General features: G+C 39.1%; 2 protein-coding genes and 1 pseudogene across 2 annotated transcripts; 2 read left to right on the top strand and 1 right to left on the bottom strand.

Annotated features, from left to right (window-relative positions):
• Positions 1-2245: 2245 nt before the first annotated feature.
• Positions 2246-3181, bottom strand: LOC119545531 (olfactory receptor 1J1-like). The gene has a single exon (XM_037851124.1). The coding sequence runs from the start codon at positions 3179-3181 to the stop codon at positions 2246-2248; it is 936 nt and encodes a 311-aa protein (XP_037707052.1).
• A 13447-nt stretch (positions 3182-16628) lies between these two features.
• On the top strand, positions 16629-52443 carry LOC119545526 (olfactory receptor 1L4-like). The gene is made up of 3 exons (XM_037851120.1): positions 16629-17125; positions 22454-22463; positions 51520-52443. Exons 1-3 carry the CDS (start codon positions 16629-16631, stop codon positions 52441-52443), a joined length of 1431 nt encoding a protein of 476 aa, XP_037707048.1.
• An 11546-nt stretch (positions 52444-63989) lies between these two features.
• On the top strand, positions 63990-64919 carry LOC119545532 (annotated as a pseudogene).
• Positions 64920-72089: the final 7170 nt, after the last annotated feature.

Genomic DNA, 72089 nt, shown 5'->3' with positions numbered 1-72089 from the left:
AAAATAAATGTTTATTGTTGAACAATGCTGAGATTTTCTTGGCCATTTTTATCCAGCATTTTTGTGGCAATAGCTAATTGATAAAGAAGGGTATGAAAAAGCCCGTATGTCACAAGAGCAAGCCCAAACATCAATGGAGTGGGAAAGTATACTCCCACCATGGAAATGGGGGAAGGAGTAATTATTTTTTTTAATGATAATCCAATCTATCACAACTAATAATTGGAATGTTAAACAAGGGCCCCTCCAGAGATATAATTTTTCTTCTATTTTTTCAAAACTTATTCAATTGAGGATTGTTTTTCTCTTCTGTGAAATAAAAACTCCACGGACCCCATGAATTTTCTGCTAACACCTAGGTATTAGAAAGAGTAAAGGTTATTTTCTATTGCAAACACTGCCTCAATTCTGTAATTAAATTTCCCTTCCCCTCATTGGATCCAACTCAGGCAAGAATCTGAGGACCAGAGAGGAGTCATAATGGCATATTATCTTTTTTACACTCATCTTTCCAAAATCCAGTTGCAGTTATATTGAGCCCATCCTTCTGGGGATGTACCATCAGGAGAAAAATGAGAAAGAGGTGATAAGAATGTGCTCCTTTGATAGCTACCAATATTAAGAAGGCTTTGACTTCTCCGGAGTTGCAAGATGGTTAAAATGGACTCATTCTCTTATTGTTATTTCTAGGCTAAGGGATTTGCAGAGACTTCCAGACTGGTGCCCCACACAACCCCTGTTACATTGCTAAAGCATTTTCTTCCTGTGTAATCTTCCCCTCATAGCCCCTGGTTTCCCAGTGATACACTCTATGCAGATTCTTATTCTTCCTCTTGGAGTCTCCTTGACTTTCTAATTATTCTTCTTGTGAATAATTGAAAATGGCTTCATACCACATAGTATTTCTCTCCCTCTCCCTCTCTCTCTCCTCACTCTTTCCATTGTTCTTGCTCTCATTAAAGTAGGCTATATATATATATATATATATACACACACACACATATATGTCAAACACTAAATTGTCCTTTTGAAAATTCTTTCTCTGCAGTGAGGAGGAAAGCTCTTCATTCCTGTTTGGGAGAATTTGGTGCCCAACCCCATTTTCTCCAAAAGAAACATGTTTACAAGATTGCTCTTTATCTCCAGCTTTTACCTCTTTCTAGATCCACATCTAGGTTGAGAGGCACAAGAGTTATGAAACTGATTATTGGGCATTTCCTATAAACATCTGCATTTTGTTTGTCTTACAACTCATTTTGGTATCTGTTGTATAACAAATCTTTGTGCCTCAGTTAAAACTTCCAGTTTAACATCCTGATACATGTTTCCCCCTCTTTCCGTAATCATCAGGATGTGATAAAACTTCTGTGTGTTGAAATAATTCTCATTTGTTAAGGCTCAGTTAAAGCAACACCTTCTCTAGAAAGTCTTTCATATCTTCTGCCACCTGGGTGAGTTAATTTTTCCCCTTTAGAAATTACGTAATACTATGTATAAACTACTATAGTTCTTGCCACACTGAATTGTTCCGGAGTTAGAGAGTCAAGGTTCAAATTTCACTAGGTCTGTGATCTTAGGATGCTCTGCTTCTTTTTGGGTCTCCCTAACCTACCTCATAGGGTTGTTGTTAGGATTAAAATAGATTATTTTAAGGCATATTAAGTTATTAGATTGGTCAGTGCCTGAGACAACATAGATTAGATTTTATTGTGCACTGAGTATCTGTTATCTGTTTGAGGAGAAAGAAGGTGTGGGCTATATTGCAGGAGGAAAAGAAAGCAGTGTGATCATCACGTAAGGAGAGTAAATTTAGCATGTTAGCCCTGGAAGTTCTTGGACAGGTCAGAGTCCATGCATGCCTGCGTGCCAAGTGAAAGAGGAGCCATATCATCACAAAAATGGAAAATTCCCTAGAAATAGAGGTTAAGAGAGGCTAAACACAATTTACATAAAATTTTGAAATTTGGGGAAGGACCAGCCCTGATGGTCTAATGATAACAGCCAAAATAACATAGCATCTTCAAATTTTTCTCCAATCCCATTATACAAGACAAGAACCAATAGAGTAGTACAGAGCATATCCACTTTACTGTTTCCTCTAACGCATATAGTAATAATGCCAGTAAAGATTTCTGAGTGATACATATGGAAAGAATAAAAACGAGCTATAGTTTTAATGATTTATATTTACATATAATTGAGGAAATAAGATTAAATGGAGGTTTTAAAAGAAAGGCAAATATCACTAGGAAGAATATGTTTTCTTACTCAAGAGTTTTCTCAAAGCTCCTTTCATGTCTTTATTTCTCAGGCTATAAATGAAAGGGTTCAACATGGGAGTGACCACTGTGTATACCACTGAAGCAAGTATGTTATTCTCACTGGTATTGCTGGATGAGGGAAGAAAATATAGACCAATAATTGCCCCAAAATAGAGAGTTACCACAGAGAGGTGGGATCCACAAGTGGACAAGGCTTTGCAGATGCCCTTGGTAGAAGGAACCTGGAGAATGGTGGCTCCAATATGGCCATAAGAAACCAGAATGCATAAGAATGGAAGCATGATGGCTGCCAAACCTGCAGTAAAGATTACCAATTGATTGAGGGAGGTGTCTGAGCAGGACAACTTGAGCAGGGCAGCAAGGTCACAGAAGTGGGGAATGGTGTGGTCTGCACAGAAGGACAGTTGGGCCAGGAGGAGGGCATGCAAAAGAGCACAAGCAGAAGCAATGACCCAGGACCCTGCCAACAGCATGACACAAAGACTGTGACTCATGATGGTTGTATAGTGGAGAGGGTGACAAATGGCCACGTACCTGTCATAGGCCATTGAAGTTATAAGGAAACTGTCCAAGTTAGCAAATAATATGAAAGAGTATGTCTGAGAAATGCACCCTTTATAGGAGATGGATAAATGCTGTGTCTGCATGTTCACCAGCATTTTGGGGACAGTGACAGATGAGAAAGAGACGTCAGTGAGGGCCAAGTGGCTGAGGAGGAAGTACATGGGGGTGTAGAGGTGAGAGTCCAGCCCGATGAGCAGGATGATGAGCAGGTTCTGCAGCACCGTAGTGAGGTACATGCCCAGGAAAAGGGAAAAGAACATGCCCTGCTGCTCAGGCTGGATGGGCAGTCCCAGGAGGAGGAATTCAGATGCACTGCTCTGGTTCTCTCTCCTCATACCAGTATTTCAGCTGGAGGAGGCTGATGGGGGAAGTTGAAGAGAAAAGGCAAAATGTTGTTGAATAAGAAGTGATGCACTGTACATTTTAAAAGGAATCACTTCATGGAATAATCAATATTAGGAGTCCACTGTACCTCTATTTTTCTCTAACAATCTCCAAGTTTCTCTTATTCCTATGCTTTCCCGACAGTAGTTAATATCATTTTCACTATTGAAGTTCAGTGGAAATATTTTGACCAGTCTATACATCTAGCATTCAAATAATTGATCCCAAGGGCCTATTGTAAAGATCCTATCTTCTGCTCATAAGCCAGCTAGTCAAATTTAAGGAGGTTATTGACATAAAGATACTATAGTGAAGCATAGAGTCCATGCTTTGGCAATTCTCTTCCCTTTAAAGAAGGGGAAAAAGATTGCTAATGTCCCATTCACACCTGGTCACACAGTCTCCAACAAAAAATAAAAGAGAAAAAAGCAAGATGATATTATGCAGAAGTCCCACTGCCAATTTTTCTACTGGATTCAGAAGGCAACCATGTACCACCAGCCCTGATTCCTCTAGCCCCCAACTGAATAAAGGGAAGAGGGCAATTATGAACCAACTCAACCCAGCAGGTAGAAAAACACCTGGCAAATGGTAACTTTCAATGACTATAGCAAAGTAGTCAATTGGTTCTATGTCATATATAGAAACAGAAGCAGAATATTTTTGAATGCTTCATCATTAGGTCTCTCAGAAGAAGAAGAAAGACAGTTCACTACTTAGTCTTAGAGGCTGGAGCTTTCTGTACAGATCCCAGCACCATGGATCTGACCCTTGACTCCAGAACCTTCATAGATTGTGGGATATAAATGAAAGAATCCTCTCTCTTAGTTTCTTGAGGGTCTTCAGATTATCTATGTCAGAATTTGGCCTGGGGATGGAGGGGAGGAAACGTGGGGATGCAGAACTACATCTATGTGGTGTGATTTCCAGAACAACATTAGGTCCTCACAACATTAGGTCCTCAAATATCTACCCAAAACACCACCCTCAATAGGATGATGACATCTGAAATCCTTTTAGCAAGGGAAAAAGGCCTTTACATTCTAACGGGACCATACAAAAAGCATTATGATTCTCACTGAGCCAATTGGAAACTAGGGCTTAGAGAGTATAGGGAATGTGCCTAAAATCATACAACATGAAAATGACAGAGAGATAATTCTGTCTCATAATTGCATGATTTCAAAGCCATGCTCCTAACCACCATGCTATATTGCCTCCGAGTATCATTTGATGGAAAATATACAACTGGTCAAGTATTTCTCATCTCATCAAAGAGAAGATGGATCTGTAATCTCCCAAACACCTTTGGATGAATGCAGTCCTTAAACAAGTAAGTTACTCAGATGATTGGGATTGAATAAAAATTCCCAGTGCGAGTCACTGAATTTACAAAGACAGCTGCAGATAAAGTCAATTCCTCAGAGTTCCAGGACAAAAGCAGGTCAGACCCTGGCCAATGCTTTTGATGGACTACTGACTTTCATAGCTTAGATGCAGGGCAGATATTCAGCAAAGCTGTAAAAGAGATAGTATGTCCCTAGAAAGGAAAATACACACCACAAGGACTTATAATTATTATGTCCAACCAAGGTATCTGCAAGATCTGTCACAGACTATTTATCACATGCACACAGACTATTATCACATGCAAATACACACACATACACACACACACTACTAAGTGAACTCTACAAGCACTGCCATTACCTAGGTCAGTGAATGATGAATTCAAATACTTTTAGTTCCATGGAATGAGAGAGTTTCATTTTCTCTGCAAGAGAGCTGGAGCTGGGAAAAGGAGAAAAGTCAGGAGCTTTACCGTGAAGTGGGAAAGAGGCTCATTCTCTCTTTTTCACCAGCTCCAAGACAATGACAAGAGCATCCCTCTTTACCAGCCAGGCTGGGAACCCAAGGGACCAAGGCCACAAGTTACTGGGGAAAGACAATTGGGGAGTAATTACTGCATTTCCTTCACATTCCCAATGGAGAATGTGTTTGTCAGATACTAAAGATAGTCAATTCCTTTGAGAATATAAATGAAGACTTTTGTTATTTGCAGATTCATGTATTTACAAAGGATTTGCACATCCAGGAGCTCATTTAATCATAGCAATAATTTTGAGGTAGATAGTATTGTCTTCATTTTAATGTGTTTGAGAGTGTGGCTTGAAAGAAAATGGCCAAATGAAGATTCAAACCCCAACACACTAACTTCAAACCTAGAGCTTCTTTCCACTGCATCTGCTGCCTACCTTAAAACTGAGATCTTAAAACATTCATTTTGGAGCTGGGAGGAGAGTTGCTGCTTTTCCCTGGAGAATAAAATCACTTCTCAAGGAATACTTGGACTTCAACTCCAAAGAAAGTTTTCTTTTGCCTACAGAAACTTCAAATTTACTGAATGCATGCAGAGATTTTTTAAATCAATTATGGCATACAATAATAAGTGGTATTTGATCAGGGCTCAAGAAGTATTTTTTAACTGTAAAAATAAAAGTATAATAAATTTTCAGAAACCTACTATAAATATACTAAATAAATATACTAAATAAATATAGAAATAAACTAAGTAAGTACTATGTGGGAAGAACTTTGTGAGTTACTATGGATAAATATTTGAAAAACAGAGTTCTTTTATTTTAAAGAGCTCTCAATCTTGTGGAAAAGAAAGAAAAAGTATGTGACAAATATGTTTCAAGTACTGTGGGAACAGAGAAGGACATCAAACCCAAACTAAAGGGGTCAAGCCAAGTATACTTGTAGGAAGTCACAAGTAAGCAGAGACTTGAGACAACAAAGACAAGCAGAAAGTTGCCAGGTGACATGGATAGTATAGAGGCAGAGCATTTGGTATGGAGCATTTGGTAAAGAAAGGATGACAGATTTCAGAAATGGTCTGGAAAATTATAATGACTGAAATGCACACTTCAAAGGGTTGGGAAACGTTCAGAATGAGGTGAGAGAGATTAGCAGGAGTGGATCATGCAGAACCTTCAAAGTCATGTTGACGAATCTACACTTGATCCGAAAGGAAAGAGAAAGCCATGGATCAGATTGACAGAGTCATAAAAATGATCACTACAACTGAAGAACTGATAATGAGCATGTGTTTACAGAAGTGGGGGGGGGGTGGCAGGGCAGAAATTGCATGTAAAACTAGAAAGAGGGAGACTAGTTAGGATGTGGCCACTGTCATTTAGGTGAGAGATTACGGCAGCTTTGTCTAAGAGGGACAATGGAGTTGGAGAAAAGTACCCTGAATGAAATCTATTTAGGAATCAGAAGGTAAAGGATGTGGTGATTTTTTTGTGAGCTGATTTTGATAAGATCGTAGAAAGTAAGGAAAAGGAAGGAGTTAAAAATCTCTCTAGATTTATGGAGACCTGAGTGTGTGGCTGTTGCATTCACAACAGAAGGAAAACAGTTTTTAACACCTTACTTGAGCATAAGGTTTCCATGGGTCATCCATGAGAAGAAATTCAGTTGGCAGGTGGATATATCTTGGATGAGATACAAATTCATAAACCATAAGAACAGAAGAAGATGACATTGCCTAAAAAGAAATGATATGGGCTGTCACCACTTTTTTAGGCTTCAGCCCGCCTGCAAACAGCCGGACAATAAAACTCCTTTTGATCGAATTTTTGTCTCTTCTCTTCTCAATTGAAAAACCTAACACATAATGGTGCCAAAACCCAGGATCGAGGAAAGAGAGGAAACCTGCATAAGGAGGGTTGGAACCCATTTGCCTGACTTCAACATCCAACACCAGCAAATCATCTCTGGGTAAGGAGAAAGTGCCTTCTCTCTCTCTCCAGCACTCTCTTTCTCTGTTGTCCTGGACAACATTCACTGGAATCCTAGCACTAGGTGGGAGGTGCTACTATGGGGTCCTGGACCCTAGGGGTGAGTAGGACAGTGGACACCACCATCTGCTGCCCCATCGCTGCACTGGAGCTTAGGAACTCTCAAGGGGGATGCCCTCTTGTTTGTTCCTAAGCTTGAGAGCTGGGATTTCTCCTTATCCTATGAACCTCAAAGAACTCAGCCTCAGCATAGATCTAAAACCTAAGAAGCTCATTTTCTATTGTAATTCAACCTGGCCACAATATCAACCTGGCAAGAAAATGGAACTCTTGACCCTCAAATTCTTTTAACCTTGACAATTACTGTCAGCATCTTGGCAAGTGGAGTGAAGTCCCACATGTCCAGGCCTTTTTCAACCTGCACAGGCACCCCTTCTCTTTCTCTCTGCCCGTCTCTCTGCCAAATGTGTTCCACTCATCAAATTCTTCTCCTCCTCCTCCCAATTCTTTCTGCAATCCTTCCAAAACTTTCTCAATTCTCCTCGAGCTCCTCACCTGGCTCCATCCTCCAGCCTTCACTGCACCTGCCCACCCAGACCTGCAGGGCTCCAGGCCACTGCTGCTGCCTCACCCCACCCTGCCAGGGCGGCTGCAATTCCCCTCCTCCTTCTCCTTACACAGCCCCTCCCGGCCAAGCTGAAACTGCTGTTAAACCATGGCCAGTAAACACCTTCCCCCATCTCTAAATTCTACCTCAGAGTCTCAACCCTCCTTTACTTCCCCGTGAAGGACCCACTCCTCTTGACCTCAGCCGATCCTCTCCTTGTGAGAAACGTCTGGACTGAAGGGTCCATCTGCATCCATGTTCCCATCTCTCTCTGCCTCACCTTTCCCAAATTAAATGGCACCTAAACTCATACTCTAAAAACTCTGCCTTTTTTCTCTCCTGTCTCAGAAACACCCTCCTGTGCTATGCTAATCTCTTTCCTGACACATGTGAGGCTACCCTACTCCTAAATATGCACTTCATTTCTCAAGCCACTTCTGATACATGCCGCAAGCTCCAAAAATTAAAATCTGGCCCCAAACTCCAAAAACCTAGCCTTCAAGGTGTTTAATAATAAAAACCTGGAGTGCTCTTGGCAGGAGCAGGAGAAAACGAAAGCCAAGGCTAACTCTGAAAAGCAGACATGTCAATTACTAACCTTGAAGAAGAAAATAAAAACACCTCAAGCCCTGTCCACTTTGTAAACAGCGAAGCCACTGAATCTGACTGTTCTCAGGCCCCTCCCAGCCAGAGAACATCAAACTCCCAAAGCCAATCCAATCCATGGCTCAAGCTCCCCAATCTCCTGGGGCTCACCATGGTACCCTGGTACCCTGAAAATGCCCGGGTACCAAAAAGGCTCCAGTCACCACCATCACACTGATGGAACCACGGGTAATGCTCTCGGTCACAGGTAAAAACATTTCATTCCTTTAAACATGGAAGCCAGTTACTCCACTCAGCCTCTATTATGGGAATCCCTAAGCCCCTGCAAACCCCTCACTGCTTTATGCTCTCCATAGTATATCTTTTTTTCACTCCTTAATAATCCCCCAATGTCCCACTCCTATTCTGAGAATTCTTGCTAAAAATCATATGCTTCTGTTTCAATAATGCATTAACTAAAGTGTTTTAAGTATTTAGCATTATTCTAACAAGTTTAATTTTAATGGTAATAGTATGTTATAAAATGCTTGCTTAAGAAGAGTTTCCAAGATTGTTTTAATAATTTATATGTAAATGGTATGAGAGGTGTTTTTATTGAAAGGAAAAGGAAAGTAGTTTATTACAAAATCTAAAAATGGATACAGAATGTTGTAGAAAGTTTGCAAAAAGGGAAATTTATTTCTGTGGTTAAAGTTAGAGAAAGGTAAAAACTAGTGATATCACTGCTTAATAAAACCTCACAACTTAAGAAGTAGTTCTGCAAAACAAAACGGCATTTAAATATTCTAACCACTGCCCAAGGCAGGACTTGTGCTCTAATTAATATTCAATGTTGTGTGTATGTGCCTAATAATTCATAAAATGAAACCCATGCTCTTAATCACATGCAGAATCACCTACAAGGTATTAATTATTTATCTGACAATCCTTTGTTTAAATAGTAACACTCATTAACTTGGCTATAGTGCCACTTATTTATAGAATTGCTGTGCATATGTACTAGTTACTTGTACTCTGTTGTTTATTATATGTTGCTGTAAATTATAAATGCAAAGTCTGTCCTATGGTCAATGCAAACTGTTGTGTGGGGGTAAATTGTGGCAGCCCCTGGCCTGAGCAAAAACAGGGCTGTGGACCTTAACACACAGCAGTCTGAGTGACCTAGACAGCTAATGCTTAACCTGTCATCTTTGTAAGCCAGTAAAGAGATAATAGTAAATTAACCTTAAAATGTAACTTTTAAAATGGGAAATGGGAAATAAGCTGGAACTGAAAAACTCTTGGTCTCACAAAAGAGCAAGATGTAAGTGTACCCCAGACCTCCCACCATCAAATGTTACTCTAGTTCACCTGCTTCCTGGCTCCCACATTATCACTCTTGAAGTTATCTACAAAGCCCCATCCTATAATTCTCCTCTCCTTCCTGGATCACCCCTGTGTCACAGAACCCTGTTCCCATATCAACGCTTTCCCACCCATAGGGATGTCTTTGTCTTATACCTTTGTAACTTGCCTGGCCACTTCTTTAAGTGTGCAGTCATCTTCCTTGCGAATGCTGCACCTGTCCAGCAAGAAAGCACCATCATAATCTATCTCTATGTGACTTCTCACCTTCCATATCAAGCATCGCCGCATTGCTCCAACACTATATGCCAATTAAATCTTTTTTTTTTCATAAAAAGAAAAAGGGAAATAGTTTAAAATTCTGTATGTCCAACTTTTATAATCCTCTCTCAGTACAGGACTATGAGGAAAGCTTGTAAAGTATACTATTTTAGAAGTAAAATGGAAGTTTGTAAAGTATGTTGTCTTAAAGGTAAAATTGAGGCTTGTAAAATACGTTATCTTAAAGGTAAAATAAGAAATAAATCCTTTTATCTCAGGTAGTCAAACCTCCACAACTTAAAGCATCAGAAAGGCTCAGGAATAAAAATCCCTTCTAGCCTCCAGAACTGTGAGACAATAAATTTCTGTTGTTTTAAGCCACCTGCTTTGTGGTATTTTATTATAGCAACCCTATGGGTGTGAGCTGAGGGAGAAGTGTCAGTGCAACAGAATTAAATAATTGGGAGTCAGGGTCACATGTTCCTGAAATTTACTTTCGCCCAGACCAATTAGGCTCAACCTCCAATTTGCTTTGTGCCAACCCAACCTTATGACACTTTGTTTATGGGTAGCTCCAGTCACTTGGTTGGTCCTATGATTAGACACTCAGTCTCTAGTAAGGCCCAGTAGCTTGCCCAGTAGCTTGCCAGGAGCTGCTTTTCAAATGGTGAATAGTTCTCTAGCTGACCACATAGCTTTGCTCCACAAATACTGCACTGTAGCTTTTCTACTGAAGTTTGCCAGAGGTTCCATGTGATGACATTATCTACCATGGATATCTCCAGGTCTTCCAAGTCATATGCTCCAATTAGCAGGGTCCCCTGTACCACAGCCTGAATTAGCTTCAGAGTCCTTTCTTGCTGTAGATCCTATTTAAAACAGGATGGTGTGATGGCAACACAACATTGTGAATGCAATTAATAGCAATGAAATATATATGTGAATATGATTAAAAGTGGAAATGTTAGATTGTGTATACTAACAGAATAAATGTATTTTTAAAAAATCCATAGAACTGTACTACACAGTGAATCCTAACTTAAACATGGACTTTAATTGATAGTACAATTATAAAAATGTGCTATCATAAATTGTAACAAATGATCCAAACTGATGCAGGGTGTTGGTGGTGGGGTGGTATATGGGAATCCTGTATTTTATGCATGCTTGTTCTGTAAACCCTTCTCTAATAACAATAAGAAGAGATGGAACCAAAGATTCAAATGAGAATGTTAAAAAAAACAACACTGGCACCCTATCAGGTCTTTTGGGATGTTGGTCAGAGCAGTAATCCAAATGTAGTATGTGCTGTCTCCAAAATCTGAAGAGGTGTACTAAGTGTAGTGCTATCATCTTAGCAATAGGAGGTGCAAGGTGAGATAACTTATCCTTTGCTTTCAAGTAAGAATCCTGTATTTCATCTTTTCCAATGTGACCCCCTGCATCCTGTCCTGTTACTGGTCTTTCCTCTGTCTGCAGTATGTCAGACCTTAGACCACAGTGTCTCCATTCTGACTCATTGCATTCAATCTGTCCAAACCTCTGAGCCATGCAGTGTACTCCTGTCTGTACCCACTTGTCTGCATAGCTTTCTATATCCAGTATCTGAGTTTCCTGTATCCTGTATCTATGTTTTTTCATCAGTCTGACTTACCTGTGTGTACCCCCCCCCCACTTGTGGCTTCGTTCCACAGTGGACCAAGTTCCTGTTGTGTCTTTCCCAGGGGACCCAGTGCCTATAGTTAATCTATCTTATAGACCAGTTTGAGTTTGCTAAGGTTGTACTGGCCAATATTCTAACCTTCTTCTCTTTTTACCCCAGAATTCTGTTGGACTTCAACAATTATGAGTTGCTATATTCTCCTGAGTATCTTGGCTCCTAGGTATATGAAGCTGACAGTAACAAAGGGTCATCACATCTAGAAAAAAGCTGCTCAGATGTAGTCTTTCGTGAATCTACCACTCTTCAATGCAGGAATCAAAATAAACTCTTAAGGATATCAGCTCAATCTATGAAGACTTTTGTTGTCTTATATATCTCACCTAAGAATCACAGATAGAATAAATCGATCATTTTCTTCAAAAGGCAGATTTCAAAAAACCAAAAGCATTTTAATTTTAAGTCAAGTTTTCTGGATTTCTTGTGTCAACTATTTTTTCTACTTGTGAATTTGTTTTCTTTGTTTTTTGTTTGGCTTTCCTTCCTTCCTTTCTCCCTTCCTTTCTTGAAAACTGTTTTTATCTGCTGCAAACACACCTAAGTTTGTCAATAAAACAATAAAACCTCCAGTAAAAGGTGATTATTCCTGACTTTTTGTTTTGATCATTTTGTATCTGATCATTCATTTTGTAATGATCAGAGATGAAACAAAAAATCACTTCCTCTGAGCTACCTGGTGTAGTTCAGTACACAATAAGATATCTTTGAGTGGGAAATACTTTTACCTAAATTCACTGAGGGCATTCATTTGGCTTTATATTTTGACCATAAATTTTTTACCCCCCTGGGATTTATTCCATGCTAAAGTGTGATGAAGGTTGGGTCAAGCAGAGCCTGAAACAGGAGGGATACTGAAGGTACCTGGAGATCCCTGCTCTGAGGGCTTCTGATCTAAAGTTCCCATCAAGCATCCCTCTCATAGGACACCTTGCCTAGAGGAATCACAGGGGAAATTGGGCAATTAATCTAAGTTTGATGATTGTCTTTCACAGAAACTGCAAGTACTGCCTCACATCCCCTGGGCTTCCCTCCCGGCTGATATTCTCTTCAATTTATAGATCTGCAGCTGGCAAACAGGAGTGAGAGTCTAAGCTTGTAGCATTTCTTCTTGGCTCCAGGAAAATGTCTAGGACCCTGGAAAGTAGTCTTTATGCCCTTTTAAGAGAACCTCAGGACACATTTACCCACCAAACACTGGATCATAAATGCAAGCAAGGTCTGTGATGGGGTGGGTATTTTTTTCTAAGCAATAGATGGCTTTTTATATGGGTATTGAAGACAGAGAATCAGAAAGCATATTTTGGCATGAGGAGGAGAGAGAGAAAAATACATCTATGTAGAAAGAGAAAATAAGAGATAGAAAGAGAGAGGAGAGAGAGAGAGAGAAGAGGAAGGAGGAGGAGGAGGAAGAGGAGGAGGGGGGGGAGGAGAAAGGAATATAGAGATACATGGAGTGACAGAACAATGGAGGCACCAAGGTAGAGACAGGAGGGTTGAGAAGGAAGGAAGGAGAAAATGAGAGAGAGAAAGATAAAGTTAAGGGATAGAGAAGAAAAGAGAAAGAGGAGGAAAGAGAGAAAAGTGAAACAAGAGACAAAGTCAAATACAGGGACGCAGAGCCTTTCAGAGGGAATTTCCTTCTGTCTTGGATCCTGGCATGGAAAACTAGATCTGAACAGTACAGAATTCAAGCACTCCAAAGCTTTTAGGTGTTTAAGCCAAGAGTTTCAGGAAGGCCTCTCATGTTCCCTAAATGTCTCCCCCACTGGCTATAAAAATGTTCCAAATGCCAACATTAGGAATTTTTTCCTTGATTTTAAGCATCATTCTTCTCTGTTTAGTTAGGACAGCACTTTAATGCAGTGCCTTACCCCTGGTAAGTTTCATGGGTCCAGTTACTTAATGAGCACACGTGCTTTCTAAGGACAAAGTCTCCAAAGGGGCACCTTTTTATCCCTTCATGTCTGAGTGTGTAGGAATTGATCAGACTCATTCTATATTTTTGAGGTAATATTAATGTACCTGAAGTTGAGAAGGGTGGAGTGAAGAGAGACCAATGAAGGGTGGAAGACGTAAGAAACCAGAAGCAGTGTAAACAAAGTCACTTCACGTTTTGCTGAACCTAGATCCTAAACACCCAGTAGAACTTTATGCATAGATGCTGGTACAGTTACCCTTGTGCCTTTGGCTTGGAGTTATGGTAGGCTGCTGGTGGGCTGGCACTTGGCTGCCTGGTACATCATCCAGCTTATCCCAAAATATGGCTTGGGCATGAACAAGAGACAAAGTCAAATACAGGGATGCAGAGTCTTTCAGAGGGAATTTCCTTCTGCCTTGGATCAGCTTCTGGGTATCAGAATATAAGCTACTTCTCTGAGGACTAAAGTCTCTCCTGTTCACTTTCACTCCCTGGTAAATGGACTTGCCTGAATGATAACTATAGCAATAGAATAGAGTTTACCTCTCTATGTTTATATGTTCCTATTTTGCAGCTCTTGGTTTTCCATCCTGATTTTTGCCAGTAATTTCTCATTTCAATTTCACATCTTTGTCTAAGATATTAAAACCCAGAATCCAGCAAAGGGATTGATACGAAAAAATTTCTCCTGGGTATAAAAGAATATAAATTATGTAAATTCCTCTGATCTATCTCTAGTAGATTTTTATTTTATTTTTAATTGTAGCAGGAGGGGAACCAACATTTTTGAGCAAAGTCTATATGCAAGTAAAGGTACTGGGGCTTTACATTAGTCATTTGATTTCATTTTTACAATAACCGTATGGGGTATAATTGCTTATTATTTAAAGATCCTTATCTTTCTGAGATTTACAAAGGATAAGGAATGTGCTAGGGCTCAAAATGCCAAAAGTGAGCTGTGATTGTGAGCCAAGCCTATCTCATCCTTAAACCTGTGAGATTCTCCCCAAGTCTCACACGGCATCCACAGAGAAGAGAGTTGGCAATGCCTCATTCCTTTGGAGGCACTAGACAAAGGAGGCAGTTTAAACTTCACACTTTGAACACAGCATTTATTTTTAACATCTGTTATGGCAAAGATGCCTTTTGGGAATTGAAATAAGGTCTGTACAATTATATTAAATGACTGGATGATTTGAAATCTAACGCTGACTTTTTGCTGAAGTTTTGCTCCTGGCTAGAAGCCCTTTTGATGAGTAAGAGCTCTCTCTTAACATTTTGCCTGTTCTTATCAAAGAGAGGTCAATTTGGAGATTTTGTAGGACAGGGGGTGGTTTAGAGCCTCCTTTGTGAATAGTAACAAATGCTTCTAATGAAATAATTTCATTTCCCTACATGTTAGGTAGGAATTAGCTCTGTTAAGCAATTGCTTTGTTTTGTTGTATCCAAGGTGGAAGTTGGGGAAGGACATGTGGATTTTGTTGCATACTGGCACCCAGACAACCAGAGTATTTGGATATACCTGAACTTGTTTCAATATTGTATTAGTTTTCTATGGGGGCTGTAACAAATTACCACAAATGTACTGGCTTGGCTTAAAACACAAAAATTTATTGTTTTACAATGTTGGAGGTCAGAAGTGAATCTCACTGGGCTAAAACCAAGGTGTTGGCATTCCTTCTGAAGACTCTATGGACAAATCTATTAAATAGTCTTTTCCATCTTGTAGAGACCACCTGCATTTCTTGGCTGATGGCCCCTTCCTCCATCTCCAAATGCCAGCAATGTATATCTTCTCTCTTCTGCCATATTCTTTGACTTAAAAAGACCCTGAAGATTGCTTATAGATGATCCAGAATGCTTGTTTTAAGAGCAGCTCATTAGCAAACTTCATTCAATCTGCAACCTTAATTCCCCTTTGCTATGTACCATACCATAGTCACAGGTTCTGGGGATTGGATGTGGACATCTTTAGGAGTCATTATCCTGCTTTTGAAAAGTTAATAGCAGGTGTTGCATTTTAAGATGGAAGGAACACACAGATGATGAAAACTTGAGAAACAGACAAAATTTCACTTCATTGGACATCTTATGTAATATGCCTCACTATTTTTTATGATAGAAGTAGCGTAATATTGCCTAGGGAGGGAAGGGGAGCTGAATTGGGAATCAATTAGAAAAGATACATTTTGAATATAATTTAAGACGGTGTTGAGTTGTCATTTAACCTGGTCTGGGTTGATAGCAGACAATAAAATATAAATAAATTTGCCTAAAATGCTTACTGGGAGCTAGATAGGTCTTTGCTTTTTCAATATGATATTGGATCCCAGGAAACACACTACCACAAAGCGAGAACATTCTCAATAACATCAAATGTAAATGTGCCTTTCCAGGGAAGCAGGAACAGAGAAAGCAGTAGGGTGAAAGTGATGTGAGTGGTGAGTTGGGGGTGGGAGGAAGAGTTTGAAAATTTAGGAGAGACACAGATTCTTAGGGCCTTTAAGGCATATTAGGTTTGTTACACTTCAAATTAAGATCAGTGGATATCCATTGAGAGTTTTTAAACAAGAGAAGGCATGTTGAAATTTAGAGTTTAAAAAAGATCTTTTTGACTGCAGGAGGGAGAATGGATTGATACAATTCAAAGTTTCTTGGGGACTCTATTGAATTAAAACACATCAAAACCAATGTACATTGATGATTGCTCTTTGAGGAAGAAAATACTAACCCTTGCACACTTTTATTTGAAAACAACATCTCACATCTGAAATTTAGTGGGTGTTGAAGTCAAATCTTCTAGTGGTAGATATGCCAGAGTTGATGATTTGGCATACTAACCACCGGGAATTAACTTGGCTGAGGCAACATTTTCCATGGTCTGGTTCTTAGCATTGCAGGTGCAAGAATCTTTTTTTTTTTTGACAGTAAACCAAGAAATGGTGGCTCTGTGTTAACATTTGCTTCAATGACAATTTACTAATTCCTTCTGTGCCAATAGAAACAGAAGCAGGTTAAATTTCTCACTTCTGAAGTTAAACATGTATCTTTAAAATATGACAGCCCAAAACAATTACTTCAGAGTCCCTGATATTCTTAACCATTCTTCATCCCCAGCAGAGACAAGACTAGCATGAGCTGGGAGAACCGTAGCAGCGTATCTGAATTCCTCCTCCTAGGGCTCCCAATCCAGCTGGAACAGCAGAAGATGTTCTTCACTCTGTTCCTGGGCATGTACCTCACGACGGTGCTGGGGAACCTGCTTATCATCCTGCTCATCAGGCTGGACTCTCATCTCCACACCCCCATGTACTTCTTCCTCACCCACTTGGCCTTCACCGATGTCTCTTTCTCATCTGTGACTGTCCCAAAGATGTTGATGGACATGCAGACTGATCACCAACCCATCCCCTATGTGGGGTGCATTGCACAGATGTACTTTTTCATATTTTTCACTGACCTGGACAGCTTTCTTATTACATCAATGGCATATGACCACTACGTTGCCATCTGTCATCCCCTCCACTACACCACTGTCATGAGGGAGGGGCTGTGTACCTTACTAGTAGCTGTATCCTGGTTTCTTTCCTGTGCCAGCTCGCTCTCCCACACATTTCTTCTAACCCGGCTGTCTTTCTGTGCTAAGAACAACATCCCCCACTTTTTCTGTGACCTTGCTGCCCTGCTCAAGCTGTCCTGCTCAAACACCTTCCTCAATGAGTTGGTCATGTTCACAGTAGGGGTAGTGGTCATTACTCTCCCATTTATATGTATCCTGGTCTCTTATGGCTACATTGGGGCCACCATCCTGAAAATAACTTCAACCAAGGGGTTCTGCAAAGCTTTGTCCACATGTGGTTCCCACCTCTCTGTGGTATCTCTATATTATGGGGCAATATTTGGGCAGTATCTTTTCCCAAAATTTAGCAATTCCAATGACAAGGACATCATTGGAGCTCTCATGTACACAGTGGTCACACCCATGTTTAATCCCTTTATCTACAGCGTTAGGAACAGGGACATAAAACAGGCTCTCAGGAAACTCTTCGGAAGAGTAACATTTTTCTTATGGTAACATTTAACATTTTAAAAAATCAGAACATCATTTGGGTTGATATCATGTATTTGATTTCCCATTTGAATTTGTCTCAACACTTTCTATATCCTTAAACCCTAAGACAAATTATGACATGGTATATATAGTTGCTAAATATTTGTTGACCAGAATCTCAGTCTTTTATTAACAATGTTATCCTTTTTAAACAACTTTTGATCAGTAAATACTAAATTAATTTTATTACTTACCTCTGCAATTTTGGGAGTAATAATATTATAATATAAAAATTGGATAGCCCTTATATGAGTAGATTTTACGGAGGCCCACATATTTTCAGCCCACAATTGTATCTCATAATCCCAGGCTTTCACACTCCCAGAATCTCAAGAATTAGCTATATTATTTCAGTATTCTGTCTTATGTAGATTAAGAGGCCTGTCTTTTCTTCTTTATAGGTCTGCTGAAATCAAAGAATTGAAAATATTTTTCACTTAAATAAGACAAAATACATTGCTCTCTGCCCATGTTATAAAATGTTACACAAATTCAAAGGCTCCCCTGAAGTTCCAGGGCTTTGTAGTTCAGGACTTCCCTATGTGCTCCCCATTTTACAACACTGTGTGGTTGATATTGCTTAGCCCCCGTATGCAACTGCTCCTTAACAGAAGTAGCTTCATGCTGGCCTTCTTTATAAATATAATTAAAATGTAGGCCAGACTTTCTAAATGCATCCTTGCTTTCCTACAATGCCACTCCATACTCAGCACTGACTTCCTTCATGAACATCCTGCATTCCCAAATGAAGAGTGAGAAGTAAACCTTCTCAAACTTTAGTGTGCATGAAAATTCCTGGAGAGCTTGCTAAAACTCAAATTACTGAAAATCACCACCACAGATACCAATTCAATAGTTCTAGGGCAGGGCTCAAGAATTTGCGTTTCTAGTAAGATCCCAGTTGATGCTGTGAATGACGATATGAAGAGCACTTTCATAACGAACTAAATCTTAGAAGTTGGGGAATGCACATTTATAACACCCTACTTGACTTCTGGTAGTAGGTGGCACAAAACAAGAAACAGCTTAAATTATTTTAGTAAAAGGGAAGTCAGAGGTTCATGTTGATATCTTAAAATTAATTCTAGCTGCAGTAATTTCCTGTTTTCAACCTATAAGGCAAGGGATTCTTTCCCAAGCAATCAAGTTTCCTTTTCTTTTTCATATGTAATGTAGACATATCAGATACTGCATAGCATGCTTTGTATTATCACATCATTGAACCACATGTTCAATGAAAATAAAACCAAAAATATCACATCCCATGTCTACTGGTGTTTTTTATTTCCATCAAGCCTCATGGAGGTATTGCCTTACACATTTATTATAGTTTCAGTGTGGCTTGCAACTTTGATAATGTCACTCATTACATTTGTCATGTTACGTCATTTATTTCTAACAGTCCCCATGTTTCTTGGCATAGCCCACAAAAAGCATTAGTCTTGAATCCAATCTATATTATTGCATTAAATTTTTACTCCAGACTTTTCATCTTTTATTAAAACCCAACCAATGCAAAATACATGCATGTGTGTGTCTGTGTGTGTGTGTGTGTATATGACTAATTAGTATGTAACCAGCAGCTAGAGTGACACTAAAGGCTGTGATGATGCTAGAGTCTTTGCATGTGAGGATGGAAATAAAAACATTTTGAAGGCTTCAATATTTGATATATACATCGAGTATTGCAATGGCAACTGTCTTGTGTTATATATCTAATTTGATTGCATAACCTTTGACCCAAGGGAATAGGTGAATGGAAAGAATCTGGAATTCTTGCCTCCCTTTCCATAGGGTTCAACCTTGTTTTCCATTGTTCATGTATTTTCATAGGCATTTTTCAGTTGGTTTCTTCTCTTCTCAAAAAAGCAAGCAACATGTACTAAGTAATAAAGGTGGTGGAGCCTGTAAAACTAATGCATGTGGAAATATTAAAGTAGATTTATTTAAAAAGAGATGATCTCAGGGCATAGTATACTCTTTGATAAAGTTTCTCAGTGAAACTTTATCACTTTATCAATGGCTAAAAATTTAAAATTTTAAAGTAGATAAATATGTATTGATATGTAACGATGTCCCCAATGAACTATTTTCAAAAATAAAATTATAAAATATTGTATAAAATATATCCCATTTATATAAATATAGGTTTGTGAATAAAAAAACACTTTACAAAGATCAAAAATAAATAATGTGAGGGTGAGACTCAACTTTCTCCTTTTCTTCATGTCTATGTTTTGGGATTTCATTGTGAAGAGGAATTACTTCCAACAGCAGCAAACCAAAAAGGAATTTCCATTTAGGGGAATAAAAACCCTCTACACATCTCAAGCTGTGAGCTAGCTAGGGGAAACCTGAATCTGGCAGGGAAGGGCTGAGGGGGTCTTTCCCCACCTTCTTTTGGGCTCACACTAGCAGGGTATCCACCCTGACACTCTTCCTAAGGACTGTGTTTCCTCCAAGTCTGCCCTTAGAACTACCTGCCTCAGAATAACTGACCCCTGGCTTCAGGAAAGAATCTCTGGAGGTGGAGCTGAGATTTGCATATTAAACAAGCTCCCCAGGTAACTCTTCTGAATATCAAAGTTTAAGGACCATTGCCCTAGAGCATCTGTCCTAGAGGGAGTAAGGGGAAAACAGAACAATTAATACATGTGTAATGCATGTCTCTAACCAAGAGCTTGTTACCCTGTCCCCTTAAGGCCTCTCCCTGGTGGGTAGAGTGGAGTCTTCACATCTGAATTTCTGGAGCAGATGAATAGACAAGGGTAAGTTCCAGGCCCATAGTTTTTTCTCTCTGATGTCAATGAGAAGTTTAGGACCACAGAAGTTGCAGGCTAAATCTGGTGCCTGGATGTCCTAGCAAGAAGCTGAGAAACCATTCCATATTACATGGAGCTGGATAACTTGAGCATAAAGTTCAGAGCATGCCTGGAAACACTTCATCCGTAACAGGTGTGTGTGGGGGGGTTCACAGGCACACACACATACACATGCACTCATACCTTCTCTGGCTCTTGCTGTCATTTTCCTTATTCCTATTTCTTTAGGCAGACTCTTGTGGCTTTAACTCTGACTGGGAAAATGGGAAATAGAGCCACCTGGCTATGAAAATCAGCAGACACATCCCCAAAGCTCTGTCTAGTCACTCATTATCTAGGTGTCAGAATGTGTGCTTGTTTAGTGGGTACAGTGATAGCACTCTTGTATGCTTCCCTTCCCAAATCACCTCCCTTTAGACAGAATTGCTACTTCTACCTAAAAGAATGTCTGAAGGACACCTGTAGCTAGAGTTTTCTTTTCTGCTTTATGCAGCACTGCTATTGGAGCTTTTTGTTAGATTCTGCTTGATGATTTCCTGCCTGTAGTCCCTAGTATAGTCCCAACCTTCATCAAAGGCAACAAACCTTGGGCTCAGGGAAGAACTACCATCCCAGTCACTTTTGCCTGGGTTTCACTGAAGGTAAGTTGCTGAATTACCGCCCCAGAGATCTTTGTATATTATATTTAATGGAAGCAATATCACCTCATAGGTACCAGGACACCTGTTACGAATCATGTGTTTACATGCATTACTTTATTTAATTTTTACCATGATTCAGGAACTATTATCCCTAGTTCAGAGAAGAAAAATTTAGGCTCTAAAAGGTACAAAGCCATATAGCTGGTAAATGGTAGAGAGATTATCTGAATCCATTCTATCTAACTCCAAAGCCTATGTTTTGCCTTCCACAACACATGGCCTAACTGTCGAATAAATTTCAGTTATCAGCAAGCATAGATTGAGGTATTATTGGTCATAGCCTGGATCTACATCTGGGTCTACAGTGAGTCTGCATTTGTCATGGACTTATGCAGAACAAGAAATATGACCAAATCGGATCCATGGAATTGTATTAAAATCCTAAATCCCATAGAGCAGATATGTTTACAAATTCAGGAGTTATCCTACTTATAAAGCATGGGGGTGGGCAGAAGAAAATGAAGAGAGATAAAGAGAAATTCATAACAGTGGGATATCTGAGCAGTTATTCTCTATCACATAGCATATATCTGGACTCTCCCTGTATTCCCAACTTCATCATTGCTGTCTATGTCCTGTGCCTCAATCAGGTCATAATCCCATGATGAAGCAGCTTTGTGTCGCCTGAATTCTGGTCGATATCTGTTTCTTGAGAGGAGTGGCAGTGAAGACGGTGAAATAAAGGAATCACATGAAATGGAGGACAGGAAACGAACATTACTTTGTACCCACTATCTGCAGTAGTGCTTCACATCCATTTTTTATTAGTATTTGCAATAGTTGCATGACTTAGCTTCATAGTCTTATCTGCAGTTTAGAGACACGAAAATTGAGGCTCAGTTGCCCAGAACTCTCAAATGTGAAGTGATGTTGCCAGGAACTGAATCTACTTTTAGTTACAATGCCTTTGTTTTCCCCATGTTTAATGGGAAATCCCCAAAACCAAACTATCCTCGGACATGGGGCTCTATCCTAAGTCACAGCCTCAAGGAGCCACTGGGTGCTTCAAAGAGCAGAGCAGTCTAGGAACTTGGTCCAGACATTTTTGCACATCTTTATTGGCATTTTCAGAAGTCTGTAATGTTGGGTGCTTTTTGGCAAGCTTAAAAATGAAGATATGAAGGCGGGGCAAGATGGCGGACTGGTGAGCTGTATGTTTTAGTTACTCCTCCAGGAAAGTAGGTAGAAAGCCAGGAACTGCGTGGACTGGACACCACAGAGCAATCCGACTTTGGGCATACTTCATACAACACTCGTGGAACTGCTGAGATCAGCGAAATCTGGAAGTTTTTGCGGCCAGGGGACCCGCGCCCCTCCCTGCCAGGCTCAGTCCCGTGGGAGGAGGGGCTGCCAGCTCCGGGGAGGAGAAGGGAGAACTGCAGTGGCAGCTCTTATTGGAAACTCATTCTACTGATCCAAACTGCAACCACAGATAGACTGAGACCAGACACCAGAGAAGCTGAGAGCAGCCAGCCCAGCAGAGAGGAGACAGGCATAGAAAAAAAACAACACGAAAAACTCCAAAATAAAAGCGGAGGATTTTTGGAGTTCTGGTGAACATAGAAAGGGGAAGGGCAGAGCTCAGGCCCTGAGGCGCATATGCAAATCCCGAAGAAAAGCTGATCTCTCTGCCCTGTGGACCTTTCCTTAATGGCCCTGGTTGCTTTGTCTCTTAGCATTTCAATAACCCATTAGATCTCTAAGGAGGGCCCGTTTTTTTTTTGTTTGTTTGTTTTTTGTTTTTGTTTTTTTTTTTTTTTTAATCCTTTTTTCTTTTTCTAAAACAATTACTCTAAGAAGCCCAATACAGAAAGCTTCACAGACTTGCAATTTGGGCAGGTCAAGTCAAGAGCAGAACTAAGAGAGCTCTGAGACAAAAGGCAATAATCCAGTGGCTGAGAAAATTCCCTAAACACCACAACTTCCCAAGAAAAGGGGGGTGTCCGCTCACAGCCATCATCCTGGTGGACAGGAAACACTCCTGCCCATCACCAGCTCCATAGCCCAGAGCTGCCCCAGACAACCCAGTGTGACCGAAGTGCTCCAAATAACAGGCACACACCACAAAACTGGGCGTGGACATTAGCCTTCCCTGCAACCTCAGCTGACTGTCCCAGAGTTGGGAAGGTGGAGCAGTGTGAATTAACAAAGCCCCATTCAGCCATCATTTGAGCAGACTGGGAGCCTCCCTACACAGCCCAGCAGCCCAGAACTGCCCTGGGGGGACGGCACTCACCTGTGACATAGCACAGTCATCCCTCAACAGAGGACCCGGGGTGCACAGCCTGGAAGAGGGGCCCACTTGCAAGTCTCAGGAGCCATACGCTCCCAAGGACTTGTGGGTCAGTGGCAGAGACAAACTGTGGCAGGACTGAACTGAAGGATTAGACTATTGCAGCAGCTTTAAAACTCTAGGATCACCAGGGATATTTGATTGTTAGGGCCACCCCCCCTCCCTGACTGCCCAGAAACACGCCCCATATTCAGGGCAGGCAACACCAACTACACACGCAAGCTTGGTACACCAATTGGACCCCACAAGACTCACTCCCCCACTCACCAAAAAGGCTAAGCAGGGGAGAACTGGCTTGTGGAGAACAGGTGGCTCGTGGATGCCACCTGCTTGTTAGTTAGAGAAAGTGTACTCCACGAAGCTGTAGATCTGATAAATTAGAGATAAGGACTTCAATTGGTCTACAAATCCTAAAACAACCCTATCAAGTTCAGCAAATGCCACGAGGCCAAAAACAACAGAAAATTATAAAGCATATGAAAAAACCAGATGATATGGATAACCCAAGCCCAAGCACCCAAATCAAAAGATCAGAAGAGACACAGCACCTAGAGCAGCTACTCAAAGAACTAAAGATGAACAATGAGACCATAGTACGGGAGACAAAGGAAATCAAGAAGACCCTAGAAGAGCATAAAGAAGACATTGCAAGACTAAATAAAAAAATGGATGATCTTATGGAAATTAAAGAAACTGTTGACCAAATTAAAAAGATTCTGGACACTCATAGTACAAGACTAGAGGAAGTTGAACAACGAATCAGTGACCTGGAAGATGACAGAATGGAAAATGAAAGCATAAAAGAAAGAATGGGGAAAAAAATTGAAAAAATCGAAATGGACCTTAGGGATATGATAGATAATATGAAACGTCCGAATATAAGACTCATTGGTGTCCCAGAAGGGGAAGAAAAGGGTAAAGGTCTAGGAAGAGTATTCAAAGAAATTGTTGGGGAAAACTTCCCAAATCTTCTAAACAACGTAAATACACAAATCATAAATGTTCAGCGAACTCCAAATAGAATAAATCCAAATAAACCCACTCCGAGACATATACTGATCACACTGTCAAACACAGAAAAGAAGGAGCAAGTTCTGAAAGCAGCAAGAGAAAAGCAATTCACCACATACAAAGGAAACAGCATAAGACTAAGTAGTGACTACTCAGCAGCCACCATGGAGGCGAAAAGGCAGTGGCACGATATATTTAAAATTCTGAGTGAGAAAAATATCCAGCCAAGAATACTTTATCCAGCAAAGCTCTCCTTCAAATTTGAGGGAGAGCTTAAATTTTTCACAGACAAACAAATGCTGAGAGAATTTGCTAACAAGAGACCTGCCCTACTGGAGATACTAAAGAGAGCCCTACAGACAGAGAAACAAAGAAAGGACAGAGAGACTTGGAGAAAGGTTCAGTACTAAAGAGATTCGGTATGGGTACAATAAAGGATATTAATAGTCAGAGGGAAAAATTTGACAAACATAAACCAAAGAATAAGATGGCTGATTCACGAAATGCCTTCACGGTTATAACGTTGAATGTAAATGGATTAAACTCCCCAATTAAAAGATATAGATTCGCAGAATGGATCAAAAAAAAATGAACCATCAATATGTTGCATACAAGAGACTCATCTTAGACACAGGGACACAAAGAAACTGAAAGTGAAAGGATGGGAAAAAATATTTCATGCAAGCTACAGCCAAAAGAAAGCAGGTGTAGCAATATTAATCTCAGATAAAATAGACTTCAAATGCAGGGATGTTTTGAGAGACAAAGAAGGCCACTACATACTAATAAAAGGGGCAATTCAGCAAGAAGAAATAACAATTGTAAATGTCTATGCACCCAATCAAGGTGCCACAAAATACATGAGAGAAACACTGGCAAAACTAAAGGAAGCAATTGATGTTTCCACAATAATTGTGGGAGACTTCAACACATCACTCTCTCCTATACATAGATCAACCAGACAGAAGACCAATAAGGAAATTGAAAACCTAAACAATCTGATAAATGAATTAGACTTAACAGACATATACAGGACATTACATCCCAAATCACCAGGATACACATACTTTTCTGTGCTCATGGAACTTTCTCCAGAATAGATCATATGCTGGGACATAAAACAAGGCTCAATAAATTTAAAAAGATTGAAATTATTCAAAGCACATTCTCTGACCACAATGGAATACAATTAGAAGTCAATAACCATCAGAGACTTAGAAAATTCACAAATACCTGGAGGTTAAACAACACACTCCTAAACAATCAGTGGGTTAAAGAAGAAATAGCAAGAGAAATTGCTAAATATATAGAGATGAATGAAAATGAGAACACAACATACCAAAACCTCAGGATTGATACATAATGGGAGAAATGGCATTGTAGGCAGAAAGAACAGAGTGAACCAGGGCACTGAAATAGCATGGTAAGTTCAGTGAAATGAAAAAACTTTGGTGTTGCTAAAATATACATACATATGAGTTGAAGAAGCCTCGGGATATGAGTATGAACAGATTGACAAGGAATATATAGTGAAGGGGCTAGGATGACCCTCACTAAGGTGAATAGACACTGCATTAACTGGTGGTGGTGGTGGTGGTGTGAGGTAGGGGATTAAACCTGAGAAGGTTATGTTTAGCTTTAGAAAGATTACTGAGGTACTCAGTGTGTTAGATGGGTTGTCAACAGATTAGAGAGCTCAGAGAAATGGAGCTATATGAGAAGCACACTGCAACATCCAGGTAACAGATGATGTGTGCCTCAATGAATGCAGTAAATAGAGAAGAGAATTCTTCTGAAGATAGAATAGATAGGCCTATGTGAAGTAGCTGGTACAATAAAAGATTATTTATTATTTTGGGGTCTGTGAATTGATATTTAGAAATGAAATGGAAAGCTAGATTCTTCGAGTGATTTTGATTAGGTACAACAATCTTATGGAAGTGAGGGAGCAAGTTTCTGACCACCTGCTTTTCTAAAGGAGTTCCAAACAAGGGGAAGCAAACACGCAGATAGAGAAGGGGTACCAGGAATCTCTACATCAATCCACCTCTGAACCCAATTAAAAGCACATTCCAATAAAAGCATGCCACCTAAATGTAAAGATTCATAAATAATCTGTGTTTCAATGTCAATTATTTTAATGTCAACATCATATTAGACCTACTTGACATTGATGACCTTGTGACCTTTAGGGAATAGAAATTTCAGCATAAAGATTGGGGATGGGTGAAATAATACATATCAAGGGAGGTATAAGTTTGGAACTTTGAATGTGATAGTAACTATTTTGACTAGCTGGGATCTAACCATGTTAGGCTATTGAACAGTCATAGGCAATATTGTCATTTTGCATGCTATGCTTTGCACTGATCTAACTCCTAATTTTCACAGACCAAAACAGACATGCAGACACAGTTCCTGATTTGCTTGGGGCCTGTGGCAAAGATGTTGAATCCAGCCCAAACAGGATTCAGACATGTACTGAAGTGTGAATGAACTGAGACTCCCCTGAAGGTTGCAATGGAAAAATAAAACAGAAGGCCACCAAGGAAAACCACCATGAGTGAAGAAGGTGGGGCTGATGGGGCTAGACTGAGCAGTAGGGTCAGGATATCAGAGGAGACATGGGCTGCAAGAATCATTGAGGCTTTATCTGGTAATCTCACATGTCAGCCTCCCTCATATACACGAAGAACAATGTTATCAGCAGCTCTATAAATTTGCCAGAGGAGCCTTTCGTGAAAGAGCTGATCATGAGACATGGAGGGTATTTTCTTGTCAGTTCAATTTCTAAAAGAAAGCTAGAGGTCAGTGGCTCAGAGATTGTCAGTGGCCCATAGCCAGCAGAGCAATAAGTGACAACAGAATGGAAGAAGAGCAGGACGAGACCAGAGCAAGAGGACTCCAGTGTTGCGAGCTCCACCTCTGGTTATGTAAGTGTGTATTCCTTATCCCAGTCAAGGACACCTAGAGGGAATACCTGGAAAGGAGATCTGGAGAGGCCAGACTTCCCATTCCAGGTCATCAAACAAGCATAATACTCAAGTACTAAAATATGGCATATCGTCCTAAATGATTCACATCTGTACTCACCAACTGCTGAAGCCTGGGCAGTTTGTTTACATGAAACATGCTTCCTTAAGAAGTATAGGAATCATGAAGCATTTAAAGATATATTAGGTCTGAGAAACAGACTGCAATGGGGGAATTTAGGCAGCCAATAGATACTTGGTCACAGCAGAGAGACGTACAGAATCAAAATTATATGGTCCATATTTTTAAAAATAATATTTCTAGGATTCTTGGAGGCAGAAGAAACCCCATGTGCCAATAAGCATCATTTTGTTTTCATCACTGTAATTAATTTAAGTTGCTGATGTTCGCTTCGGATCTACCATTGCCTGAAGGCAAAAAAGGAAACAAGGTTGCCTGTTTACATCTACTAGTCAGGAAAGCATTTCTGAACAGCAGGGGGCAGAGGCAAAACAAGGAGCTCTAACATCCTGGTGAAAGCTTGGTGAACCATAGGAAGAGGGGCATCCAATTTGGAAATCTAAACAATGAAATTCAGTCTTCTGATGGGGAACTCCATATCTATTCTGAATATAACTTCCATCCTTTATTTTTTTGTCTTAACTTTCATTTAGTACTATAAACAAGACAGGTACCCCCAATTTGGATAACTGACAAATTTAATAACCTAGAATGAAACTGTCATGAGAGCAGAGATATTTTGTTGTTTACTGCCATATCTCCAGAATTTATAACAGCTCCCAGCACATAGTAGATGCTCACTAAATATTTGTTGAATGAATAAATCTCAGAGAAAAGCTCTTTTGACTTCTTGAGTGGGGTACGAATGAAGAATGACAGTAGTAGGAGTAGTTGGAATAGTAGTAGTAGTAGTAATAGTAGTAGTTATCATTTATTAAAAAGCTACTATTATTGTCACTGTACTAGACATATTTTACAGTTTATCTCATTTAATCCTCCAAACTTCCTTATTAGATAGAGACCAAGAGAGCAGCAAAAGATGCAAAGCCAAGGCAAGAGCTGAAGGGGAGGCTGGAGTAATCTTAGTTATGTTCATCAGTTGGAACAGAGAAGGTCAGAGAGAACAGGATCTGTACTAAGTATTTAAGACAACATAGGACACATGCTACTATGACCTCACCCAACCCAGGTCTTCAGGCAAATAGCTGTATTCTGAAACCTGCACTGACAGACTCAGGAAGATATAGAGGTTGGGTCATCAAACTTATACTGGGAGGAGGCTGAACAGAGCCACTTTGGGCATCTACAAGATACAAGGCATCATGGGACGGAGGTCCCTAGGTCCCCTAATTGCCCAATTTTCCATCTGTTTCTCTTTATAACAGACCAAATTAGTATAATGCTGGCTTCATTCCCTAATCTCTGTTAATCCCTCAAGGTACTTACATAAAATAAAAATACTTTTTATTTTTAAAAAATAATATTCTTAAGTACAGACTATTGAGGTTTGTCAATATTATGTCAAGTGTGAATAACAATATCTTTAGAAAATGATGCTATTTGTATTGATTTGTAACCAAGGTCTAAGCAAAGATGTGCTTTCTATGTAAATAAATCTCCAAAATGTTTCCTTGCAAGAAGTTACTGCTTTTAAGCTTTTCCTCCAAAGAAATTTGGAGCTGCCAATATTCACATCTTCAAACAGTTTAATAACAGACAATGTATCTTTCTTAAGGAATTCTCATGCTTCTGGGCAAAGACATTATACATGCATCTAATTTTACTCCCTCCTAAAACTGTACTAGAAGTAAAGTGATTTTGTAAAATGACACATTTTATACACAAACACAGAAGAGTGGAAAGCCAACAGTAGTAAAATTTCAGATGTCAGAAAGCAGACTGATGAGTGAGTGGTAACTGAGTTAACACAACTGGCAAAGCTAAATCCTCCAAAGACCTAGAAACTGGCACCCCTTAATACCTCTGGATCTGGGAGTGAGGGGGGTGGGGACAAAATAAGGAAAAAGGTGATATCTATTTGAGGATCAGTTGGATTCCTAGGTCCCACTTCTCACTCCACACTACTAGAATATTTTCCCTCTGTTATTCTAACAGTGGTTGGGATGTTAAGTTTCAAGAGAAGGTAAAACAGAGAATTTTGGGTACTGGAATTTGCTACAGATGGCTGAAATAAATCAATCATACCAAAGAAATGGGAATTACATGACTATATGCACATCAATGCTGAAGTCTGAAACCTGCAGTCCATTATTTGTATTTAGGTACCAGGTCCTGATGTGAAGACAGATAATTAGGAGAATTTTCTTTGGGGTCTGACCAGGCCAAAGGAAAAAACTAAAGATACTGACATTAAAGGTCATGAACTCAAAAAGTCTTCCAAGTCAGATCACCTACAGTGAAACTCAACATCTGCAGCCCCATCTGTAAGCACAGAGCATCCAGTCAGATTTTAAGAATTTTATTAAGTTATGGAATTTATCAGTAAAACATAAAAATCTTAAGTGTGTAGCTCAATGAATTTTTCCATATGTATACATCAATGTAACTACCTCATAGATCAAGAATATTACATTGCCATCAAGTCAAAAGATGCCATCTTCCTCTTTCTATGGCACTATACCCTCCTAGAGGTCAGCATTCTTGTGATTCATGCCACCATAAGACGAGTTTTGCCTATTCTTGAAGTTCCATGTAAACAGAAACACTGAGTAGAACTCTTGCATTTGGGTTCTGTAGCTCAACATTACTTCTGTTAGATTCAATCATGTTCAATATAGTAGATGGTTGTTCTTTTTATTGCTGTGTAATACTTCATTTTATGACTTGTCATATTTATATATTCATCTTCCTTTTGATGGACATATGAGTTGCTTACATTTTTTTGGCTATTATGAGTGAAGGTGCTAAGGACATCCTTGAACATGCCTTTTGTGGGCCATATGTTTTGGTGTGCTAAAGCTGCCAGAATGCAGTATATCAGAAATGGGTTGCCTTTTAAGAATGGGGATTTATTAAGTTACAAATTACAATTCTAAGTCCATGAAAATGTTCAAATTAAGGTACCAATAAGAGGATACCTTCTCTGAAGAAAGGCTGCTGGCATACACGGTTCCTCTGTCACATGGAAGATGCATGGCAATCTGCTGGTCCTTCTCTCCTGGGTTCTGGTTTCAGTGGTTTTCTCTCTTTCTCTCTCTCTCTCTCAACTCCTGTGGGTCTTTCTTACTTCTCTGGGTGTTTCTCATCTCTCCGCTATCTCTCTGTGTATTTCTGCCTTTTATCCTCTCATAAAGGTCTCCAGTAAAGGATTAAGACCCACCTTGAACTGGGTGGTTCACATCCCAATTGAAACAACCTAACCAAAGGTCCCACCCACAATAGATCAGCACCACAAGAATGGATTTAAAGAACATGGCATTTTCTGGGGTACATAAAAGTTCCAAACCAGCACATCATATATGTTTAAAACATTATTGGATTGTTTGTCTTTTTGTTGTAGAAAGAAAAAAGAAGACAACCCATTTAAAAAATGGTCAAAGGACTTGAGTAGACATTTCTCCAAAGATATACAAATGGCCAATAAGCATGTTCTGGTTTGCTAATGCTGCTATTATGCAAGATACCAGAAATGGATTTGCTTCTATAAAAAGAGTTTTATTTGGTTACAAATTTATAGCTCTACAGCCATAAAAGTGTCCAAACCAAGTATACCTTCACTGGAGAAAGGCCACTGACATCAAGAAAACCTCTGTTAGCTTGGAAGGCACATAACTTGCCTTCCAGGCTGCATTTCAAAATGGCATTCCAAAATGTCTCTAGGCTTTGCCTCTCAGGGCAAACTCTGGGCTAGTATCTCCAAAGTGTCAGCAAAAGTCTGCTTTCTATGGCCATCTCCAAAATATCTCTCTTAGCTACATCACAAAGCTCCTTCTCTCTGAGCTCTCATAGGGCTCCAGTGATTTAATTAAGACCCACACTGAATGGGTGGGGCCATACATCCATGGAAATAATCTAATCAGAGTCATCACTTAATTTGGGTGGGTCATATCTCCATGGAAACAACCTAATCCAAATATCCCAGGAGATTGGATAAAAAGATCATGGCTGGGGAGATGGAAGAAGATGGCAGCATAGAGAGGAGTGGAAGCTAGTCTGTCCCCCTGGAACAACTAATAAACAACCAGGAACAACTAGTAAATAATCTGGAATAACTGCAGGGAGCTAAAGGTGACTGTCCACTTATCATACACCAACCCGAATTGGGAGGAATGCCTGAGATCACAGCACAAAATCTGTAAGTAAAAACTGCGGATCCAAGCAGGGACCCCCTCCCCCAACGGCCCGAACTGCAAAGCCTCGTGGTGCTAGAGAGCCACACACTCTGAGCAAGCGAATATAGCTCAGCTGAGCTCCAACTGTGGTTTTAATTAAAAAGTGCAGACTGCTCAATACAATCTTTGAATCCCCAACAGGCAGACAGAGGCTTTTGGTGACAACTGAACTTGGAGAGCTGGAGGGTGGCCATGGACTGGCCCTGAAGGGGGCTTTCTGTCCCTTTTTCAGCTCAGTGGAGAAAGCCTCAGCCATTTTCAGTTCCCAGCACTCTGACCCAGACAAGGGTGGAGATAGCAGAGGCGGAGAGACTATTAAAATGCTAATGACCTCTCCCTAGGGGGGTTATCTTCCCTAAGAGTACAGAGGTGGGGCCCAGCTCTACTACCTGCCTTCCATTCAGAACTGGATCCCAGAGCCTGGAGGAAAAACAGACATGAGCCACTCCTCCTTACACCAGTCTGGAGCTACAGAGTGACAGGAGCCAACTGCTGGACTGAAAAGCACAGTGACTTGAGGCCTCACAGGGTGTAACAGTCTTCTAAGACACCCTCAGGGAAACCAGATAATATTCCCACCTTCCAAGACCTGAGCCCATTCTGGTCTGGGTAAACCTGATTGGGGTAACCAAGGAAACTAGACGTCTAGACAACAGAAAACTACAACCTACACTAAGAAAAATGAAGTTATGGCCCAGTTAAAGGAACAAACTTACACTTCAACTGAGATACAGGAATTTAAACAACTAATACTAAATTAATTCAAAAAGTTTAGGGAAGATATGGATAAAAAGATGAAGCATATAATGAAAACACTGGGCGTACAAAAGGTAGAAATCGAAAGTTTGAAAAAACAACTGCTAGAATCTATGGAAATGAAAGGCACAACACATGAGATGAAAGACACAATGGAAACATACAACAGCAGATCTCTAAGAGGCAAAGAAAACACTCAGGAACTGGAGAACAAGGCACCTGAAAGCCTACACACAAAAGAACAAATAGAGAAAAGAATGGAAAAATATAAGCAACATCTCTGGGAACTTAAGGACTAAATGAAATGCAGGAATGTACATGTCATTGGTGTCTCAGGAGAAGAGAAGGGAAAAGGAGCAGAAGCAATAATAGAGGAAACAAACAATGAAAATTTCCCATTTCTTATGAAAGACATAAAATTACAGATCCAAGAAGTGCAGCGTACCCCAAACAGAATATATCTGAATAGGCCCATGCCAAGACACATAATAATCAGATTATCAAACATCACAGATAGAGAATCCTGAAAGAAGCAAGAGAAAAGTGATCCATCACATACAAAGGAAGCTTGATAAGACTATGTGCACATTTCTCAATAGAAACCATGGAGGCAAGAAGGAAGTGGGGTGATATATTTAAGATACTGAAAGAGTAAAACCACCAACCAAGAATCCTATATCTGGCAAAACTGTCCTTCAAATATGAAGGAGAGCTTAAACTATTCTCTGACAAACAGACAATGAGAGAATTTGTGAACAAGATACCTGCTCTATGGGAAACATTAATGGAAGCACTGAAGACAGAAAGGAAAAGACAGGAGTGAGAAGTTTGGAAAACAATTTTGGGAGAAAATAGCACAGCAATGTAAGTACACTGAACAAAGATGACTGTTAAGTATGATTGAAAGAGAAAGGTTAGGACCATGTGGGACACAGGAATGAAAGAGGAAAGATAAAGACTGGGACTTTTTAACTCAGAGAAACCTAGGGTGCTCAATGATTGTAATTAAAGGTACAAACATGTTTTTACATGAGGTAGAACAAATAAACCTCAACATTGCAAGGTGTCACAAATAGGGTGGGATTGCGGGGGAAATATAATCAATGCAAACTAGAGACTATAATAAACAGAAACACTGTATTATGCTTCCTTTAATATAGCACAGGCAATATATGAAAGCTAAATGCATATGGCGGGGGTGACATAGGGAAAGGGTGTGGGACTCCTGGCATTGGTGATGTTGTCTGACTCTATATTCTACTTTATTTTAATGCTCTCTTTCCTTTTGTTGCTTTCTGGCTGTCATGTTTTTTTTCTCTATTTTTTCTTTTTCTTTTGTCCCTCTACCTTCTTTGACTCTTCCTCCATCTTTGTGGAAGAAATGGAGATGTCCTTATATAGTGGCTATGGTGTTGAATACATAAATACATAACTATACAGGGAACCAACAATTGTTTACTTAGGATGGAATGTATGGTGTGAGAACAAAATGATACTAAAAAAATGGGTTGATGAAGAAACCTTGAGGGTACTATATTGAGTGAAATAAGACAGACACATAAGGACAAATATTGCAGGGTCTCAATGATATGAACTAATTATAATATATAAACTCATAGACATGAAATATAAGTTACCAGGATATAGAAAGAGGCTAAAGAATGGGGAGCGGTTGCTGATTATGAGCAGAATGTTCAACTAGGGTGAACTTAGTCTGGAAATGGACAGAGGTGATGGTAGCAAATTGTGAGAATAACTAACAGTGCTGAAAGGTGTAAATGTGATGGAAAGGGTACGCTCAGAGTCACATATGTCACCAGAAGGAAAGTTGGAAGTTAAAAGATGGGAATGTATAAAACTGAATCTTGTGGTGGACAATGTCTGTGATTAACTGTACAAATATTAGAAATCTCTCTCATGAACTAGAACACATGTAAGACACTATAACTAGAAGTTAATGATAGAGGGGCATATAGGAAAAAATATATATACCTATTGCCAACTATATACTACATTTAGTAGTGTTTTAACATTCTTTCATCAACAATAACAAATGCACTATACCAAAACTATGAATCAGTAATTGGGGGGTGGGGAGGTTAGGGGTATTGGAGGATTTGAGTTTCCTTTTTTTGTCTTTATTTCTTTTCTGGAGTAATGAAAATGTTCTAAAAATTAAAAAAAAATAATTGTAGTGATGGATGCACAGCTGTATGATGGTACCATGGGCAACTGATTGTACAGTTTGGATCTTTGGATAATTGTATAGTTTGTGAAAAATCTCAATTAAAAAAAAAAGAACACTGGGATAGAAAAAAAAAGATCATGCCTTTTTCTGAGAGACATAGTATATCCAAACCAGCACAAAGCATATGAAAAGATTCTGAACATTGTGAGCCATTAGGGAAATGCAAACCAAAAACACAATAAATACCTCTTCACAGCCACTAGAATGGCTAATAATAAAAGAACAGAAAAATAAGTGTTGGAGAATATCTGGAGAAATAGAAAAACTCAATCGTTGCTGGTGGAAATGTAAAATAGCGCAGCAACTGTGGAAAACTGTTAGGTGGATCCTCAGAAAGTTAAGTATAGGATACTGTATGGTCTGACAATCCCACTTCTAGGTACATACCCAAGAGAATTGAAAGCAGAGAACTCAAGCAGATATATCTGCACACTGATGTTCACAGAGGCATTATTCACCATTACCCCAAAGATGGAAGGAACCCAAGTGTCACACATCAACAGAGGGATGGATAAACAAAATGTGGTATATACACACCATGGAATACTATTCATTCATAAGAAAGAATGAAGTTCTGAGACATGTTGCAACATGAATGAACCTTGAAAACATTATGCTAAGTGAAATAAACAAGACACATAAGGACAAATATTATATAATGTCACATCTATAAAAGTGCTATATAATAAGTGCTTTTATCTATATAAGTGCTATTTCTATATCTAGAAATAGCAAATCCACAAAGACAGAAGTAGATTAGAAGTTACTAAGGAATGGGTGGAGGGAGGAAGGAGGAATGTATGTTTGATGGATATAGCATGTGTGTAAATAAAATTAATTTTAAAAAGATAATGATTGATATCTAACAATCTGTTCATCTTGTCCACCCAATTACTAAGATATTTCTATATGGTAGTTATTGTTTGGTGTACATTCACAAGGAGCATAAGAACCTTCACACTCTTTGCCTACTCAGAATTCTTCCCATATATCCTTGTCACCAATTTTCCAATATTGTTCTTTCCTAATCCCCGATCATCCATCAAACCTTTAGCCTCTGTTCATCAGTCAGTGTTGACAGTTCCTTTGGCCATCTGTCACTTCAGAAAAAAGGAACAATCAGATGTACTGCTAAAAGTTCTAAACATCTGGAGGATTTTACTTCATCAACATCTTGTGGAGTCACCTCAAAGTGTGACTGCAATGCTGAAGCTGTCAACTATAGGGTAGTTCCAGAATATCCGGCAGAACCTTCTGTAAACCAAGCTCAATTTTTTTTTCTTTCTCAATCAACTAGTCATGAAACTTACTTGTGCCTTCAGTACCTCCTTGAACCAATTATCATATATACTAATTCCATTTGATGATAGGTGCTGTGTGAATGTCCAGTCTGCTAGGTTAGACAACAACTGGTACATGATGGAGAGTTCAGGTTGCATCACATCTTGGTGGCTCATAGTCAATTGTTTAGTTTCTACTAAGGCACAATATCAAGATAGAAACCATTTCTGGATGTATTTCAGGGCTTTTCTTCTTTTGGGCCCACTCAAAACTGGTTGCTTTTAGGGTAATTCAGCAAATAAAAATATCATGGAAATATGATGTGGCTATACAAGTTTCAGGCAAAGTATACTTCAGGGAAATAACCAGAAATAAATAGGAATTTTGATGATGAAAAAGGTGTCACCATAACAGGAGGATATCATAATGTTAAGTCTATATGTACTCAATACCATTTATTTAAAATATGTGAAAATTCAAAAAACAAAAGGAGAAATATGAAAATCCACAATCCCATTGGGAGAATGTTACACAAGTCTCACAATAGTTGCTAGAACAATTCACCAAAAAGTAAAGCTATAGAATATATGAACACAATTAATAAATTTGATTGAATTGACATATACAGAACACTAAACCAAAGAAAAACAGAATTCATGTTATCTTCAAGTAATATTCAAGTCTTAAGACATTTACCAAAACAGACTACATGCTGTTTCATAAAAAGTTACAAGAAATTTTAAATGTTTGAAAACATTCAGAGTAATTCTATGACCATGATAGAATTAAGATAGAAGTAAATAACAAAAGGATTACCAGAAAATCTCCAATGTCTAAAATTTTAAAAATACACTTCAAAATTATCTATGAATCAAAGAAGAAATCAAAATAGAAAGTTGAAAATATTTTGAAGTGAATGATACTGAAGGGCAAACTTATTAAAACTTGTGTTTTTTAGCTAAAGAAACTCTTAGAGGGAAATTTATGGTTTGAATGCATATGTTTGAAAAAGAAAAGCCTAAAACTATTTAAGCACTTATCTTGATAAGTTAGAAAACAAAGAGTAAGTCAAACCATGAGAAAGCAAAAAAAAAAAAAAAAAAAGTAAGAGAAATTATCAAACATAAAAATAGAAAAAACAAAAAAAAGCCTAAAATTGGTTGTTAATGTTTAGTAATATCTATTAAAACTGTAAACTATCTATCCTACAACCTAGCATTTGTATTGCTAGGTTTATATCCAAGAGAAATGAGTAAATATGTCCACCAAAGGACATATGCACAGTATAAGGCTTTGCTCCTAAATGCCAAAAGGACATATGCACAGTATAAGGCTTTGCTCCTAAATGCCAAAAATTAGAAACAATAAATATGTTTATCCATAAGAGAACAGTAAAAGCAGTTGTAAGAAATTCATCCAGTAGAATGCTACACACAATAAAAATAATGTCACTGCTACATGCAACAACGTGGAAGAACCTCACAGTTACAATGTTGAGTGAAAAAAGCACCTACAAGGACCTATATATTTAATACCACTTATATGAAGTTCAAAAGTAAGCAAAAGAAACTGATGGTGATAGAAGTCAGAATACTGAGGAAACCCTCTTCCATACTGATAGAAACATATGAAAATGTTCTATATTTTTATTTGTATGGTGATTACACAGATATATACATTTGAAAACATTCATCAATCTTTATACTCATGATTTGTGGTTTTATTCACCTCACTTTTGTAAAAAAATATAAAGACAATATAAACAACTTTAAGCTAGTGAATCTTACAACTTGAGTAGAATGGACAAATGCCTCAAATTAAAATATCTGAAAGCTGATAGAAAAAGAGAAAATCTAAGTAATTTAATATCTACTAAAGAAATGGAATCCATTACTAAATTTTCCCAAAATGGGAATATCTATGACCTGAAGATTTCCCTGATGAATTGTTTGAAACATTTAATGAAGAAATAACACTCTTAAACAAACTCATTCACAGAATAGTAAAAGAAGAAACAGTTTCTAACTCTCTTTTATGAGATGTACCATAAATACCAAAATCTGAGATGTACATGACAAAAAGGAAATTTACAGAACAATCTCTCTAGTTTCAAAAACCCTAAATAAAATCTTAGAAAATTAAAAATATACTAAAAAATATATCAAGACCATAAGTGTTATCCCATGATGAAAGGATAGTTGAACATTTGTAAATCAATCAAAGAAATTCATCACATTAATATTAAAAGGAGAAAAATCATTTCAAAATTTCAACAGATGCAGCAAAAGCATTTGATAAGCTTCAATATCCATTCATGATAAAAATCCATAGGAAACTAGGAATAGAAGGGAACATCCTTAATGAGATAAAGTTTCCTACAGAAAGCATCATACTTAATGGTAGGATATAGAAGGGTTTCTCCTGGGATCAGATAAATTGGGATATCCATTATCACTACTGCTTCCATTCAGCATTTGCTTCCAAACAATGCAGTAAGGTCAGAAAAAAAGAAATAAAAATGCACCAATATTGGAAACCAGAAACTAAAACTTTCACTATCATCAGACAACTTGATTTTATATTTAGAAGTCCCCCCAATCTACAATTTTTGAGTTAACAATTTATTGAAAAGAATTTAGCAAGATCACTGGACAGAACGTCAATATATAAAAGCCTATTTTACTTCTAAATACCATCCATGAACAAATAGAAAACAAACATTAAAACATACTGTTTACTATAGAATAAAAAAGAAGCCTACGAATGAATTTAAGGACAGGTATGCAAGACCTCTGGCAAATTATAAAACATTACTGAAAGAAAGAAGACATAAATAAGGAGATACGCAATGTACATGGATTAAAAGACTCAATATTCTAAGGACATAAGTTCTTCTCAACTTGTTCTATATGTTTAATTAAACTCACATTCAAAATCATGTGTGTGAGTGTGTGTGTGTGAAAATTGGCAAGCTAATTCTAAAGTTCATATAAAAATGCAAGGACAAAGGGTACCCAAGGCAACTTTAAAAAGAAATAACACACTTGGAGGATTTACACAACCAGCTATCAAGACTTATTATAAAACTATAGTAATTGAAACAGCATGGTATTTGGGCAAGGATAAACAAACTGACCAATAGAACAGAATAGAGTCTAGAAATAGACTCACAGATAAACTGTAACCTGATTTATTATAAATGTGACAAATATTTTAGCATGGCGAGGAAACTGATATTTTCAATAAATCATCTGGGTCAATTGGATATCCAAATGGAAAAAAAAATGCAATTTGACTCTGACCTCATGCCATATATAACAATCAATGCTAAATGAATTCAGATCTAAATGTAAAAGATAAAAGAATACTTTTTAGATGAGAACATAGTTTAGAATATCTTCATAATCAAGAAGTATGCAAACTTCTCCTAAACAGGAAACAAGCATCATAATCAGAAAGAAAAAAATTAATTGGACTACATTAAACTTAAAGAATTTCGATTTATCAGAAGATACCAAGAAGAGAATGAAAAGGCAACTCTCAAAGAGGAAGAAGATACCTGTCATACATGTATTTTACAAAACACATTTTTGCACAATATATAAAGACCTCTCAATCAAGAAAGAGACAAAAAACTCAATAAAAATGTGTTCTAAATGTTTTCAATTTCATTAGTAACCAGCGAAACTGAAATTCAAACTATGATGTATTACTACTACACACCTGCAAGAATGGCTGAAATGAAACAAAGAGACTACAGCAAGTATTAATGAGATCAGAACAATTAAAATTCTCTGTTGGAAGAGTAAACCAGTGCAGTCACTTAGAAAAACTAAAGCTGAACATACGCAAAACCTAAGCCTCCAAAATTCTACTTCTAGTTATATACTCAACCAAAATGCATGTGTATTCACCAAATGACATGTACTAGAATGTTCTACCACTACTATTTCTAACAGCTTAAACTGGAAATCTTCCAACTGCCTCTCAACAGAATAGATGAATTCTGGTATAACCATGAGGGGTCTATTAGGAGCAATGAGAATGAATAAAATACTGTTAATGAACCACAGTCACACCTGACTATTTCCATACCATTAATTCACCTTCATTATCATATTTGTGCATATTAGATTATCATTACCCATTCACTAGCTTCTGTCTATCACCAGGTCCCCTATATTCTACATTACAAGAAAATTATTTTACATTTTTCATGGAGTTCACATTAGTGGTAACATACAAGACCTCTCCATTTGTGTCTGGCTTATTTCACTCAGCATTATGTCCTCAAGGTTCATCCATGTTGTCATATGTTTCATAATCTCATTCCTTCTAACTGCTGCATACTATTGCACCATATGTATATACCACATTTTGTTTATCTACTCATCTGTTGAAGGACACTTGGATTGTTTCCATCTCTTGGAAATTGTGAAGAATCCCACAATGAACATCAGTGTGTAAATATTTGTTCATGCCATGCTTTCAGATCTTCTGGATATATACTGAGAAGTGGGATTGCTGGATCATAGGGTAACTTGATACTTAGTTTTCTGAGGAAGCAACAAACTGTCTTCCAGAGAGACTTATCATTATACAGTCCCACCAGCAATAAATAAGAGTTCCAATTTCTGCACATCCTCTCCAGTATTTGTAGTTTCCTGTTTGTTTAATGGCAGGCATTCTTATTTGTGTGAGATGATATCTCATTGTGGTCTTGATTTGCATCTCCCTAATAGCTAGTGAAGATGAACATTTTTTTCATGTTTTTTAACCATTTGTATTTCCTCCTCAGAGAAATGTTTTTTCATATCTTTTGGCCATATTATATTTGGACTGTTTGTACTATTGTTATTGAGTTGTAGGGTTTCTTTATACGTGCAAGATATCAGTCTCTTATCAGATACATGGTTTCCAAATATTTTCTCCCATTGCATTGGCTGCCTCTTCACCTTTTTGATGAAATCCTTTGAGGTACAGAAGCTTTTGATTTTGAAGAGTTCCCATTTATCTATTTTTAATTTCATTGCTTGTGCTTTGGGTGTAAGGTCTAAGAAGTGATCTCCTAATACTAGGTCTTGAAGCTGTTTCCCTACATTATCTTCTAGGACTCTTATGGTATTTGTTCTTATACTGAGGTCTTGGATCAACTCTGAGTTAATTTTTGTATAGGGTGTGAGGTAGGAGTCCTCTTTCATTCTTTTGGTTATGGATAACCAGTTCTCCCAGCCTCATTTGTTGAAGCGACTGCTCTGTCCCAGTTCAGTGGATTTTGGGGCCTTATCAAAAATCAGTCAACCTTAGATCTGGAGGTCTATTTCTGAATTCTCAATTCAATTCCATTGATCAACATGTCTATCTTTGTGCCAATACCATGCTATTTTGACTAGTGTGGCTTTATAGTTGACTTCAAAGTCAGGAAATACAAGTCCTCTCACATCATTTTTCTTTTTTAGAATATTTTTAGCAATTTGAGGCCCCTTTCCCTTCAAAACAAATTTGATAACTAGCTTTTTCATTCTGCAAAGTAGGTTGTTAGAATTTTGATTGCAATTGCATTGAATCTGTAGATCAGTTTGGGTAAGACTGACATCTTAATGATGTTTAGCCTTCCTATCCATGAACATGGAATTCCTTTCCACTGCTTTAGGTCCCCTTTTATTTCTTTTAGTAAAGTTACATAAATTTCTGTGTAGAGGTCTTTTACATCCTTGGATAAATTTATTCTAGACACTTGATTTTTTTAGTTGCTACTGAGAATGGAATCTTTTTCTTGGGTGTCTCTTCAGTTAGGTCATTTCTAGTGTATAGGAACATTACTGACTTACTTACATTAACCTTGTATCCTGCCAATTTGCTGAATTTGTTTATTAGCTCAAGTAGCTGTGTTGTCGATTTCTCAGGGTTTTCCAAATATAAGATCATATTATCTGCAAATAATGACAGTTTTACTTCTTTCTTTCCAATTTCAATGCCTTTATATATTAAGTCTGATTCATTTATCACATTGTTTAGGTTGTCAGTTTCCTTATTGGTCCTCTGTCTGGTTGATCTCTCTGTAGCAGAGAGTGGTATACTGAAGTCTCCCATGATTATTGTGGAAACATCTATTGCTTTCTTCAGTTTTCTCAGTGTTTGTCTCATTTACTTTGGAGCACCTTGATTGGGTGCATATACATTTATGATTGTTATTTCTTCTTGGTGAATTGTCCCTTTCATTGTTTCATAGTGTCCTTCTTTGTCTCTTATGACATCCTTGCATTTAAAGCCTTTTTATCTGAGATTAGTATTGTCACCACAGTTTCTTTTGACTGTAGCTACAGGGAATATTTGTTCCTTCCTTTCACTTTCAATCTCTTTGTGTCACTGGGTCTAAGATGAGTCTCTTGTGAATAGCATATTGATGGTTCATATTTTTAATCCATTCTGCCAATCTGTATCTTTTAATTAGGCAGTTTAATCCATTCATATTCAATGTTATTACTGTGAAAGCAGTTGTTGAATCAGCCTTCTTATCCTTTTGTTTTTATTTGTAAGGTCTATTTTTCCCTCTCTCTCTTTATTTCATTAAGTTATCCTTAATAATACTCTTCAGTTCTGTGTCTTTCCAAGCCATCAGCTTCTGGTTTCTTTGAACCCAAGAGTTCAATTCTAAGTTTATCTCTCTCCACTCGCATTTTACTATAAGCTGCAAGGAGAAGCCAGGGTACATCCTCCACATTTAATCCGGAGATCGCCTCAGCTAAGTATTCCAGGTTGTCGCTTTCAAATTCTTCCTTCCATCTGACACCAGGACTAAATTTTGCCAAATTCTCTGCCACTTTAAAGCAAGGATCGCCTTTCTTCCACTTTGCAACAATACATTGATCATTTCTGTTCAAGGCCTCATCAGAAGTATCTTTAGAGTCCATATTTCCACAAACAGTCTCTTCAAAGCAGTTTAGGCCTTTTCTATCAAGCTCCTCACAATTCTTCAAGAATCTTCCCCTTATCCATTTAAAAAGCCATTCCAGCATGTTTGGTATTTGCAAACTCAGCAGCAAAAGCACCCGACTTCTCTGGTACCAAAATCTGTTCTAGTTTGCTAATGCTGCCAGAATGCAAAACGCCAGAGATGGATTGGCTTTTATAAAAGGGGGTCTATTTGGTTACACAGTTACAGTCTTAAGGCCATAAAGTGTCCAAGGTAACACATCAGCAATCGGGTACCTTCACTGGAGGATGGCCAATGGTGTCCGGGAAACCTCTGTTAGGTGGGAAGGCACGTGGCTGGCATCTGCTCCAAAGTTCTGGTTTCAAAATGGCTTTCTCCCAGGATGTTCCTTTCTAGGCTGCAGTTCCTCAAAAATGCCACTCTTAGTTGCACTTGGGGTATTTGTCCTCTCTCAGCTTCTCCAGAGCAAGAGTCTGCTTTCAACAGCCATCTTCAAATGGTCTCTTATCTGCAGCCCCTGTGCTTTCTTCAAGTGTCCCTCTTGGCTGTAGCGCCTCTTTGAAACATCACTCACAGCTGCACTGAGTTCCTTCTGTTTGTCAGCTCATTTATATGGCTCCACTGATTAAGGCCCACCCTGAATGGGTGTGTCCACAAGTCCATGAAAATTATCTAATCAGAGTTATCACCTACAGTTGGGTGGGGCACATCTCCACAGAAACACTCAAAGAATTACAATCTAATCAACACATTGATACTTCTGCCCACACAAGATTACATCAAAGATAATGACTTTTGGGGGAACATAATACATTCAGACTGGCACAGGTTCTTGAAGGTTTCAATGAAATAATGCATATTCTGATTAATTAATATTAATTAATAGTCTGGTGACACCTTTTTTATGCCTTTGTTTCCACTGAGATGATATTAGGGCAAGAAAAGTTTTTAAAGTGTCATCCTCCATTTTAGTCCTTAGTTACACAAGTGACATGAAACCAGGAAACCACACCATTGTCTCTGTATTCCTCCTCCTGGGCCTCTCTGAGCAGAAGGAACAGCAGCCTCTCCTTTTTGTCATCTTCCTAGACATATATCTGGTCACTGTGGTGGGGAACATTGTTATCATTCTTGCCATTGGAGTGGGTAGTAGTAAGAGGAAACAATTGAGGGCAAGTCCCAGATCCTGGCTTAGATAACCAGGCAGATGACTGTGCCAGTCATGGAAAGGGAAACAAGTTGGGTGTGAGGGTGATAATGGATATGTACAGTAAGTAGCTCAATTTAAATTTGGAGCTCAGAGAGAAATGTCTGAAAATAAATTATGGAAAGTTGAAAGACAGAGTGGAAACAGGCCTGGTTTAGAAAAAACAGCTTTCCCTTCTCCAATAATTACCTATCATCTGTTGGAAGCCAACACAGCCCATCTGTAGACCTGTCTTTCACTGTCAACTTCATCTTTCCAAGCTCTCCATTCCACCTGTTAGAGAATTTGTATCAAAAAGAGGAAGTTTCCAGTGAAATCTTTGAGAATCCCCCATAAATCCATGAATATCCCATTTCCTAGCAATTCTTTCTTCTCTTCTCAACTCTGAGAAAACCAAGTCCCCCATAATCCCAGGCCTTATCCCCGTATTTCAACCCTTCTCTCCACAGGCCTACTGTGGCAAGGCCCCAGTTCAGTATAAAAGACAAACACATGGTGTTAGGAATTGGACATACCTACATGAATAGAACACAGTACCTGCATTTAGAAGCTCAGAGTCTAATGGGAGCCTCCATCCATGATGTGGGACAAAAATACAATTAAAATATTGTACAAAGAGTTATGATGGATTTACCATCCAGCAGAGTTTGGGGATAGGCTAGAGACACAATTCATTTAATTTTATCTAAGGAGTCCGGAAAACTTCACAAAAGGTGATGTCTGAACTAGGCCTTAAAATATGAGTGGAATGTTTCAAAATAGGAGTAAGTTGATAAGTAAAATTCATTTGGGATGAGTTAGTCTGAGAAATCAGTTTGATAATCCAAGGGAGTACAGATGGATGCACTAGACTAAAGCTCAGGAAACAGCTCCCATTCTGGAACAATATAATGCCTGTCTCCATAGAACATACATAGTTCTCATGGTGCGTCAGAGCCAGTCAACTAAATATTTAGAGCTCAATGGGATAGAGTACAGAATGGGGCTGGCAACATGGGGAGTACAGAGTAGCACAGGAATATTCACATCAACATTACCATCATCATTAACATTTATTGAGTGATGAATATGTAGCCAGGCAGACTAATGCAAAACAAAAATGCGATATCCCTTGTTCAAAAATTAAGAATTTCAAGATGGTGCCAGCACAGTTTTAAACCAAGCACAGGGCTCTTTTGAGCACAGGTCACAAGCCCATGAAGACAGCTCTGGTGCCAGGCAAACTAACTAATGCAAAACTAAAACCTTATTTAATAAAATAGTGAGGTCAGGATGACTATTATCTTTACCTTTTAAATGGGAACCTGAGGCACAGAGCTGTCTCACAATTGGTCAAAAGTCACACAAGTGGAAAGTGGTAGGCAAGGATTTGAATTCAGACATTGACTCCAAAGCCCATGCTCTTAACCCGGCATCTATGTGCTCCACTTTACTCCAGTTCCCTGCTCCTCTAACAAAGCCTAAATTTTCTGCCTTCCACACCTTTACCAATTATCACATGCACCTCAAGACTATTCCTATCTGCCAGAGAGGTTAAGAAACTCACCTGAGGTCACACAGTGTGTGATAGAGCTCGATACAAACTCAGAGAATGTGTCTCCAGAGCTCCTCCTTTAATCTCTACACCAAAGCTAGGATATCAAGATTCACATCTGCACTTTCCACTTATTTCACCCAAAGCAAACTGTAACTTTTAATCGCTTTTTATCTTTTTTTTTCTTTTAACAGAAGTAAAAATTGAGGCTCAGACTGGAAAAGTATTGCAAAAGCTCACACAGCTTGAAGACACAGAACCAGCATCTGAATCTAGGCAGACTGGCTCAGAGCCTGTCCCTTAACCTCTTTCCCATGTCATCACATCTTCACCTACATACCGTCACACTTGCAGACACAGGACCTCAGGGATGTTAGAGGCCACTACCCCTCCTTCCAGGGAGGCACACATAAGCCTACATACAGACAAGCACATACATGTACACAGAGTACACATGTGCATGAACACGCTCCACTCTTGCCACTTCATGGCTCCAAATCACCTCCCTGGTATGAGGTACCCCTGGAGCCCAGGTTCCCCACAGGCTTCTGCACACATAACAATGAGGGAATCAGTAATGTTCTCCCCTTCTGGGAAACCAAAGGGCCAATCCCCCAGGCTGTAACATTCTGAGGACAAGACCCCTGGGACTCCCTTGCTATCACCAATTCCCATGGAGGTAGAGAAGAACCAGTACATTTCTGAGGCTGTGTTTACACTTCTATATTGCCTCCTTTCTCAGAGACTCAGAGACTGATTTTGACCCCCTGGCAGGCCCCAATCTCATTCAGGACCCCGGAACTCATCTGTCGAGCTCACAGGTAGGCAGGTTGAGGGATCCCTGGGAATGGGGACTGTGGGTCAACATTTTTGTGTGATCCTCCTCCCTTTTCTTGATCCTATCTTCTCTCCTCCATCTTAAAATCCAGGAAGCATAGTCTCTCCCTCTATGTTTTTTCCTTCTCTCTCCATGTAATCCATTATCAAACACTTCTGAAGCATCTACTCTGAACAAAGCACTGTTCTAGACACTGGCCTTGGTCCTTAAATGGCATACCCTATATGCTGCAACTGAGACCCACATGGTTATCTTCTCAGGAAACTGGGTCAGCAGGGTTACAAGTGGACAAGAATGGCAGGATTATGCAGGGATTAGGAGCACACACTGTGGAGCTGGACTGCACTGTCTTCTAGGTTTGCGACTTTAGTGAGTCAGTCCAGTTTTCTTTCATTATTCAAAATGTGGTGGTTTGAAGTAAAGTTCTAAGAGCAGTGCCTGTCACATATAAATGTTATGTAACTAACTGCTAGCTATTAAATACCATGTTTGAAGATGTACAATGGAAATGGCTGCAGTGAAGTGAGTATCTCCACACAAGAGGCACTTCCAGCACAGCAGAATAACATAAGAGATTAGTTTTCAGCGAATACCACTTGAAGCACAACTAGTTGAACAGATTGATAAAAAAGTATACATTTCTTCACATAAAGAATCCAAGGGGCATATTTTAAATGACCACTTATCTTTGAGTCTATAATATAACATCTGGGCTAGAAAACACATCTTGTCTAACTCCCTGACATTATAGATATAGAAAGGAGGCAAATTGTTAAGAACTATGACTCATTTAACTCATAGCAGAGCTGGAAATAGAAACATGCACTTCCTGGAACTTTTGAAAGCTGGACCTTTTAGCCCTATGCTCACTGGAATAGCGTTATAGAAACTCAGTCTTGATGTGTTCCTGCTCACCATCAGAACTGGAGATGGTGGCAACCTGCCAGACCATTAAAGATAACTGTGTGCCTTAAGGCACAGAGACAGGTAAGTAAGGAAAGCATATGAACAGACATGAAGGAAAGTGAGGTCCCTGTCTCAGAAGATATTCAAGCAATTGGATACTCACTTGTTAGTTTTGAGATTGAAAAATCTTAATCTTAGAGCAATGGGAGGATGACATGGCTTGGAGATTCTACACATTTGTGTAGCACACTTCTATAAAATGCCCTCACTTCAAGTATATCATTTAAATTTAGACATTCATAAAAATTTTATAAAGATGATATTGCCTTCTTTGAGATGAATAAAATGAAGGCTTGCATAGATTTTTTCAAGGTTGCAGAACAGTAGAGTGAAACCTATAACTCAGTTCTTCTTCTGGCTCCAAGTCCAGGGCTCTCTCCACAACCCTGGGCTGAATTTTAAAATACACATTAGAAAAATTAACAAAGAGTTGAGAGGGAATATGGAAAAAATCAAAACTTCGGGTAGCTGTGAGACAGACTAAGACTACGTTCGAGTTCTCTGGAAAAGGTGAGACCAAGTGGAAAGTACTCATCACCATAATGGTCAGTCTGTGTCTGAATCAAGTTCTGCATGATTCTCTGCATCCCAGTTTTGGGTATACCATGGAAGAAGCTGCATGGGCTTCAGGACTGCAGGGCTCTTCAACAATTTGCTGAACTCCTGCAGTGTTGTTCAGCTTTTTCCCACAGTTTGGAGAGGAGTCTAAGACCAGTAGTGAGAGGGAGACCAGAAAAGCCAGTCCATGCCATTTGGAGGAGCTGACATTAGGTGGTGTCCACAAAAAAAGACACATTAGACTCACTAAACTGCTTTAAGTGATAAGAATGGGTCAATCAACCAGGGCTATTAAATGGCTACAAAAAAAGGCAAAACTCAGCTCGTGAAGAATTTTCTGAGTCAGACTTATTTCACAAGGGACTGGGCTGGCCTCCAAATGTTGAGAGCTCTCTCTGCCTGGAATTGTTAAAACTGGACAATCATCTGCCTGATGTTAAAAAGATAAAAGTGAAACCCAGAGTTGTTTAAAGCCCCATGACAACTGAGTCAAGCAAAGCTCTCTGGGAATCCATATTTTTAGCACTTCTCATGATCCAGGAGGCACAGTCTGTACTTGAAGTTTTAACAGTTGCAATCATGAATATTGATTGGGCACAGGTAAGGAAAGAACCAGAAGGAAATGACAACTAGAAAGCCTAACTCACTGAATCACTAAAAGAGAGAGAGGGAGACCCTGGCATCCAGGAAAGCAGTAAGTAGCAGGAAAAGAAAGACAGAAACAAGAAGTGATAAAGAAGTTACCTGAAACCAGCCCAGAGCTTACTTAATTGGGTTCAATAGGGGATCTGTGAGACCTAAAGCTGCCCAGAATAAAATTCAACCTCAACTGAACAGGAAATGAGAAATGAGGCAGAGGTACCTCCTCCTTTTGGGCAGAGAGACACATGAGCTAATACTCTACTGTGATATAAGATTCAGCAACAACAACAACTAGGCAGAAAGAACAGATTTCAGGGACCTGAAAAGAGAAGGACACAGGCTGAAAAGAGCCCTGCAGAATTCCTAAGTAGGATATATCTCTTCAAGAGAACTATGTATCCAACATGGCTGACCTGTTTGTCTTAGTGCTGGCAGTGGGAAGAAGGCAGACAGGGAGAAGATGAATGCCAAAACACCTGGTTCTAAGAGAGATCTAAGGTCCTGCTGCTGTGAAAGCAGAAAGATACTATTTGCTCAGGATCTGACAGAGCTTGGGTCCAAAGCCCCCTCAAACCTTCCTGTTTGGAGGCAAGGAAGAGAGGAAATCACCCAGATGCAGAAATGGGAGGAGAAATAACTAAATGAAAAGTATCAAAATGTGTGAGAGCAAAGGAGGGTGTAGAAGTCGTGGGTCAGCCAGGGAGGCCCAAGGCAGTTGGAGGTAAGAGGAAGTCAGCTTGCAAAGAACATACCAGTATAGTTCTCTAGTGCATATGTATGGTTTGAGAATTACTGCCCATCTGATGGGTGAAAATTGTATTTCAGTGTCTAATTTGTATTTTCTGATTGCCAGTAAGGTTGATCATCATATTTCCACATGTTTTCTTTGGTAAATGTGTTTCAGATATCTTCTTTGAGGCAGTAGTTTGTATTTTAGCTTTGCTTATGGTCTCTTTGGTAAAAATTTTTGAGTATTTTATCATTCTTGCCTCTACATTCCTTTTCTTGTTTACAATGGCATTCCCATGCTGGGACCATAAAAATATCCTCCTTTATTTTTAGCTAGTATTTATATTACTGTTTATATTATTTCATCCATATGGGTTTTATTTCTATGTATGGTTAGATAGCAATCTAGCCTTATTTCCACCAAGTGTTCAGCCAATTATCATAAATGTCATTTAATAATCTATCCTTTCATCACTGCTATGAAATGGACTTTATTATATATTAAGTTCCTATATAGATAAGTATCTTTATAGATATATAAAGAAAGAAATACAGGATGCTCTATATTAGTCTATTTTTTTCTCTGTGTAAGTATACCACTGTTTTTCATTAGTATGTTCTTTGATTTGGTATTTAAAAAGCTCCCTTTCATTCTTATTTTTTTCCAAAATTATACTGTCTTTCCTTAGACATTTATTTCTCTAAATGAATTTATAACTACTTATCAATTTCCATTAAAAATATCTGTGGGGTAATTATTTGTGTTGGCACTGAATTTTATTAGTTTAAAAATAAATCATGTTTTTAAATATTGATATTCCTTTTTAGGAGTATATGCTCCATTTATTCAGATCTCCCTTTGTGTTCTTTCTTCAAATAAATATTCTTCCTTCTTTGAGGTTTACTCGTCAGTATTTTTTAGATGTTCTTTCCATTGTCAATTGGAATTTTATTTTCTTATTAAATTTTTCTAATACAGGAAGGTACTGATATGTGTATATTTATCTTGTATTTGGTCACCTAGGGGAAATCTTTATAGCTTTTAATAGTTTTTCAGAAGATCGCATTGATTTTCTAGATATAAAATCATGTTACTTAGAATGAAAATTTTGCCTCCTCTAATCTCTATACCTCCTATTTCTTTATTTTTCTCTGGCATATACCTTCAGCTGAAGAATACAACACAGTAGCCATAAGAGGGGCAATCCCTGCTTTACCTTTTAAATAATACTGGTAAAAATGAGACTCTTACAGTCTAAGTTATATATATAGATTTAATTATTTGGATGTTTAAAATGACAACTTCATAATTTTTAAGAAGAAATATTAATACATTTAAATAGTATATCTCAGGAACACAGGCTATCCCTGGTAGTATTCCTATTGTGAGCGGCACAAAAAGATCAGGAACTTTTCATTTAAGGAGGTAGATCACGCTAGCCGAGAGTCACCTGTATTTGTGAAATGGAAATCCTTAAATTAACATTGACATGACTTTGCTCTGAAGATTCTAAAAATCTCATCAGAATTTTCTGGGTGCCAAGGCACATTCATTACGCTTCATTCTCATTTTCGTCCCATCGTCACTCCCTGCTCACACAGACCTATGAGCAGTAGTGAAGTTATGTGGGCCCCTGGTATGAAAACATTCTGATTCACAGAAAGACCCAGCAGCCTCTTCCCAAGGGACAAAAAGGAGGCTAAGAAGATCAAGAACAACCCAAGAAGAATCTTCAGAAAGAAAACTGAGGAGAATTCAAACAAATGAAGCCACTTAGAAGTCCCTAAGAACACATGGGGAACCTCTGATATCTAATTCAAGAAGCAGCTTATAATTTTTCAACTTTCCCCTTGTTAGATTTTATTCCCTGTTTCTCTGTAGTTTATTGAAGTAAACATTCTTTAAAATCCAAACAAATAGCACTGGGACATTTTTATAGGTTGCAGAATAAGAAAGAATTTTCTCTTGACAAAAATACCCTTTGCATTCATTCCATGATTCTTCAAGCCCCCATCCAGGAAGTCCAAAGTCATGGAGATAAAGAACTACAGCAGCAGCACCTCAGGCTTCATTCTTCTGGGCCTCTCCTCCAACCCTCAGCTGCAAAAACCCCTCTTTGCTGTTTTCTTCACCATGTACCTGGTCACCATAGTGGGAAACATCCTCATAATCCTGGCCATCCACTCTGACTCCCGGCTCCATACCCCCATGTACTTTTTTCTCAGCAGCTTGTCCTTCATGGATATCTGCTTCACAACAGTCATTGTGCCCAAGATGCTGATAAACTTACTCTCAGAGACAAAGGCTATCTCCTATGTGGGCTGCCTGGTCCAGATGTACTTCTTCATGGCCTTTGGGAACACCGATAGTTATCTGCTGGCCTCGATGGCCATAGATCGGCTGGTGGCAATCTGTAACCCCTTCCACTACAACGTGGTCATGAACCCACAGCGGTGCCTCCTCATGCTACTGGGTTCTTGCACCATCTCCCATCTGCACTCCGTGCTTGGGGCACTGCTCATGTCTCATCAGTCTTTCTGTGCCTCTCACACCATTAATCACTTTTTTTGTGACACCCAACCTGTGCTAAAGTTGTCTTGCTCTGATACCTCCCCCACCCAGACTGTGGTCATGACTGAAACCCTGGCTGTCATCGTGACCCCTTTCCTGTGCATACTCTTCTCTTACCTGCGAATTGTCATCTCTGTGCTCAGAATCCCCACTGCAGCCAGGAAGAGGAAGGCCTTCTCTACCTGTGGCTCCCACCTCACTGTAGTGACCCTCTTCTATGGTAGTATCATCTATGTCTATTTTAGGCCCCTGTCCATGTACTCAGTAGTGAAGGACCGGGTAGCCACAGTTATGTACACCATGGTGACACCCATGCTGAACCCTTTCATCTACAGCCTACGGAACAAGGATATGAAGAGGGGTTTGGGGAAACTAAGGGACAGAATATACTCTTAGAAAGAACAAAGTCATAACTAGGAAATTACCTTAGTGATTTCCAGGTTAACCTTACCTCCTTCCCATTTTCCTTTTGGCACCCAAAGATGTCACGAGAGGTGGTGGTGGCTAGCAGGAAGACCACTGGCCTGGTACTCAGAACACAAAGACCTTCACCAAACATATGTTCAATCCCATGCCAGGTACTGCCAGGAATGCAGATTTCAGGAAAACAGTTTCTGCCATCCTCAGTTGACTGACAGCCATAAAATAGAATAAAGCTGTCCCAAAGTAACTCTTCTATAAGCCTGACTATGGCCTGTATTCAAGGAGTTATAATGTCCTATATGTGCTCAAAGAAATAGAAATTGCATGGGTTTGGAAGGTGTTTGGGAAACACTTCTTGGAGGAAGTGATCTAAGATCACGCTGAGTGATGGGACTGAATTTACCCAGACGAAGGTACAAAGGGTAAGCAAATAAGGAGAACACTTCATATAGTGGGAACCACCCAAGCATGTAAATGCAATAGACACTGGAATGTGTTTCAGGAACAGTGTACAGAGATATGAGGCTAGAGCCTTTTGAGCAATTTGAGAGTAAGGAGAATAAGGCTGTAAACCACAATGAGATATCACTTCATACCTACTAGAATAGCTAGTATTAAAAAAACAGAAAACTACAAGTGTAGGAGAGGATGTGGAGACATATGAACCCTTACTCACTGCTGGTGAGAATGGAGAATGGTGAAGCCACTAAGGAAGACCATTTGGCAGTTCCTCAGGAAGCTAAGTTTAGAAATGCCATATGATGCAGCAATCCCGCTACTATGTATATATACAGAAGAACCAAAAGCAGGGGTGTGAACAGACATTTGCACAGCAATGTTCATAGCAGCATTATTCATAACTGCAAAAAGATGGAATCAACACAAGTATCTATCAACTGATGAATGGATAATCAAAATGTGGTAAATACATACAATGCAATATTATTGAACAGTAAGAAGGAATGAAGTACTGATGCATGTGACAATGTGGATGAACCTTGAGAACATTATGTACAGGAAATAAGTCAAACACAAAAGACAAATATCATATGGTCTCACTAATATGAACTAATTATAATGAGTAAACTCTTGGAGAAAAAATCTAGAGAACAGTATAACAGAAGACAGAATGAAGGTAGAGAATGAGAAGCTGAAACTCAGTTTGTATAGAATTTTGAGTAAGGTTGATTGTAAATGATTGTAAATGAATAAAAGTAATGGTAACACATTACTGTTACTGTAATTAACAGCACTGAATTATGAGTGTGATTATGTTTGAAAGGGGAAATTTAGGGTCATATATGTCATTAGGAGGAAAGATAGAGGAAAAACATGGGACTGTTTAACAGTGAATCTTGTGGACAATGGCTATGGTTAATAGTACAAATATAAGAACATTCTTACATGAACTAGAACAAATGTACATCACTATTACAAGGTATTAATAATAGGATTATACATGGGAAAAACACATCTAATGTAAACTATGGACTAAAGTTAACAGTAATATTAAAATATTCTTTCATCAATAATAGGGGGTATAAGACGTATGTGATTTTTATTTCTGGAGCAATGAGAATGTTCTCAAATTGACCGTGATGATGAATGTACAACTCTGTGATTATACCAAGAGCCACTGATTGTACACTTTGGATAGACCATATGGTGTGTGAATAAAACTGTTTAAAAAAATAAATCATACAAATAAAAATAATGAAAAAGGCAACTTATGGGATGCAGTGAAGGCACTGTTGAGGGGGAAATTTATAGCCCTAAATGCCTACATTAAAAAAAAAAAGACAGAGCTAAAATAAAAGATCCAATTGCACACCTCAAGGAACTAGTAAAAGAACAATAAACTATCCCAAACCAAGGAGAAGGAAAGAAATAACAAAGATTAGAGTAGAAATATGTGAAAATGAGAATTTAAAAAACAATAGCAAGAATAAAGATAACCAAAAGTTGGTTCTTGGAGATTAATAAAATAGACAAACCCTTAGCTAGTCTAAAAAGAAAAAGAGAAGATGCAAATAAATAAAATCAGAAATGAGAAAGGAGACCTCACTACTGACCCCACAGAAACAAACAGGATCATAAGAGGATACTGTGAATATCTGTATGCAAACAAATTAGAAAATTTTGATGAAATGAACAAATTCCTATAAACACACTACCAACATAAACTGACCCTACAAGAAATTGAAGAGCTCAAGAGACCAACTGCAAGTTAAAGAGACTCAATCAGTCATCAAAAACCTACCAACATAGAAAAGCCCAGGACCAGATGGATTCCCAGGTGAATTCTACCAGTCATTCCAAGAAGAACTAATACAAATCCTGCTCAAACTCTTTCAAAACTTTGAAGAGAAGGGGACACTACCTAACACGTTCTATGAAGCCAGATAAAAGTACTAAAGGAAAAGAACATTCAGACCTATTTTTCTAATGAATATAGATGCAAAAATCCTCACCAAAATATCCACAAATGGAATCCAACAACGCATCAAAAGTATTATACACCATTATCAAGTGAGTTTTATCCCAGGCATGCAAGAGTGTTTCAACACAAGAAAATCAATGGACGTAATACACCACATTAGCAAACTGAAGTGGAAAAACCATATGATCTCAAATGACGCAGAAAAGGCATTTGACAAAATTCAGCATCATTTCTTGATTAAAACACTTCAAAAGATAGGAAAAGAAGGAAGCTTCCTCAACATGATTAAGGGCATATATGAAAATCTCACAGCTAACATCCTACTCAATGGTTAAAGACAGAAAGCTTTTCCTCTTAAGATCTGGAACAAGACAAGGAAGCCCAATACCACTGTTATTTAACATTGTGCTAGAAGTTCTAGCAAGAGCAATTAGGCAAGAAAAAGAACCAAACACCATCTACATTGGAAAGGAGGAAGTAAAACTTTCACTATTGCCAGACGATTTGATCCTATACATAAAAAGTCCCGAAAAATCTACAACAAAGCTACTGGAGATAATAAACAAGTTCAGCAAAGTGGCAGCATACAAGACCAACAAGCAAAAATCAGTAGTGCTTTTATACACTGTAGTGAGCAATCTGAGGAGGAAAGCAAGAAAAAGTTCCATTTACAATAGCAACTAAAACTTTAAAATCTAAGAATAAATTTAACCAAGGATGTAAAGGACCGGTACAAAGAAAACTACAGAACATTGTTAAAAGAAATTAAACAAACAAAAAATGACCTAAATAAATGGAAGAACATTTCATGTTCATGGATGGAAGACTAAATATCATTCAGATTTCAAACCTACCCAAACTGATTTGCAGATTCAATGCAATCCCATCAAATTTCCAACAGCCTACTGTGCAGAAATGGAAAAGCCAATTATCAAATTTCTTTGGAAAGGTAAGGGGCTCCAAATAGCCAAAACATCTTGAAAAAAGAATAACTAGGTTGGAGAACTCATACTTTCTGACTTTAAAGCATATTACAAAGCTACAGTTGTCAAAACAGCATGGTCCTGGCATAAAGATAGATACACTGGTTGATGGATTAGAACTGAGTGTTCAGAAATAGACCCTCACATCTATGGAAAATTGATATTTGACAAGGCTGCCAAGTCCACCCCACTGAAACAGAATAGTCTCTTTACGTGCTGGGAGAACTGGATACCCATATCCAAAAGAATGAAAGAGGACCCCTACCTCAAACCTTATATAAAAATTAACTCAAAATGTATCAAAGACCATCATATAAGAACCAAGACCATAAAACTTCCAGAGAGGAAAATGTAGGCACGCATCTTCAAGATCCTGTGGTAGGCAATGGATTCAAGCACAAGCAATGAAAGAAAAATAGATAAATGGGACCTTCTCAAAATTAAAACCTTCTGTGCTTCAAAGGACTTTATCAAGAAAGTAAAAAGGCAGCCTACATAATGGGAGAAAATATTTGGAAACCACATATCTATAAGGGCTTAATATTCAGAATATATTCTTAAAAATCCCACAATGCAACAATTAAAATTTGTTAAAGACAAACAACCAATTTAAAAGTGGGCAAAAGACTTGAACAGGAATTTTTCCAAAGAGGAAATACAAATGGCCAAAGAGCACAGGAAGATACTCAACATCCCTAGCTATTAGGAAAATGCAAATCAAAACCACAATGAGATATCATTTCACACATACTAGAATAGCCACTATTAAGAAAAACAGATAGCTACAAGTGTTAGAGAGGATGTGGAGAAAGAAGAACACTCATTCAATACTGGTGGGAATGTACAATGGTGTAGCTGCTGTGGAAGACACTCTGAGGGTTCCACAGGAAACCAACTACAGAATTGCCGTATGACCTGACAATCCTACTACTAGGTATATATCCAGAAGAAGAACTGAAAGCAGGGACATGAACAGATATTTACACACTGATTTTCATAGCAGCATTATTCACAATTGCCAAAAGATGGAAGTAACCCAAGTGTCCATCAACCGATGAATGGATTAGCAAAATGTGTTTATATATATATGATGGAACATTATACAACAGTAAGAAGGAATGAACTTCTGATGCATGTGACAACCTGGAGGATATTATGTTGAGTGAAATAAGCCAGACATAAGAGAACTTAGAGTTCTAAGTTAGAGTCTGGAATATAGGTTACCAAGAGATAGAATGGGGGTAGAGAATGGGGAGCTGATGCAGAATTTCTATTTAGGTTGATTATAAATCTTTAGAAATTGATAGAGGTGATGGTAGCACATTTTTATGAGTATAATTAACAGTGATGAATTCTGTGTGTGAATGTGGATGAAAGGGGCAGTTTTAGGTTGTGTAAGCTAGTAAAAGGAAAGCTAGAGGATAAAACATGGGACTGTATAACATAATGAACCCCACGGTGGATGATGTCTGTGGTGAATGGTACAAATATAAGAATGTTCTTTCATGAACCATAACAAATGTATGTCTGTATTACAAGGTGTTAAAAATAGGGTGGTATATGAGGGAAAATACACTTAATGCAAACTATGGACTGTAGTCAACCATACTATTTTAATATTCTTTAAATTTAAATCCATAGAGACAGAGTTAGACTAGTAGTTATGTAGAGGTGGAGCTGGGGAAATATAGCGGGAGTGAGAGATGACTCCTAAGGTGTATGGGCTTTTTCTTTTTGGAGTAAGGAAAATGTTCTAAAATTGATTGTGGTGATGAATGCTGCTCTGATTATATTAAAGCCACTGACTGTACAAAGCAGATGGACTATATGGTATATGAATACATCTTAATAAAACAGCTTTTCAAAAAAGGCATGGTGTGCATTATGTATTCATTTGTTGATTTAACAAGTTTCTGTGCATAGCCAAGTGTCAGACACTGGGCTAGGTCCTGGGGTTCCTATGGAAAACAATGTGGACCCTGCCTCCATAAAGCCTACAGGCTAGCAGAGAAGGCAAATGAAAGAAATATCTTAGTTTATGATACCAGGGTTGGGAAATGTGACAGGAAGGCAGCATAAGACCTTTCCCAGCTATAGTCTTCACAAAGCAACATGGAATTTTGTGGAATTCTGACAACACTGGGCTTGAATCTTGGCTTCACAAAATATTTTCTTTGTAATATGAACAATCACTTAACATAGCTGAGCCTCAAATCCCACCTCTATAAATATGAGAATACTTCATTTACAAGTTTTCACATAAAGTCTCTGGCTCATATCTACTCAAAGAATGGTGGCTATTTTGTGAATTAGTTCCAATCTAATGTTTTATCTGGTCCTTACAAATCACTGAAAAAACAAGTGACTAATTTTCTAGAGCTGTAAGGAAAATGCTGCTCTGGTACCCTGTGTTTCCATGGTCTCTGCTGAAAAGTCTCTACTCCCCTCCCAACCAAAGTATTTAATGAGCTCCCTGGATTGGTCTCTGAGGAGGCTGTCTAACTCCTTGGGGTGCAGTCACATGCAAGACAGGCAGGTACTTCCAAGCCCCCACCGTATCCAATATCATCTGTTGAAAGCTGAAAGGGTCAGGTGGTCAAAAGTTCGGCATGGAAGAAAGGCTCATGATTCTAGTGCCTGGGGCTACACTGAGGAGTCACCTCCCTGAAGGAAGAAGAAAAGTGACCACCTCAGGAGCTGATACCACCATCTCTAGATTGAGGCAACAATCACACAGGTCCCACACAACCAGCATTGCAGGTTTTGACCCCTCCATCAAGAACCTGAGGGCTTTTCCTTTTCCTACCTGATATGAACATCCAATCTACATCTCAAGCCCTCCACTTCTCCTCTAGACACAGGAGCCAACAAGGTTGAAGAGAAAGTACTTGGATGCTCCAAAGACAATCATAAGTAAGTAACTGGTATCCTCAACCTTACCCATCCTACAGTGATATATCACTGGCATGACAGAAACTTAGAAATTATCCTATCTAATCTAATACATGCATTTTACAGAGAAGGAAAATGAGTTGCTCAATAATGTACAGCAAATTAATGTAATAGTTGGGACTTAAAACCAAGTCATCTGATTTTACCCACCCTGCCTCCCTTTTTTCTTTGCTTGAGTGACTCAAATTACTCCACACTCCTTTGTTTTCCTTCCTAATTTGCAAAAAGGAAGAATGATTTGCTATTAATGGGTAAGACTACAAGCAAAGGGATTGACAGTTTTGGAGAACAAGCATAGCTGCTCTGAAGCCAACAGGGAATGCTGATCAGGCTTCCATCATTCCAGCCTAGCTTCAGAGCTCCCCCAAAACCAGATCTGCTAAAGAGAGTCCACCTCAATGACCTCATCCCAACTTCAGAGCAGCCTGAGGTACAGGTTTTAGAAGGGTGAAACATGAGAAGGATGAAGGAGGAGAAAATTCGTAAGACCAGGCTTGTCATACCAGTTCTGCTGTTAACTCATGGTACGATATCAAATGACCAACCTCCTTCTTTAGGCCTCATTTGGTCCTATGCAAGTTAATCATGTATATTAGAATATAGATTTTGGGATTTTCTTTAGGATTGGAAGCTTCTCTTCAAATTTATCCTATTGTATTTTATTTGTAAAACACATGAAAGCAGAATTTCAATGGGCAAAGAGGAAGGATCCTGAAAGAGACTCTTAAGTCACCCTTTCCACACTATTCCTAATCCATGGTTCTTCCTGAGCCTTTTCCATGAAATTCTGGGGTTCCTCAGATAACAATTTGGAAACCTCTGAATTACATGATCTCTAAGATTCCACTCATCTCTAGAAGCTAGAATCATATGAATTTGGTCTGTCCCTGAAGATTTTACATTTTCAATGGACATACATATCTGTCACACAGGGAGTGTCAGCCATGTGGGGGAAGTAGAAGAAGAGGGTGATTGGACATGAGAGAGCACTTGAAGCCATGTCCTGGGGAGAAAAAGGATAGTACACATGGGAAAACGGAGACCTAGGGGAATGTGGGCACCGTCTTCAAACATCTGAAGGGTGACTGGGTATCTCTTCACCTCTGTGTCCCCAGTACTTAGCATGACTGCTGGCACTCAGGACACACTTGCTGAATGATTAACAAATCAATGATTCCACAAGTAAAAGAAAAGCAAAGATGTGGTCACTTGCTATGACCAAGGTCAGCTAAAAAAACGATAGTTGAAATGCAAAGTTTAGAATGTTTTATTCTTTTATGTCATAAATGTATTTTGTGGTGATTCCATGGGTACATATTAGAAGGCAGTGAGTTCTTTCAAAATAGATGACCACTATCAGAGCTACTATAGGTTTCCTGCCCTAGGTGGTAGTTTGGAAAGGATGATCTCTGAGTTTTCTTCTGGCTCTGAGATTGTCTGGGTCTCTCTCTATATTTCTTCAATAGGAACTTATTGAACATCTATTATGTGAATTTCCTAATGCTTATACACAGAAATCCATTAAGTAATTTTGTTAAATAGCAGGAATAATTACAGCTGACATTTATCAGGGGCTTATTCTGTGCTATCTAAAGTACTAACTTATTTACATACATATTATGATAACCCTCATATTTACCTATAAGAAGCAATCCTATTGTGATGGTTGGGTTCATGTGTCAACTTGGCTAGGTGACCCAGCTGTCTGGTCAAGCGGGCACTGGCCTGACGATTGCTGTGAGGATATTTGAGGCTGGTTAATAAACCAATGGGCTGGTTTGTTGGATCATCAGTCAATTGACTGCGGCTGACTGATGACTCATCAAGGGGCGTGCCTTCCATAATGAGAGAATGCAATTGGATGGATTTGGTCCGGGTGATCAGTTGAACGCTTATAAGCGGGACGGTTAGAGAACCTTCACTTCTTCTTCGGCTGCTCAGTGAAGCATTTCCTGGGGAGCTCGTCGAAGTTGCCGGTTCGTTTCCTGAGGAGTTCATCGAGCACGTTCGTCGAAGATCCCAGTTCATTTCCTGAGGAGTTCGTCGAAGTTGCTGGTTCATTTCCTGAGGAGTTGTCAAAGTTGTCGGTTCATTTCCCGAGGAGTTCATCGGACATCTTCCTTGGAGTTGACAGTTTGTTGACGGCTCTGCAGAATTTGGACTCGTGCATACCCACAGTTGCATGAGTCACTTTTACAATTTGATAATCAGAGACATCTCTCATTGATTCTGTTTCCCAAGAGAACCCTAACTAATACACCTATTATAGTTCCTCTTTGGCAAATAAGAAAAAGAAGGCGTAGGCAATTTTCCCAAGTCACTCTTCTAACAAGTGACGAGGCCAGAACTTAAACTCAGGCCACTGTCACCTCAGAGCCAGCAATCCTAGCCACCAGGCTGGACTCAGTGGAGTCTGCAATTACAACATACAATTGAACTCAACCCAGTCACACTGAGATTGAGCTTTGAGCACCAAAGTTTAGAGGTCAGTCCCCTCTTTGCCATCATCATTTTGCTTCTTAGTCTAACCCTTCCTGGGCAAGGACCATCTGCTTTTCCCCATACACACACAAAATCTTCATGTCCCCACCCCTTCACTCTTACTGTTCTCTTCTCTCCATCTCCTGCTCAGAAATAGCCCATTTTAGAACCAAGAAGATACACAAAAATGATCATGGCAACTAGGGAGCCGATAGCAAACCATCTCTTGGCCCACATAGAAGGATTTTTGAGTAAATTAAGAGTATTTGGTAAAGAAAGGCCATGTGGCTTTGCTGAGCTACCTGAAACCATTTTCAGTTGCCTGGCCATGGGCAGGGTATCAGACTATAAGACTCCCAAATTTATTGTGACTGCAGCAGGAAAGACTCTACAAAGCAGGAAATTACTGGAAGTCTCTGTTCCTTCCCCTCTCCTCCCAGAAAATTCTATACCTCCTTTCTATACCTCTCTAGCTTATGCTCTTCTTCCAATGACCATCTCAACTATTTCACATATGCACATGCAAAAAAACAGACACACACAGACTATTCCTCATTTTCTCTAGAGCTCATCTGTAATCTTGTCTTAACCAGGTAAACCAGATACTATATATTAATTATGAGCACTGTTACTTTTACCTTATTATATTGTTTATATTCTATGTTATTGGTGTAACTAGCATTTATACAGCATGTTTGCTTACAAAGCACTTTTCAGACATGTTCATTCACTTGATGTGCACACATTCTGATGAAAATGGTACTGTATGTCCCTCCTTTTTCCATGAGAAAAATAAAAGGGGCACAAAGACATTCCAAGAAGGAAGCAAAGTTTCCCTTGTAAGTCACTAAACAAGAACTAGAACCCAAATCCTGGTCTCCTTCCACTAATTCTCCTGATCCTAAGAATCTGATTCTTGCCACTCATATAATCCCACAGTCATTCAAGATGTTGTAAAAGTTGTCATTTCTGGGTTTATTCTGTTAGCAAATAACTAATAGGCAGGGAGGTAATAGAGTATAATGGTTAAGAGAGAGACTAAGAAGCCAAACAAATTAGATTTTAATTATTGCTACTTACTAGTTATATAATCTTGAGCAAGTTCTTGACCATCTCTGTAATAACACATTTTCCTCATCTGTATGGTGACAGAGTAATTATGAAGATTAAATCATGACACACTGCCTAGCACATGGTAAATACTCTCTGAGGCACCTGTCACAAAGATATAATGGTGAACTAGGTATGTGATGTTGAAAAGCCAGACAGGTTCCCTGCCCTTCCAGAACTATATCCTGAGCCTTTTCCATGTCAATCATGTCTCATGTGCCCTTCCTAGAGGGACAAACCACTTTGGTCCACAGCTTCAAGCACTTTGGGTATTAAAGTGATGCTTTAGGAAGCTATGCTGCTTAGGAAAGTTTCTAGAGGGCAAAAATAGTATGGATTCTCCCCAGCAATTCAAAGAATTTCATTAAAGTACTTTGGACATCAGGAAAAAAAAACAAAAAAAAATGAAAAATTGGTATTCAGGTTTCCCTGGGTGTGGACTTGTCACTTACTTTTCTTACAACCTTTCTTCACCCTTTCTCTGGGCCACTTGACAGACATGTGCAGGCTACTCCCTGCTTTCTGCTCTGGAACCCATCCTGCCCGGAGGCAATATGGACATTAGGAAGCCAAAATCCAGGAACACATTGGGCTCAGCATAAAGTCACTCTGGCTGATAGCCAGGATCTGTTCCTGGGCCAAGGACAGGTAATTATTTCTGATCTTATCCCTTTGCAACTGAGTCCCTGCCTTGGTAGATTGCTGAGCAGAGCCACAGTCTGTTCCTTACTGGGACTGCTTTGTTCTTTCTGGATATCATCCCTCTGTACACATTTCTAGGACAAGAGTCCAGTTCCTGAAGGCCAGCATTTTGCTATCCAATTCTTTCAGCATACCTGCACCTTTTATATAGTCCTTGTGCTCAGATGACCACTCTGTACCTCACGAGACTCCAATCTACTGTCAAGATGTGCACCTGTTACTTTTGTCGGGATTTGTTTAATGCCATTCTCCTCATGAAACAAAAAAGTTCAACTAAACCAACCAAATCAGAGGGAAGTCCTCATGTACTTTCTCTCCCAGAAGCTTTTCTTCCCCCATGCCACACAGTTCTGTGTCCAGGGAGATTGTAGACATTCCAGATCCATGGCCTTTCTGATCTGAGTGTTGCTTACACAAAGTCCCAAATCCATTTCACAAATTTTCCCCAAAGAGGTTGGAGCTAGGAATATCATCTCCAGCATATACATATGTATGTATGTGTGTATGTATGTATGTATGTATGTTTTCTTGAGGAAGAAGTTAAGATCTTCTGACATCCATAACTAGGAAACCAAAAAAGAGATATCCTGTCCAAAACAGAATAGTCTGAGGTGAATTTCATGATTCCTGTCTTTATAGATGAGCAATATGAAAGTTCAGGAGTTGAAGTAATTTCATTCTCACAGTGTAAATCAGTGACAAGACCAGAATGGGAAGCCAGTCCTGTGTGACATCAAAACCCATACTCCTGCCAACCATACCAGTCACTCATAGAAAGTTCTAACAACTAGTAACCCCAAAACAGGTGACATACGTAATGTTTCTTGATATTTTCTACTTGCAGGTCAGCAATGCCATGGGGAAACTAGAGCCACATCAATGAATTCCTCCTTCTGGGACTAAGCAGTGACCCCAAACAGCAGGTGTGGCTCTTTGCAAGCTTCCTGGCCATGTACTTGGTAAATGTGGTTGGCAAGTCAGTCATCATTGCAGCCCTCCAGAGAGAAACCCATCTCCACACTCCCATGTACTTCTTTCTTTCCAACCTATCTTTCGTGGACATCTGCTTTGCCAATGTCATTGTGCCAACGATGCTGGCAAACATGCTGAGCAAGAGCAAAAATGTCCCCTTTGCCCAGTGTCTCACCCAGATGTATTTCTTTGTGACCTGTGCAATTACAGACAGCTTCCTCCTGGCTGCCATGGCCACTGACCGCTACATGGCCATCTGTAACCCACTGCATTATACCACAACCATGAGCCCCAGGCGCTGTCTCCTGCTGGTGATGGCATCCTGGGTGGTGTCCCACCTCCACTCACTTACTCACACAATTCTCATGGCTCGCCTCTCCTTCTGTGGGCCCAACATCATCCACCACTTCTTTTGTGATGTCCAGCCACTGCTAATACTCTCCTGCTCTGACACCTCTGTCAACGAGCTTTTGGCCTTCACAGAAGGCTCCTTGGTGATCTTGAGTCCCTTTGCCTTCATTATTGTCTCTTATTTCTACATTGCCCGTGCTGTTCTGAGGATCCCTTCAGGAGAAGGCAGGTACAAGGTCTTCTCCACCTGTGGATCCCACCTCACAGCTGTAGCACTATATTATGGGACTGCCATCTCAGTGTACATTCGCCCATCATCCACCTACTCAGTGACAAAGGACCGTGTGGTTACTGTCATTTATACTGTGGTGATCCCCATGCTGAATCCTTTCATCTATAGCCTTAGGAACAGGGACATGAAACAGGCCTTGAGAAAGCTGACTAGGAGGGCAGAGTAGAATATGTATATTTTGCTACCCCTAGGAATTTAATCATTGATTTGACAATCATATGTTAAGTGCCTACCATCTGCAGATACTATGCTTAATACGTGAAGAAGGCAAATAAATCACAGCTTCTTCTTCCTCAAAAGTACTAATACAGTCTCATAAGCAAAAAAAGAGAACAGCTTGCTATAAGAAGTTGTCTTTATTATAAAAATAAAATGAGTCATGGTTATAAATATCTTAATAGACAATAAACTTCTCCCCTGTTCCTCAGTCTGTTAAAGAATGTTAGAACCTAGTGGGACCAGAAAAAAGGGCCTCTGTGCAAGGGAGAAGCCCAGTGTGGATAATCAAAACCCAAGCAGGTAGGGAGAACTAAGATGGCGGCTAGCTGAGACAGGGCGAAAAAAACGCCTCTGTGAAAAACACTAGCTAAAAACCAGAAAGTGACCTAGAATACCAGTTACAGAGATGCACCAACTGGATGAGGGCTCCTAGCTCCAGAGGTGCCGTATACTTGGTGAAACCGGGAGTCTGCATTCCGAAACGAGTGAGTAAGCTGGCTGGAAGACCCGCAGCCGCGGAGGGCTGGGGAAGCCAGGGTTCAGTGTATGGAGACCAGCTGGCTGTTTTTTTTTTAAAAAAAGGAGCGGCTCCAGTAGCAATTGTGGGAACCACGCAGAAAAACACAGCAAGAGGGGGCTGGGCTAGCCTCTTGCTGTCTGGCCGGGAAGATAGCCCGCAGCAGATACCCTTGGGTTTGGGGGAACGGAGGGGAGAGCCGGAAGCAGAAAGAAACCCCGCGGCTAGCAGCTGGCCCCCAGAGGGCTGGATAAACTCCTGCCTGGGGCCGTGCCCACAGCCCAGAGCCCTGCCAGTTGTCCCAGGGCTAGGAAGGAGGAACGGTACAAGGAGGAGGGGCTGAGATGCCCTGCTGGGCCCTTTTTGCTTCTGGCTGGGAGTGCGCCGCCGCATGGCCTGGCAGCCCGGGGCTTCCCTTGTGGGACGGCATGCACTGATGATGTAGCACAGCCTTCCCTTGGCTGAGCTACTGGAGGAGTGTGGCTGGGAGGGGGGATCCACTCAGAGAACCCAGGGACGCTATGCCAAGTCCGGTGGTTTATGGATCAGCGAGAGTAAGAGGCTGGGGCTGAACTGAAATGAAGGCTTAGACTTGTTCGGCGACCTTGAATCTCCGGGATCCTGGGGGATTTGAATGTTAGAACTGCCTTTTCTCCCTGGCTACCAGTACACACGCCCCACATTCAGGGCGGACAGCTCCAGCAACACACCCAAACTGAGTTCTCCAACTGAACCCACAAGAATCATTTCCCCACACAAAGCGGAAAAAAGGTTGAGAACTGACTCGAGGGATATAGGTGACTCACAGACACCATCTGCTGGTTAGTTAGAGAAAGTGTACGTCAACAAACTGTGCTCCTGAAAAATTAGATCGACATCCCTTTTTCTTTACAACTTGAAAGAGCCCTATCAAGCAAAACAAATGCCAAGAGGCCAAAAACAACAGAAGATCTTAATGCATATGATAAAACCAGAAGATATGGAGAATCCAACTCCAAACACACAAACCAAAATATTGGAAGATACAGTATACCTCGCAAAGTTAATCAAAGATCTACAATCGTGGAACAAAAACATGGCAAAGGATTTAAAGGACATCAAGAAGACCATGGCCCAGGATATAAGCTACATAAAGAAGACCCTAGAAGAGCATAAAGAAGACATAGCAAGAGTAAATAAAAAAAACAGAAGATCTTTTGGAAATAAAAGAAACTTGGCCAAATTAAAAAGACTCTGGATATTCACAATACAAGACTACAGGAAGCTGAACAACATCTCAGTGTCCTAGAAGCCCACAGAACAGAAAATGAAAGAACAAAAGAAAGAATGGGGAAAAAAATCAAAAAAATCAAAAAGGATCTCAGGGATATGATAGATAAAATAAAATGTCCAAACTTAAGACTCATTGGTGTCCCAGAAGGGGAAGAGAAGGGTAAAGGTCTAGAAAGAGTATTCAAAGAAATTGTTGGGGAAAACTTCCCCAACCTTCTACACAATATAAATACACAAAGCATAAATGCCCAGCAAACTCCAAATAGAATAAATCCAAATAAACCCACTCTGAGACATATTCTGATCAGACTGTCAAATACTGAAGAGAAGGAGCAAGTTCTGAAAGCAGCAAGAGAAAAGCAATTCACCACATACAAAGGAAACAACATAAGATTAATTAGTGACTAGTCAGAAGCAACCATGGAGGTGAGAAGGCAGTGGCATGACATATTTAAAACTCTGAGAGAGAAAAATTTCCAACCTAGAATACTTTATCCAGCAAAACTCTCCTTCAAATTTGAGGGAGAGCTTAAATTTTTCACAGACAAACAAATGCTGAGAGACTTTGCCAATGAAATACCTGTCCTACTTCAGATTCTGAGGGGAGCCCTGCTGGAGGAGAGACAGGGAAAGGAGAAAGAGATACAGAGAATTTTAACAGACATATATAGTACCTTACATCCCAAATCACCAGGACACTCACTTTTCTCTAGTGATCACAGACCTTTCTCGAGAAGGGACCATAAGCTGGGTCATAAAACAAGCCTCAAGAAATTAAAAAAAAAAACAAAAACATTGAATATACTCAAGGCACATTCTCCAACCACAATGGAATACAAATAGAAGTCAATAATTTTTGAACTGTAATTCCACTAGTTACTTCCTACATGATATAAAATACACAAACTCTAAGGACAAATCAGTGGTTTTGAACTCAATGTAAAATATGTAATTTTAGACAACGATATAAAGGTGGGGGAATGAAGGAGTATAGGAACATAGTTTATGTGTCCTATTGAAGTGAAGGTGGTATCAAAGAAAAACAAGATTGATATGGATTTAAGAGGTTAATTTTAAGCCCCACAGTAAACACAAAGAAATTATCAGAGAATATAACCATAGAGATGAAAAGTAGAGTTTGGGTTAAGAGAAATGGGGGAAGGGGCAATGGGGAGTTAAGAAAGGAGTGTAGGGTTGCTGTTTGAGGTGAAGGGAAATTTCTAGTAATGGATGGTGGGAAAGAGCATTACAACATTCTAAACGTGATTAATCCCACTAATGAAAGGCTAGGGAGGGAAAGGAATGGGAAGATTTAGGCTGTATATATGTTTCCACAACTGAAAAAAAAAAAAGTCAGTCTAACTAGATGACAATTGAATACTAAGGATGAACTTGGATGGGAGAGGAGGATAGAGGACAGGTGGCTCAAAGGGACACAGTTGAGACATAAGGAAAAGGAAATATAGAATGAAAGCTTTTTATCATTGTTGAATCTACTGTACTTCTTAGCTGAGCTTAATGGGATTGCATGAAAGAATGTTCTTGTTCATGGGAAGTGTATATGTGAATTATAGTGAATGCTCAAGGATGTGTGCAGCTAACTCTCATATGTTCAGAAGACAGAGCAATAGATGATGGATGATAGGGAGGGAGGGAAAGAAATAGCAATGTGACAGTAAGTTAAAGTTGGTGGATTGAGCTACCGGGGGAGGGGGGGTCAGGGTATGATGGAATTCTGTGTATGGGGCTAGTATTGTTTTTGCAACTGTTCATATAACTTTGAATTTATTTCAAAATAAAATAAAATAAAATAAAATAAAAAAACCAAGCAGGTGAGACAGGTGACAATGTTAAAGTGCAATACGGTATGGGGAATCAGATCTCAGATGGAATGAGAAAGGTGTCCATGCTTGGGGGAAATCCAACATGAGGTGCCGAAGCACATGCAGGGTGAGTTGGGCAGCAGATTAGGAACATATCTAAATTGGGGTACATAATCCAATCTGCAACATATGAATTTTTAAAGAAACAACGGATTCCAGGACTGGAGCATAGAAAGTACAAGATGAGCCTGGAATATCTGTGCATATTGCTGTGAATCAAGAAAGTGTTCAAAGAACAATGGGAACTATGTCAAAACGACAGAGAAGTAATAAATTATAACCCATTGAATAAAATAAGATACCCATATTTATATAAGTAAATGGGTAGATGGAAATTTTAATGAGAAACTGAGTATTTACATAATTTCAAGCTACTACTTTGTAAAATATTTATTACTTACAGAGGGAAAAAATAACTTTATAAAAGTGAAGCCCAGAAGACACCAACTTAATCAAGTAATCAAAATGAACATCATCAGCAATGAGACAATTAAAAATCATGTGTCACTTGAAAGGATGGCTGATAGAATGCAATGAGAAAACAAAGTATCCCTTTTGAAACAAAGTTTCTCTTATATTATACTCCTGCCTGACATGCAGAGCCTGAATCAAATCGTAAGAAAACAGTAGAGAAGCCCATATTAAGAGACATTATACAAAATAACTGTCCTGTAATTTCAAGTGTCAAGTTTATGAAAGTCAGGCAAAGTTTAAGGGATTATCCCAAACTGAAAGAAACTGAAGAGATGAGTTAAATGTAATGCATGATTCTGAACTGGATCTTTTTGCTATTTCTTTGATCATGACAACATTATTGGGACAATCAGTGAAACCTGAATGGAATCCAAGGATTATAGGTAGTAATTTATCAATGTTAATTTCCTGATTTTGATGGTTGTATTGCAGTTATGCAGAAGAATGTCCTTGTGTGTAGGAAATACATACTAAAGTGTTTGAGGAAGATAGGGTATCAGGCTATTAACTTACTATTAAATGTTTCAGGAAAAGTTCTTTGTACCATAATTGCAATGTTTTTCTGTAAATTTAAGATTATTTCAAACTTCTAAAATATTATTTAATCTGCTGAAGATTTCAATGTCACAAAAAGGACTATCAAATCTGGTGACCATTTCTAAAGAAAATTAGATGTCAGAATATGTATTGACATGGTTATAAAAATTTATTTCCATGAAATAAAGATGTGGTAAATATTTTATAGCAATTATTGTATCCTACTAACTTTGACTTTCTATTACAATTAATATTCTGTTAAGTTAAATAATTGTATTTACATAATGTGCTAGATCATCTACTGTCAACTCAATTTTACTGCCATTCTGGGAAATACATTTTCCAAAATACCTTTCTCTCTGTGGTTCTGGATTAGAGTTTCCCAACGTAATTTACCTGTATGATGTCTGGAATGCAGAAGTGCAGTCAGTGGAAGACATTATTACCTGGAGATATATTCAGCCAGATGCATGGACAGATGAAAGATTTACAACAGCTTCCTGACAAACTCATGAAACCACCTGTTTTGCCACTACAGACTAAGACTGGGGGTGGAAGCTTCTCAGAGATTCTCAAAAGCTAAAGCATCTTCCAGACAAGCTTTTAAAAATCGTCTGCCTTGATGTTTCAAGCAAACATCTTCAGTGTCAACATCGCTTACCTCTGTCAGCCACTTCTCTGATCTCTGTTCCTCTTGTTCTTCCAACAATTCTGTAAGCCCAAAACTCCATATGAAACTCATGATATCAGGAACACAGGGTAACATCTGTTTCTCTAACTGACTGATGCAATTTTTAGTGCCAGAAGTGGTTCTAGAAAAACAGGAACTTAAATATGAGAATCTGGAATTGTTTCTACAATCTGCTTAAATCTGAAAGTAGTAATGACCTCATTGCTAGTGGAAAATGGGACACTCTTAATCCATGGTTAATCCACGGTATCCAGGTGCAACGAAGTTATAATCACTGCACTTGCCTGAAAGGGAAGGAAAGGCTTTGGGAGACCATGTAGTTTTAGCAATAGAATGTTATAGTAGAAAGTAAGAGTGGGGTGGACTGGCCACTTCAGAGTATAATAGAGAACTTTGAAACAAATGAGAGAGCACGCTAAACTCAATGCTTTAAATTCCCAGTTCAGGAAATGGATAGAAAAACTAAAAGATTTTATGATTTCCCTGGGGAGGAAAAATCCCTTATTTCTTTTGTTACAGAGTTGAGATTTCTAAAAAAATAAACCCAAAATCTCACCATAGCTGAATTACAGTAAAAATTGAATTCATGTCTTGTATGTTTATATCTATATCAAAATTAGGGCATTGCATGAGAGAGAATAGTTCCTGGAGAACTAAAACAGGGATACTACAGTAGATTTGAGTACATGGAAGTCCTAAACAAACACTACTTAGCCTCCTTTGCCAGTACAGAGTCCTTTCTTCTCTCTCTGAGGAGTTTCTCTCTCTTTTGCCCTAAGATGCTATTATAACTTTTCCTGAAGCAGTCACCTTACAGAAGAATTCTGATTCTCCTCAAGGCCAACTGCCACCACCCCTCCAGACCCATAACTAGACTTAAGTCATGGCAGAAGCAGTGGGGTGTGGGAGGAGTACAATTCTGCACTAAGAGATGCCACACATAATCAGAAGACAACAAGATGTTACCTATTATATCAGCAGAAAAATGGGGAATATTTAAGGGAATGGATTCTAAGGGTATTGGACAAGGGAGGAGGGAAAATGATTTGGGACTGAGCTGAATTTATTAATACGGGTGTATTAACCAGAGATTTTGGATTCAATGTGTTTGCTTAAGTAGGTAAAAGTGACTCTAACACTTTTCTCGGCTGGTTAACTGAAACCTTGACTCAATGGTAACCAACAGTATGTGAAGTTAGGAACTTCCTTGGTATATTATAGAGGAAACCTAGAGATAGGAATGCTCAAGTATATTTGTATGTGTCACCTGCCTGCCCTTAACTATACCCTCTGGGAGTCTGGAGGACATTCCCTTCACCAAGGCTTTGAGAAACACATTGGTTAGGAATGGCTCTGTACTCTGTAGACAAGTATGGCAGTGAAAGATACCATCACTGAAATGGGCTCCCTGAAGTCAATGGAGGGGATGGGATCCCAGAGCAGGAAAGTATTGATGTGCCAGAGACAAGGTGGGTATGGTTACTGTAATCAAGAAAGCTGGAGCAGAAATCAGAATCCACTAACCTGAAGACATATTTGGCAACAGTTAAATGATTATGGTGTCCCCAGAAGTGAAACATATAGGTAGCCTACTAAATCCTTATTTGATTTATATAAGAAAAAACTCAAGGTCTGGTAAATCAAAGATTGCCTTAAATCATCACAATGAACAGTCATAGCCAATTCCAAGTTTAGAGCCAAAAGAAAACTGTATATTATAAATATTCCTAGTAGCCATTCCCA

Source organism: Choloepus didactylus, chromosome 10, assembly GCF_015220235.1.
Source record: "Choloepus didactylus isolate mChoDid1 chromosome 10, mChoDid1.pri, whole genome shotgun sequence".
NCBI lineage: Eukaryota > Metazoa > Chordata > Mammalia > Pilosa > Megalonychidae > Choloepus > Choloepus didactylus.
The sequence above is the reverse complement of the archived record's forward strand: the minus strand, read 5'-3'. Positions and strand labels throughout refer to the sequence as shown.

Bases quoted from the DNA above. Each gene is read 5' to 3' on its own strand.
- LOC119545526 (XM_037851120.1), top strand. From the start codon at position 16,629: ATGAGCTGGGAGAACCGTAGCAGCGTATCTGAATTCCTCCTCCTAGGG.
- LOC119545531 (XM_037851124.1), bottom strand. From the start codon at position 3,181: ATGAGGAGAGAGAACCAGAGCAGTGCATCTGAATTCCTCCTCCTGGGA.